This window comes from Lonchura striata, chromosome 16 (genome assembly GCF_046129695.1).
Source record: "Lonchura striata isolate bLonStr1 chromosome 16, bLonStr1.mat, whole genome shotgun sequence".
In the NCBI taxonomy this organism is placed as follows: Eukaryota; Metazoa; Chordata; class Aves; order Passeriformes; family Estrildidae; genus Lonchura; species Lonchura striata.
This window is the reverse complement of record NC_134618.1, coordinates 14,984,960-15,054,889: the sequence shown is the minus strand read 5'-3', so window position 1 is coordinate 15,054,889 and position 69,930 is coordinate 14,984,960. Positions and strand designations below refer to the sequence as shown.

The 69,930-nt window shown below is 54.6% G+C and overlaps 1 protein-coding gene across 1 annotated transcript; it reads left to right on the top strand.

Moving 5' to 3' along the window:
- Positions 1–23,951: 23,951 nt before the first annotated feature.
- Positions 23,952–58,780, top strand: LOC110481203 (ATP-sensitive inward rectifier potassium channel 12). Its single transcript, XM_021549721.3, has 2 exons — positions 23,952–24,517; positions 52,865–58,780. Exon 2 carries the CDS (start codon positions 53,023–53,025, stop codon positions 54,310–54,312), a length of 1,290 nt encoding a protein of 429 aa, XP_021405396.1. The 5' UTR covers positions 23,952–24,517; positions 52,865–53,022; the 3' UTR covers positions 54,313–58,780.
- Positions 58,781–69,930: the final 11,150 nt, after the last annotated feature.

The following is a 69,930-nucleotide window of genomic DNA, read 5'->3' as shown; positions in this document are numbered from 1 at the left end:
ACCCAGTCTGGGTTGGGAATTCGGGCTGGGCACAAGTACCAAGCAACAGCATAAAAGGCAATGGCCACAAACTGATGCACAGAAGTTCCACCTCAATGTAAAGAAAAACATCAAAAATGAGATCTAAATCCCCTCCTCATCTGAGTGTATTCTCCCAGATGAGGGCAGGAGGTGACGTGCTGGGAATGCACCGCCTTGTCCCTGCCTGGGGGAAGCTGCTGAGCTCTCTCTGCCCCATATCAGTGTCGTGGCTGTAAATAACAGGGATGTTCTGGGTGGTCACCTCCAGCCTGGCTGTGATCCATGACTCACCAGCTTCCTGTCCACAGCAATGCTACGGATTGACTCATGGCTATGGGAGTGTTTCACCCTGAGCCCACAGCCCTTTGATTTCAGCAGGCACCCCTGTGTGTTTACAAACGAGAGGTCTCCATTTCAGGGCTGTGAAAACTGGTGACATCCTGCAAAGCCACGCGGCAGCTGATGCTTCATCCTGAGCTTCACCTGGTTCTCCTCCCCTTCCCTCACGTGTGGCTGGAAAGAAATGCTTCCTGGCTTGCTTTGAACTGCAGCTCTCCCAAGCTGGGCTTTGCTTCCCCTGTGTTGTTGCAGTCCCTTGGAAAATAATTTTTCCATTTAATGTCTCAGCCTTCCTGAGCCTGGAGCAGCCACGGCTCTACACCAGAGCAGGCATGTGGCCTCAGGGAGGTGTGGGAAGGCAGATGATGGGGTGGCCTTGTTCGGCCACTCAGAAGCTGTTTGAAACAGCATCTGAAGAGGGGTCTGAGCATGGAAATTACCCAACACCTGGGAGGGTGAGACCAGCCTTTGGAAAATGGTTTTGAGTCACAGAATCATGGAATGGTTTGGGTTGGAAGGACCTTAAGATCATCTAGTCCCAACCCCCTCATCATGGGCAGGGACTTGGTGTCCCTGATGACAATGGGGCTGTGCTGCTTTGCTCCGAGCATCTCTCACCATCACGGCACAGCAGGGGAAAGCACGGCGTGTGCCATGTCACCAGGTAAGGCTGCTGACAGAGCCACCCCTCGGGGACGGGATGGCTCCTGGCACGTCCCTGTAGGGCTCCTCTCCTCCAGCCCATGCCCGTGCTCTGAGGGACGTGGTGGAGCCACCTCGGAGGGGTGTGATGGGAAAGGCTGGCGTGGCTGTGGTGAGCACTGGAGGTCCCGCCCGGCTCTGCGGGGACTGTGGTGGGAGGGGGACGCAGGGTTTGTTTGTATGACACATGAGCACATGCTTTTACTCTGAGTAACCTGCTCCTGCCAGAGAATGGAGCCTTCTACCGTGCCCTGTGCTCCCAGGAGTTCCATGGCAGAGCCCTGAGCCGTGGGTGTCGTGTCCTGGAGCAGGGCAGCCACATCCAGTACCTGTCCATGGGAGCTGGCAGCAAGAAGGTGGCCATGGAGGAGCTCCGTGCTGGGACAAGCCTGGTTGGCTACTCCTTGTCAACCAGCAGCTCTGCCATGACTGTAACAGGCAGGTTTGGGTTGTTCTCCACAAAGTAGGCAAGACCTGTTTGGGTACGATGTTGTCCAACCTCCTGCTCCAGGTTTCTGTGTCCCCAGCCCTTTGTGACACCTTCAGCCAGCTCTCCTGGGAGGTTTTCTAGTGCTGAGGTGTCCAGATGGGCTTATGGTGAAGCTTGGGGACCTTCCCAACATTCACCTCTGCCTCCCGACAGCCCCAGGATTTGTCCACACCCTAAAGGTCAAGCAAACTTTAGAGGAACTGAATTAACCACAGAATGGTTTGGGTTGGAATGGATCCCAAATACCATCTCATTCCCACCCCCTGCCATGGGCAGGGACACCTTCCACTGTCCAGGCTGCTCCAAGCCCCATCCAACCTGGCCTTGGACACATCTTCACAGTCCATCCATTTTTCAGCCTTGTTGGCTTTAACCAGCCATATCTTGGGCTTGGAGCACGCTGTGAACCTGCAGATCCCAGACCTGGAGCAGCTCAGGAATGGGCAGGGAGAAGCATTTCTCCAAAAGCCTCACGTGTGACCTCACAGCTTCAGCCCAAGGTAAAACTGAGGAGCACGAAGGTGTATCAGAACATCAGCTACCAGAGCTACTCTGGAGCAAGCCCAGGCTGGATTAGTCCTGGATGAGAAAGTTCTTTTACCTTCTGCCACCAGACCCCATCCTGCACAAAGGACTTGCTGGCAGCCTCCCCTCCTTGCCAGCTGTGGCCAAGAGGAGGTTGCAGGTGCCAAGGGGTGGATCTCCTGCAGCCTCCCGTCCACTCCCTGCCCGCCGCCTCACTAGGAACATGTCTTTCCAGGTGAGCACGGCGAGGTGTTTCCTGTGGAGCCACTCACCAGTGGTTGAGCAAGCGCTGCTGGCTTGAAGGCAGGTTCTCCTCCTTCCCCAGCCCTTTCCCTGCTCTGGATCCATCCGTGGGGAAACGTCCTCTCTGAGGCGCCGATGCTCCCCGGCTCCTCAGCCTCGCCCACGGCAGCAATGGAGATGTGGTGGTCTCCTCTGGGCTCTGGCAGCTGAAGAGGGTGGTGAGGGCTGGCTCCAAAGAGGTGAGATCTTCCTCCACCAGTGCTTGGGAGGTAGGAGCAAGAGGAGAGCTCCAGGAGCTGTCTCAGAGCTGACTGAGTGCGAGTCTGGGGGGATGGGATGGGTTGGGATGGGATGGGATGGGATGAGATGGAATGGGCATATGCAGCTTCTCCAGCCCTGTTTGACCTCCCACTGAGGTCCTGAAGGCTGCTTGATTGCCAGGAAGGGTCATTTGGAGGTTCAAAGCAGCGATCTACAATAGTCCACCTCTGCTGGAAGTGTTCCAGAGGCTCAGGAGATGAACCAGCCATCTCCCATGGGACCTGGAAGGGTTAGGAGGAAATCTGGGAGTTTTTATCCAGGCCTGGGCTTCTCATCTGCCCCCAACAGTGAAGGGAAGAGTGGATGTGATGACCTGGGGGTTCTTGAAGGGACTCAGGGTGGTTTCCTGGTCTAGCTCAAGGTGCAGCTATGTGCTCCAGCCCCATGCAGGGCTTTTCCTCAGCTGGGCAGCAAGGCCAGAGCAGGTGTTTGTTTTTCTAGGAGCTGTTTCTGCAAAGGGATTTCCTTGCTCTCTTCTTCCCCATCCCACCACTGGCTTTTCCATGCGTGCTCCTGCTGGGCTGTCTCTGACAGGACTCCCTGGACTTTTGGACACTGACAGGGATTTTGTTCTGGGTGTAAGGACAGATCATTTCGTGTCCCCTGTGACCAGGCTGTCCTGGGGCCGGTGGCTCTTTGGGGATGCCCTCTGTGTCTGTGCCAGTGAGGTGCTCACCGTGTCTGGGGTTCAAGGGGTGCTGCCATGGGGATCTGACTCTGGGTGGGACCCAGAGGTTGTGTTCCCTCCCAAGGACACCGTGCTCCGTTCTCCCTTCTCCATCCTGTTTAAACTTTCATCACCCAATCAGCTCCTGCAACAGAGCAAACATCGTCTGGTAATGAATCTGCACAGATGGGCTTTGTTTGAGCAAGCTGGTGTGCACTGGCCTCAGAGGAGGGTACAGCTGGGGTGGGGGCACCTCACCACGCCCTGCTCCAGGCTTTTCCCATGTCCAGGACATCCCTGGGATCACCAGATCTTTTGACCAGCGCTTGGAGCTGAAGGTGGTCCAGGACATTTGGTTTTGTCAAGGGAGAGAAACATGAGAAAATAGGTTTTGTGGTTGTGAAACCCTGATGGAACCAGGGAAGGAGGGAGGGAGGAGACTCCCACTCCTCTCTCAGGTGCTTTTTGCCTCCTCTTGAGCTGATCCATGTCCTGTGATCAGAGCAGCTGAGTTTGGACATGGAAAATGTTGAAGTGCTGTCAAAGATCTCACTCAGAAAACCTCAAAGTAAATGGGAATCTGCATCTTCCAAGGAAAAAACCTTTTGGAAGCCCTCAAGTGCTTCAAGACCCTTGAATTACTTTTGCTCCCCTGATAATTATTGCCTCGGTTTGTGCTGAATGACAAAGTGCTCCTGTTGCCCCAGAACCTAATTTTTCAGGTGAATCACCATTGGCTGGTGGTTTTTTTGCTGCAGTAGTGGCCACAGGGTCTCACAGCACCATGGCCACAGCTGAGGGAAGAGGAGGCAACTTCCCAACCCCGTTAGCACCAGGTCCAAAGCACTGAGCACTCCTGCCTGCCCCTGTGTGCATTTCTGGGGACAACCTGGGAGCACAGAGCTGTGTGCTGAGCCCATTTGTGAGTGAGCCCAGCCAGCCTTTAGGGAGGGAGACATCTCCCCCACCCAGGTGTGCTGGCTGCAGGTGACAGATGCCACGAGCAGCTCCATAAACCACAGGAGAGCAGAGCAGCTCTTCCAGCCTCAGAGGCTTCCCCTCCCTGGCAGGCAGATCCCAGCCCGAGCTGCCCTCCTCCCTGGCCTCGATTCTCTTTCACTCCGGCAGCTGGGGCTGCTCTTGTTTTTAATAGAGCATTTCTAGATTACAGCAAGTGACAGGAGAGTGATTTGTGATGGGTCAGGTTTCCTGCCCTTTCTCTTATAGCCCTGGCTTATAAAAATATACTCCCTGTGGGATTCTTTCAGGTCCATCTTTGTTGGCTGGTTCAAATCCCTCTTTTTTATTTGTCTTAGGAGGGCTTGGGAAAGGTTGGGAAAGCCTCCTGGTACCAGTGCCCAGCAAAGCCCAGTCCTTGCCAGGGCTCCAGGATGGGAAGGCTGATTTCCATCTCTGTGGAGATGGAGGGATGTGTCCTGGGACTCCGAGGCAGGGAAGGATTCACCCTGACACCACTGGAAGTGGGGCCTTGGCCATCACATGGTCCGAGTTCACAAAGACTCATCTCGTGTGCCCTGTGTGTGGTCCTGGTCTCGCTGCCTCCATAAACATCCCTGGCTCAAGAGGGAATCTGCTGGCTTTGGTGTGTGCCGTGAGGCTGCTTTTGGTGGGGATTGGTGTCTCAGGGGGCTGGGGGGGGCAGGAGCTCCTGCAGATCCCAGAGACATCAAATGAACAATTAACTGAGGCTGATGAAAGGATCTGAGGGAAGGTTCAAAGCAGGAAGCAGCACAGATCACATCCAGAGCTTCTCACCACCCCATTGTGCCCCTCTCTGCCTCCCTATGGCTTCTCCCTGCTTTGGGAGATCTCAAAAGGCCTCACAACCACTAAATGGAGATTTTTTTCCCTGGGCAATCAGGACTGTCCCTGCTTCCCAGACAGGGAAACAGGATGGGACGAGATGAAGCCGTTCACCCAAACCCATGAAAAACCTCAGCAGCAGATCTGAGTCCCAGCCTCCAGCATGGCTGCAAATCCTCCTGCTAATCTCTGCTTTGCTGAAGGGCTCCAGGGGATTTTTAGTGGTCCCATGGAGATTACTGTCATTTTTCTCTCCTTACATCCTCTCCACCTTGGCAGAATCGATTTCCTTGACTTGCTTTAGGCTTTCACTGTGGCAACAAAGCCATGAGAAGATCCCTTTCTTCTGCAGGACCCCTCTTAAACAACCTAGGAAGCCTCCTTGGCACGTCTGAGTGGATGCAGCTCTGTTTCCCAGTGCTAGAGGTGCCAGTTCTTCCCTTTGAGAGCACTTCAAGCACTTCCACTCCAGCTTGTAAGGCGTACAGCCCAAATCTCACCAAGAGCAGAACATTTCCAGGACCTTCAGGAAGACAGAAACACGGCAGGACGGGCAGAGGAGACCACGCTGGGCCATGCAAGGGAAGGAGAGGGCACCTTGCAGGGTGAGGTGGCTGGGCTGAGCCAGTGCTGCATCCATCCCAAACAGGTCGGATGTGCTGGTTGCTGGCTGCATCCCTGAGCCGTGCTGGGGCTGGGCTGCCGAGCTGGAAGGAGCCCAGGGAGAGAAAATTGGCTGGCAGAGGATCCGGTGAGCAGCACAGAGCTTGTTGCTCAGGCAGGAATTGCTGTGTCCCAGAGCCTCAGACTCTGCTGAAAGTCTCCCTTGTCTGGGGATGGTGTGGGCAGAGCTGTGGTACCCAGCCCTGCAGGACCTGCAGACCCACAGCTAAAAACCAGCTGGGAAGCCTGGAAATGCAAGGCCTGGCTGTTGTCACCTGCAAGGGGACTGTGCTGCAGTGTCCCAGCATGGCACAGCCCTGAGCTCAGCTGCTGCTGCCTCTGCCCGGGCTCCAGGGCAGGGAATCTTCCTCTCTTCCAGCGCTTTGGGTGGCTGAGACACTTCTGCAACAGCAGGAACTGGCTTTGAGTCTGATTCTGACCTGACAGAGCCCTGCTAATGCAGCTCCTGGATCAGAGCCAGCAAAGCCAGGGTGGAATTTCACCTTTCTCCACAGAGGGAGATGCTCAGACTTGGATATGTGCAGGCAACATCTCTCTCCTGCTCAGACACCACTCCCATTCCCAAGCCAAGCAGTGATGGGAGCTGTTCTCTGGGGTGGGATTGGCACAAATGTGGGCTCAGCCTCCCAAAATCACTAGGAGTGCAAATCTTTGCGTGCTGCAGGCACGGCATGGATGGATATGATGAGTTGTTAGTTGGGATGGAGGAAATACACATTTAAGCCACGGCAGGGTGGGCAGGCAGAGGAGAATGTCCAGGGTCTGGTTTGAGACCCAGAGCCGTTCTCCCCTCCCCTGTTCCCTTCAGCTCTTCCCAGCCCTGTGAGCATCTCCTGCCAAAGACAGGTAGGGAAAAACCTGCACTGCCTTTTGAGGATTTTATAGAGAAAGGGGGAAACCGAGACAGGGAGTTGTGCTGAAAGTCATGCCAGGAATTAATCTGAAGTGCTTGGGCCCTCTTGGCTTTCATGTCTTGTCCCTCTTTCTCTGGACTAAAAGGGTCAGGCAAAAGGTACAGTCCCATCTTCATGAGGAAAATTGAGAGCTCCATGTCCATAGCCTGGATATGCAGCAAAACCATTTGCAAGATGGAAAGGTCTGGGGAGGCTGGTTTCCAGGAGGGGCTCTTTGATGCTGAAAAACCCAGAAATGCAAAAAAATCCAATGGCTGTAGCAAATCTAGAGATCCAGCGGGTTTCAAGATGCAGAGGTGAGCCCTTTTCCAAGGGGAGGAAAGGGAATTTCAGGGATGGGAAATCTCCCTGGCAGTTATGCCATTCCTAGGGGTGCCAGTTTGAAATAAGGGGCCTCAAACTCACTTCCACCCCCTGGCTTAAGCAGGAGGAGACAATAATAAAAGCACAGTGTCCCGACAAATATAATTAACGGGGGGGGGAAAAAAAAGGAGAGATTTTTCAAAGTTTGGGTGCTCAGCAGTGATGTTTTATTCATGGCCCGGCAGGGAAGCGCTGGCGGTGCCATTAATTCTGCGCCTGCCCCTGCGAGCCGGGCTCGGCTTTATCATCCTGACACCTGGAACGGGGAATTGGGGCAGCCTGTGGGGCCACCACGCTCAGGAACACGAGCCTGGCTTCTCCTGCCTGCAGCCATCCCTGCTCCTGGATGTCCTCAGCCATCCCAAGGGTCCTGCCACCCCTGCCGTGAGCATCACATTCCCAAAAAAGCAGAGGTGGATCAAGGGTGGACAAGCAGCCCCAGGGATCGCCACCTTCCCTATGGCTGGGAGGATCTTGGCAGTGCCACTGAAGCAGCACAAGTCATGGCTTGGTCAAAGAAGCAAATTAAAAGGAGTAATGATGAGATGAAAAAGCACATTCAAAGCACAATTAAGAGCTGGTTGGAGCTATCCCCGGGCTTGGTGCACCCCCCAGGAGCAGCTCGCAGCTCTGATGATTTCCTATTCTGGGAAATCTCCCCAGTAACTTTCCAGAGCGGTAATAAATAAAATATTTAGTGTTCAGCAAACTAAAGCAGGTGCAAGAGCGACACAAGTGGGAGAAGGGACCTGGGAAGGGTCCCTGTGGGAGTTGGCTGCAGCTTCCAGAGATGTGAAGGAGAAGGGACCAGCACAAATGGGGCCAGTCTGGGAGAAAGGTGACTTTGCAGCAGGACATGCCTGTGCATCACATTTATACCCCTGGAAGTGTCCAAGGCCAGGCTGGATGGGGCTTGGAGCCACCTGGGATAGTGGAAGGTGTCCCTGCCCTTTAATGTCCCTCCCAACCCAAACCATCCTGAGATTCTATAGAAACATCACCATGAAAGAAACTTCCCCAAAAATCTCTTTGAAATACAAAAGTGGCAAAACAAGGCTGGAAACTGGGACAACAACCTGGGGGTAAAGAAGAAGGTGACTTGTGGCAGCATTGGATCCAGTCCAGGGCTGGACCCAGGGGTGCTGCTGGTGCACCTGATGGGTGGCACTGCACAAAGAACAGGGTCTTTTGTGTCTGCAGTGCCTGAAAAGGCAGGGGGCAAACCAGGAGAAGCTCTGAAATGGCAGGAGCATCCTCAGAGGAGCAGATGCTGGATTAATGAGTGGAACAACCTCTGGCTGCCTGGCAAGGAAGGATGGTCCCTGGGAGTGTCGGATGGCTCCTGCTGTCACCTGGGGGAGCTGGTGACAGGGGACAGTCCTGCCTGGCTCTCTCGGGAGGCTGCTGGGACCCAGTGCTGCATTCACCCATCTCTTTTAATCAAGGTAATGCTCAGTTGTGCCCGGGCCCGGGCGGTGTCACCGGAGGATTGATGGCCTGGCACACCCAACCCCGGTGGCAGCCCGGGCTCAGATGGCCCCGCTCAGCTGCACTTCCAAATGCAAACTGCATTTCTGCAGGAGATGCAGGAAGGGAAGGGGCTGTCTGAGCACTCCTACCTGCACACTCAGCCCCAAACATTTCCTGGCCCTGCTACCCCATGGACAGGGCTCCACCAACCCCAAATATCTGCTGCTCCATGGAGGGATGAGCTCAGTTCTGGATCTTATAGGTTTTGGTTGGATTCAGTGGGTTTTTTAAGGAGCAAATAATGTGTTTTGTCTGGAGGATTCCATCCTACACTCAAGAGACTCATATTCCCCAAAATTCAGAGGGACCCAAACCCCTGGGCTGTGTGATCAGGGAACCAGCACCAGCTACTCAGGGGGATGCAGTTAGCTTACTTGGTGTGATATTAGAGGGAAGATGGTGTACTCCTGCCCAGCTCAACCTAATGAGAGGAGAGGCATCCTCCTCCCCAGCCTGCTGGTTATAAATAGGAGGAAACAAGCAGGGTGGGTTGGATGCTGGGCAAGGGTTGCCTGCTGTGGGGTCTGGTGGTGGTGGGATGAGCAGTGCCTGTGCTCAGCCCCTCGGTGCCTCCCCCAGTTCCTGCAGGGGGGTCTTAGTGCAGCATCCTCGGGGGAGGTGGCGTGGGACAGTCTGTCACTGCAGCAGGGCTGGGCTGGCTCCCAGGCATGGCAGCTCCATCTGCTCCTGCAGAAAGCCCTCCTGTTCCGCCTCCACAGCCAGCCAAAGGTACCTCGTAACCCTGGCTCGGAGCTGGCTCCACGCAAAGCCGCGTGCTCTATAAAAAGCCACGCTCCCTGGGAAGAGCCCCCCTCTATTAGGATATTTTTTGGAGGCACCCGATGATGAGCAAATCTCCCCTACAGTCTGGAGTGGATGCTCTTGGAAAGCAGATCTGGGAAGAAAGGATTTGTGAGGAGAAAAGGAAACATCCATGGGGGCACAGGAACAGGGACCTGCTCCTCATGGACTGAGCTGCTCAGGGGTAATCAGCAGCAGCACTTGCCTTATCCCTGAGCCCTTCATCTTGCTCTGAACGTGTCAGTCCCTGAAACTTTAATGTCTTTACACTGATGCTTTAATTATTAAACGTGGAGGTAATGGAGAAGCCAAGCTGGAGGAGGTGGCTGCTGTGCCGGGGTGCAATCCTGCATCCCAGCCGTGCAGGAGGCTGCAGCGTGGATCTGAGCACCCCAGGGCTGCTGTGCTGAGCAACACAGACCAGACACCGCTCTGGCTTCATTCTTAGAGCTTTTTGGAATTTCCCACATTATATTCCTGCTCTGCAGGGACCACAGAGGGTCTCGGTATCTCTTGCTCTCTGCCCATGGCGTGTTTGTCTGGTTAAGTGTGCCAGAGGGGATGGATGTTCTCGAAGGACTGACAGAGGAGATGCTTGTGATCCCTCTGAATGAATGTCTGTGCTTTGGTTGTCTGTAATTTGGGAGAGAACTGAGCTGTGTGGCTGCTTCCAAGGTTCTTTCCCAGGGGGAACTGTGTCAGATTGAAGTGGAGGGGAATGAGCTTGTCTGCAGCCACGATCGGAGCCTGATGGTGCTGGGGAAGAGCCTCCCTCTAGCTACAAAACTGCACCGTGCTTGCCAAAAAATGTAAAGCTCTTGTGCTAACAGGGTAATTAATTAATTACAGCTCATTAGAAGAATTACAATCCCATTAATTCCTTTGGATCTTGATGGGGGGGAGCTGATCCTCAGAGGATGAGACTGAGGGCACTCCAGGCTGCTGAGAGCTGCACTGGGGAAACTGGGGGTGCTCTGAGGCTGATTTGTGGGGATGGGGTCCTGCTCAGACAACCCCCAAATGATGGCACTCTGCTTCCAGGGAAGCAGACACTGAAATTTCTCCTGCCTTCCCAAAACTGAAATGCCAGCAGTGCTGTGTCCCAGTCTGCTGTGAGCTTGTGCTGCTTGTCAAACTCTGCTCTGTCCTGCCGTGCTCTGCCTACATCCCCGTTTGGAGATGCCTCATGAGACTGCCTGAGGAGGGATGGATCAGGAGAAGTATCTGATTCCATGTGGGACAGGTCATGGGCTCCTGTCACCACAGCTCTCTGCTGTCTCTGGAACAAATCCTCCCTCCTGCCCTCCTTCTCCCCTTGAAATCCCATTAACGCTTCCTTTATTCTTTGCTTCATGTTGCTGTCACTTGCTGCTCGCCCTGTTCTTTGATCCCTTTAATTTATTACTTTTATTTCACAGAATCTTTTATTATAATTTTATATATATATATATATATAAGAAAAAGGCTCTATCATCGAGGCTGGGTGAGCAGGGACCTCTCTGATTAAATATAGCAATGAGACGTGCTGCTCACTGCGTGCCAGCCCCAGGGTGTAGTGCTTGTCCTCCCAGAACTTGGGCTGATTCCCTCCTCCTCCTCCTCCTCCTCCTCCTCCCTTCTGGGACATGGAGGAGTTCTAGGGCCTGCCACGAGTTCAGATAAATTGCTCCAGACCTTAAGCCCTGACTGGAACAAACACCAAGTTTCCTCAATTTCCGTTCCCTGAGCCTGATGCTCAGAATCTGGGCGTCTCCCTAATGCAGTAACACACCTCATGAATAAAGATTAAGTTGATTAAAAAGGAAAACCCAGAGCAAGGCTGAGTAAAAGTGATTTTTAGAGATTAGATGCTCTAGCACATCAGGAGTTCCCTAAAGGGCTGAGCTAACATGTTCAAACATAAGAGCTTTAAGCCCTCGTCCCTGTTTTGTAACTAATGGCTTTAGGTTGGGAAGACTGACTCTCCCACTTGATAATTGTCCCTGTGGGACACACTGAAGTTTCATGCACTGCTCCAGAGGCCAGCATCCCCTATAACCTGTTCCCTGTTTTCCATGGAATGTGCATTGGCAGCAGTTGCACAAACAATTCCCTTCCCAGTGGCCAAATGTAGGGGGAATGGAGCAAGAAGGAGGATGAGCCTTGTACCCCAGCAGCCACAGCTTCTTCCATGCTCCTGGGTCCCAAAACTGGGGATAACTCTCCTGTGTGACTCAGTCTAAGGAACAGAAATAGTGAAAATCAAGGTTTTCTTCTTATTTGTGAAGGTGAGACTGAATATGAAGTGTGTCCATGTGATGCCCCAGCAGACAGTGTCATATCTCAGGTACCTGGAGCAGCCAGGAAAAGCAAGAAAAAATACCCAACTTTTTTTGCTGTGCATCAAATCCAATGGGCTGCTGTTGTCACAACCTGAGCTTTCCCTCTGCCACATAAAAACAAAGGTACATCCTCTGAAAAATGTGAAAAATGGAGGGAAAAAAGCTCCACAGTCTTTTCTTTCTCCTGAGTATCTCCTTCCCTGGATAGCCCTGGGCCCCAAAGCTTTGAACCTGCCTCTTGCATGCCTGGGGTGATGCTTTGGTGTAGGCTGGGAGAGGGGCACTGTGTGTTCTTTAATGGGACAGCAGGGAAAGGAATGTGCATACGTAATCTGGAAAATCTTTTGTCTGGGATTTGCAGGGGTAGATATACAGGCAGAATCCAACTCGCTCCATTTTAATGATGCAACCTCTGTCTTCATCAGAATTTCCCATTTGTGCTCAGGGCTGCAGCAACGTCACTGCTCTGGGCCAGGCCAGTGTCTTGCTAAGCCCTGCTTGAGCAAGTGAGACCATTCCTGTACCTGAGGGATGATAATGAAATTGGCCTTTTTAATTCTGACCTGAAAATGTGAGGTTTTCCACACATATCCCAGTCTCCTGTCCCCATTTCCTTTCCTCTCTGGAGAAGCTGTCACTGAGCTAATGCTGGTTGTGCCTGACTGGGAAACCAGCCCCAAGGGGAGACTTTGTGTGTCCCAACATGTGGGGAAGCCCACCCTGGGGTGAGCACACCTGGAGTGGAGCATCCTCAGGAGGCAACTCCAGAGTGGGATGCCAGCAGCAGCGAGGGGTAGAAAATTGAGCTAATTCAAAGATTTCCATGATGGATTTCAGACCCTGATGGCAGGGTCTGAGCGTGGCGATTCGGGGTGCTTTTCCTTGTCCCTGCCTGACCCAGGAGCTGCGATTCCTGCTGTAGTATTTTTTTCTGTGTGAGTCAAATTCCATCACGGGTAATTACACTCAGTCCCTTCAAATTCCTTGGGGAGCACGGAGGCATTTGCTGGTCCTGTGCCTGCCGAAGCAGTCTCAGGTGTCAGCGAGCTGCAGCCTGGAGCTGGCTGCATTGCAGGCGCTCGCGCCACCGCGGCTGCTTCAGTCTCTGATTCCTCATCAAAATAAAATGCCTGTCTTCCCCCGAGTCCCCCAACAGCAATGGGAGTGGGGAGGCTCCAGGGGTGTATTCATGTGCTGCCTGTGCAGCTGGGACAGTTGTGCTCCGATGCTGAGGGATGCTGCCTTGGGAAGGTGGGAAGAGCTTTGAATCCAACTGGAAATGCAGCTGGTGGAGCAGCAACTCCCCCCTGCTCCTCTCCCTTCTCCCTGCAGTCACAGCCATTCATCCCAAGCTGTTGTATCCAGAGCTGTGTTTCAGCAGGAATTGCTGCCCCATCAATCCAGCTGCTATTTCTTTGCCCCCCCCTCGATGCTTCCAAAGGCTGTAAGTCCGCAGCAATGTGCAAATATTGGAGAGCTGCTCGTGGGGGATTAGTGACTTGGCAATTAAAATATTTGACCTACATCTTTTTGAGTACCAGCAAGGTCAGATGGAGCCGTGCTTCTTCCCAAAACTTCCTCCCAAAGGAATTTTTGTGTTGCAGTTACTTTTGTTGGAACAGGCTGCTACTGAATATAAAGGGAGGGCTCAGGGTCCAGATCTGTGGGGCTGGGCAAGGGCTGGATCCCTCAGCAGGGTTTTTGGAGGTGCTGGGAGATTCTGAGGGTGGGTTGCAGATAATCAGATAATTTCTACAGCACAAACACCCCATAATATTTACAGGACTCTTCCCACAAACACAGCAGAGAACAAGCATCTCCTTTTGTTCCTGAGATTGTACGTGCTGAGAATCCTTGTCCAAACAAATGAGTGGGTTTTTCTTCCAGCAAACATCACAGATCTCTCTTTTTTTTTTTTTTTTTTTAATTTTTTTTTCTCTTCTCCTTTTCACGTGTTGTTCACTCTGTTCTGCAAACAATGTTCTTTTTAAGCCGGGGCAGAAAACTCTGTGTGTGTCCAGAGCACGATGTGACGGCAGGAGCCGGTGATGTCCGCTTGGCAGGAGATTAAGAGGAAGTCTTTGATAAAGCTCCTCTCATCCCAAAGCAAGGGGAGGGGGAACAAAAACAAAGCCCCCCCAGTACTGCTGCATTTGGATGGTTTGCTCACAGCTGGGGATACAGGGAGAGTACTCAGAGGGTTCCTGGACACCCCCAGCCTGAGCTCGAGCACAAACCCTCCTTGGATTTGGATGGTGATGAGAGGTTGTAACAGGGCTGGAGGAAAACTCTGAACTTGCTGTTTTGGACTGTGGGCTGTTGATTGTTTCTCCAAAATCTACTTGTATAGCTGGCATTCACCAACAACCTGGGGAGGATGTTTTGGGCTGTAGTTTGAGTTGTAACAGGGATTCCTTGTTGTGACTCGGTCCAACAGCTCTGCCTGCTCCTCCCACCCTTGGAAATGTGTCTGTTCTGAGCCTACCTGCTCCAGGCAGGGCTGCTAAGATGCCAACTTGCTGCCAACCTAAGGCAGTTTGGAGTTCCTACCTCCTGAAGGCGAGCAGATGAGCTGTTGCTAAATAAGCCCCGAGGTGATTGCAGCCCCTTGGTCACAGGGAAGGGCTGTGCAAAATCCGTGTGGCTGCTCTGGGAGCTGCTGCTGGCTCTAACACGGGGAAATGCCAATGCTCCTTCCCCTGCCTGCTAAGCAGCTGCTCCAGGATGCTGCCTCAGAGCAGGAGAAGCCCAGGCCATTGTTGGTCCCAGCTGATGCTCAAACCAGAGCCCAAAAACCCAAGTGGATCCTCCCAATGAAACCCTGACCCTGAGGTTTTACCTGTTGGACTCAAGAGTGTGAACTTTTACCAAGAGGCTCAAGTAACAGGTTTATCCAACAGGACCAATGCCAGATTTTGGCAGAAGAAAAGTTAGAAAATTGAAACTAACAGGTTTGCAGAAACCCCCATGGTCTGCCATTCCGTATGGAAGTCACTCACCATTTTTTCCATGCTGAGGGGTGCCCCATCCTTTCTTTTTTTTTTCAGTGGGGTGATGCTCCTCAAAAGGTGTGGGGCTTGGGTGAGAAATTCCCAATTGCTGCTGGGGACTCACCTTAGTGAAGGTCATTGATGCTGTTTGCAGTCATGCTGCCTGCCCTGGTCCTGCCTGGCTTCCCTCGCCTCCCCAGGATCACTCCAGGTGGGATTTGATAGCTTGTCTTTATTGAGTCGTGCTGTCCTTGGAGTCTGATAGCAAGAATTTCTTGCAGAGCCATAAATGTCTTCAGGGCTACCAGTCTGTGAGCCAGCAGGGAGCAGGGAATTGCTGAGTTTGGGTAAACTTGTCATTAGAGAGAAAATAGTTCTTCAGGTTCCTCCCTGAGCAATACACGACTTAAAATAAACCTTCAAAACAACAACAACAAAAAAAAAAAAAAAAAGAAAAAAAGAAAAAAAGAAAAAAAGAAAAAAACTAACCTCATCAACAACATACACCTCAGCATGGCTCAAAAGAAAAAGAACATCTTTTTTCATTCAACAAATTTTCTTGCAACTTCTCCCTGATTTTCTTTGGGAAATGAACTTCTGGCTAAACCTATTCAATCTCACAAAACATTTCAATTTTGACAAGAGTGCATATTCTGAAGGAACGTGGTTTCATCAGAATTTCTCCAGCCAGCTCTAATCCCAAATGCCTTGCTGTGACTAAACCTCATTTCTATGTTAAGTACTTGAGCTTGCCTGTAAGGACCAGGTAAAAACTCAATCAGTTGAGTAGCCTCCCTGCAGCTGCCTTGTTAAACAGTGGGCTTTTAAAACTTTGCTCCTTTTTATCTTAATGGAGAAGAAGTGGAAGATCCCCTGGGGAGAGGCACAGTTCGATTCCTGATAAACCAACCTAAAAAATTTACACTGGAACCTTGCTGACATCCAGGGGGACGTTGGGGCTTGGGGGTCGCTTGGGACTGGGCTCTGGGAAGGTTTTGCTGCTTTTTCTTTTATCATCCAGCATCCAGAATGGAGAGGAAGAGAGGAAGAAAAAAAGGAATTCTTAAGAAGCATATTTGTTGGGAAGCACAAAGTGCTGGCCTGGTAGGCAGTGCCCTCCTGCTGGCTGCAGTCTTTAGGGAAGAACATAAATAATTTCTGCCCTGCCATGGACATTTACAGCTGGTGACAGCCAAATTTCCATCCCAGTGGCATTGGATTTGAGGCGTGGGCTGCTCAGGAGGAGTTTCCTGTCCTCCCAGAGACCTGGATCACACCTTCCCTGGGTATTCCACCTCACCTTGCTTTGGCATCCCCACGTGAGGTGCGTGTGCCACCTGAGCATTGCAGAGGGGTGAGGTGTGTTCTGAAAAGGAGGGATTTAGGAAGTTCCACAGCAGCTCCATGTGGGAATCAGCCCTTCTGTGTCATCTCTGTAAGCTGCTGCACTGGAGCATCCCAGAGCAGCAGGTACCACCTGATGGGATCTCTTGTGCCACCCCTGCATCCCAAATGGAATTCCCTGGCTCACCCCACAGGGATAAACACCCCAGGGAAAGGGAAAGGGCATTTCCTCACCCCTTTAGGAGCTCCCTGCCCTGGGCTTTGCTGGGTGCTGGGGCTCTGATCCGGAGCATGCTGGCAGCTGCGTGTGCTCAGCACTGGCACTGCAGAGCCTGGCTCCCATCCCAAACTCATGCAGAGCTTGGGAATTACATGTGATTGCACAAAATGGGGGAGAGAAACAACTGGGAAGACCACGGTGCTTTACCTTGGCTTTTTGGAAATGTGAAGTTTTCAGAAGAGTCGGAATGCTCTGGAGATTAATTTTTTTTTTCAATTGCCTCTTCTGCTTTGGAAAATGTCTTTTAAATTGTCTAGAGGAGAACTGTGATTTACAAATGAGTGCAACAACCTGGTGGGGAGTTGGTGCCTTTTGGATTGAACAAACTGCTTTGAGACTCATGCAAAAAAAAACCCTTTATAATTTAGTCTTTCACTTAAAAATAATTTGTTTCCATATGAATGTACAGTTTTATTTTGCTCCACAACCCAAAGAATAGCTAAACCTTTCATCTCTCTGGCCCTGGGCACTACTGAACCTCTGTTTTTTAAGGCTCCACCCTCCAGAAACCCATCCCAGGCAGGTGATCCCAAGATGCAGCTCTGTTTCAGACTGACCCCTTGGCTTCCCTGGCACAGTCCTGGAGTCTGGAGCGGGTCCTGCTCGAGGCTTTGAGCAGAGGGTGAAAACTGGGGGGGTTCTGCCAGTTTTGGCTGTTCCTTCACTCTATAAGTTTCAAACACTTGGCTCTGGCACCTGCAGCTGCCCGGTGTCACTGCGTGCCTGAGGACAGGACCTGAGCAATCCGTAAAGTTTTTCCTTTATTGCCATCCCCAGATCCGAGGGCTGCCACAGGCAGCTGCTGCCTGGACCCCTTTGCCCTTTGCCAAACCCTGAGATCTGCCAACAACGGGCAGAGAGGCCTTGCCAAGATCAGGAAAGCACAAATATTTGTGCATATGTTCCCCTCTGCCAGCTACAGAGACCCAAATTCTCTGTGCCTCTCTTTTCCTCTCCAGCCTGGCGGCCGGCTCAGCCTGGAGCTCCAGTGCTGATGGAGGAGCTGCTGGTGCTGATTCTGCAGGGATGAATTGAACCTTGCTCCGTGCCCAGGACCGCCCCGGGAGGTGCAGCAGAGCTGGGGCTGCTTTATTTAGGCTTTATTTAGCAGCGGGGGCGGGTGTGAAATGCCTCTTGTGGAAGACAGGGCAGGTTTTCAGTGGCTGCAGTGTTCAAGTGACCTGTCAAAGAGGAGCAGGGGCTGTGTCCTGTCTGCTCCCTCGGCCTCCTGCTGTCTGTGTCTCCGAGCATCCTCCAGCTGATGTCTGAGCCCACCGAGCTCGCTGTGACCTGGTTTGGCACAGGAGGGGATGTCCCATAAATGGGCAAGTCCCCCGAGGCTGGTGCTGAGAGGAAAAGGCAATAGTGAGGCTCGAGGCCACTTATTTGGGATTTATTTTAAAACCACTATGGTAAATCCTTTGAATATGTGAGCCCAGAGAGAGGGAGGAAATATTATCTTCCAGCATGGCTCTCATCATTGTTTTCACCTCATTGAGCAGCCTGGAAGATGCTTCAGTGCTGAAGATGCTCACAGATTAACCATCCTCTGCATCCTCTGTCCCAGCCCAGCTGTGTCCGTCCATGGGCTCTCTCCAGCCCCAGCTGGCTCCAAAAGGCTGCTCAGGACAAAGAGGAATATCTCTCTCTCTCTCTCTCTCATGTCTCTGGCCGTGCTGAGAAATTTGGGGGCTAGCCTGCCCCAGGGGAGACTGAGATGAGAAATTCCCCACATGGTGGGAGCTGAGCACTGGCAGACTCTCTTGGTGTGATGTCTCTATCACTGAGGGGACTCCTGGTCCAGCCAGCTGTGGCTGGGCTGGAAGTGCTGGCCTTGTAGGAAGGGCAGTTGGGCTCTTCCCAGCTCTGCACTCAGCTGCCAAATCCTGGAGGACAAATAGCTTGGAGGCAGAATTGTGTTATCATTTTGACCCCTTCTTCTGCCTCTTTTTTTTTGCCTCTGGGGATGGGCAATCCTTCTCCACACACCAGGGCTTTCCCTGGAGCCTCTGGCACAGCTGTGAGATGGGTCACCAAGGGGGTCTGACAGGTCCATGCTGGGGAAAGCCCCCTCAGGTCCCCCAGGCCTCCTCTTGTGTGTGTGTCCGGGAGGGAATGGCTGTGTGACAAGGCTGAACGGGCTCCAGCCAGGCCAGAGGTGCTTACATAAGATATTTATTTACTGAGTGGCCCAGGAGAGCCTTGGGAAGAAGCCAGGCTGCTGATTAGGTGACGTCTGCCCGGGGCCGGGTGGATTTGGCCTCGGAGCATCTGCTGCCTGCGCTGGTGGGCTCCAGGCGCTGCCCTCAGGTCGTTTATGTAAGAAGCCAGTTGGGCTCTCGGCTGCAGCCAAACCTCTGGGTCCTGTGAGGTGCCTGTCTGACCCCCGGCGTGCCCAGCCTGGGCTCTGCGGTCAGCAGCTCATCACTGCTGCTTTTTCCTCCTCCCTTCCTAAAATAATCCTAAAATAATCCACCCTTTGGATGAGGGAAAGGGCAACTCCACAACTCCACATGGTTGTGGAGTGAGGAGAGCTCAAAGGGCTCTGTGGTTTCTCCTGGGTGCTGTGAGCCCCCAGGGGAGCTGCCCTTTGCTGTTCCTTTTGGAGCATCCCATGGTGAAAAGCCAAAGCCATGCTCATCACAACTGGCCCAGGCTGTGGAGCTGGCGCTGGCATTGTGCACAAAGTCTAGGAATTCCCATCTGCTGCCCCAAATCCTCCCCCCAAACCCTGCAGGCCATGACAGCAGCAGATAAGCTTCTTTACTCCTGCTTTATCATGTTTTTTCCAGACAGGATCCCAAAGTCATGGAGTTTCTGGCCTGGTCTTGGAGTGGTGGCATGCTGAGGGTGCACGGTTTTCCCAAACTAGCTCTGTTTTTGCTCTTCAGTTGTGGATAAGGAGCAGGCTCCCATGATAAAATGCACTGGCCAAGGTGTCCTCAAGTGTTTGTCCACGGCTGGACCTCTCTGTGTGCAGCAGGGTGGGGTCAGCACCTTTCAACTCCTAAAAGGTGTATGATGAGCAGCTGGGAAATCCCCTGGGACTGTGCAGGGAGGGGCAGGTTTTATGGAGGATGTGGTTGTTTGGACCAGCACTGCTCACGGTGGAGCAAGGCTGAGCCATCCTGAGGTGAGCTGTGTGCACATGGAGAGGAGAAGCAGAGGAAGAGTCAGAGGAGGATGCTGGGGAGTGACATTCCCTCGGGACCATGCTGAAACAAGCTCTAATGGGTGAAATTAAGCTGAGTAGAATGGGAAAATTTCCTAAGATATGTTTGAGCCTCCCGAGGGACACGGTGCTATCCCAGCAGCACGGTCCCCAGGGCAAACACAGGGGAGCAAAGGGTGGGAGCAAAGCTGGCAATGGGGCTGTGACCCTGCTGTGGGGCAGTGCCTGGGTTTGCAGTGAGCCCTGTGGCACCAGTGCTGGGATGCGACGGGGGACGCTGCCAGTGTCCGTGTTGTGGCTGGGGCTGGAATCCAGCTGGAAGCTGGACGGAGCAGTCCTTCATTAGCAAAATCTGCAGAGTTTCACTGGCTACAAGTGGCATTTCATTTTGTCAACTGGCAGAAATACAAATGTCTATTTTTCCTCCCTGTGCTAGCCATTCTGGGGAGAAATGGCTCACCTGCTCCATGGCTTTGCATGGAACAGATTATTGTTCCTGACTGATGGTTTCTCAGGCCCAATCTTGCTTTTTCTTTTCTTTCCTGGGTGAGTGAGTGGTGCTGAGCTGAGAGAGCAAGACCTGCTGGGCCTATGGAGAACTGCTTCACATCCCTGCATGGCAATGGCCAATTCTTGCCCCCATTAGCACTTTCTGGTCCCCAGGACCTCACTCGTAGTGCCAGAAAAGCACCACAATCAAAAGACCTCAGCTGCTGTGCTCCTCCTGCCACCAGCTGGGCTCCTTCCCTGCCTCCTGGTCTTGCTGAAACACAGCCAGAAACCAGAGGTGTGCAGGGATGTGCATTCCTGTTTCCAGATAAATCCATGGCAGTGCCACAGCTCACTGCTCCTCCTGCCCTCGGGTCAACCTCCCTGGGCACTTTTGGTTGTGCTCCCTCTGTGCTGACACAGCCCTCGAGATGCTCTGGACATGGAGCAGGGGTTCTGAGCATCCCTCTCTCCATCATCCAACTGCTCCTGGACATCCTTGACTGCTCTCCCTGGTAACACAAATACCTTTTCTTCTGCACTGGGCCATCACCCCAGCTTTCTCCCCTGCCACAGCCTCCGTGAGCACTCCAGGGGCGAGAGCGGTGCCCACAAAGCCATCCTCCCCTCCGTGTGCCGCATCCCCTGGCCCGCTCTCTTCCCAAATCCCACCAGGACTTGGCCCTCTGCATCCCTTTGCCGGCCAACAGCGTGGCCTGGCAGAGCTGGCATCCCGGAGCAGATGGCCACAGCCGAGCAGACCCCTGCCCACGGCCGGGAGCTCGGGGGGCTGCTGGGCCGGGGATATGGGAGCCAGCTCGGCCGGAGCGCCAGGGCGAGGCGTGGCCGTGGCAAAGCTCACGGCTATTTTTAACCTGCATGGATGAGGGTTGATTTCCTGAGCTGACACGTGTGGCTCCCACTGCCCAGTGGATGGGGGGATATGTTTTGGGTCATCAGATGGCAACCCTGAGCCTGCAAATGGGGTTTTTTTAGGAGCTGAAGTGGGAAGGGAGCGGGAGACAGGAGCTGGTATTCCGTGGGGATGTGTCGTGGTCTGGTGTGGCTTGAGTTCTGCGTGTTTTGCTGGGGTGGGTGCTGCATCCATCAGCCTTGGGGCTTTCTCAGCTTCTATTTCCAAGCCCCAGTTATCACACCGGGGCCAGCGATGGGGCTCCAAGCCTATTTCCCCCAGCACCCCACCTTCCTCCTGCTGCAAAACCCATTGGAGCAAACGGGTGAGATGCCCATGGATGCACACCCCTGCCCTGCGGGATTTATGAACAACTCTGCACCTTTTGGGGCTCAGCAAACCCAGTTTGCTTGCAATCCCACCCTCTCCAGCTGCTAGGTTTTTGGAAGGGCTGGAGGACGGTGGGCTGCGTCCCCAGGGTGTGGTGGCACCTCGAAGGAGCAGCCCGATGCCATCAGGAGCATGGGTGACTTAGCACGTTTCCTCATCCCTGCGCCTCCCCCTCGGCCTCCTCCTCCTCCTCTGGGAGCCCTGGCATTAATGCAGCGGGAGTGGGGGATTTATGGAGGCAGCCCTCCAATCGGGCCATCCATCTTGATTAAATTAGCCCTAATGGCTCGGGCCTGTCTCGCTCACGGCCCTGCGCAGCCGCGCTGCGGGCACCGCCAGGGGCTCGACCCCGCCGGCTGCACCCTCCTGTCACCCCCTCATCCTCCTTCCCTCCCTTGGACAATTCCCAAAAGAGTGGCCACACCTGGCTTAGGGCAGGGGGAGGTTGGATCCCAGCTGGAGCTGTTCCCTGGCTGGCAGCCCAGGGGACATGGGGGTCCCCAGGGCTGCGGTCCTGCACGGACAGAAGGGCACAATGAGCTTCTCCCCAGCCCTGATGGGAAAATGTGGGGAGCTTCTCCCCAAAAGCAGAGGGAATCTGGGGTTTACCGGGATGGAAGTCCCAGGCTGTTAATTTGCATTTCCTGTAGCAAACATGGGAGAGAGGGATAAGGCACCAGCGTGGGCAGGTGATGGGAACACCAGCCTGGCCAGTTGTGGCAGACCAGCTCCACCCAACCCTCCCATCCAGCCCCAGTTGTGGAACGGGGACCCTGAAGCTGCTCCCCTCACCCCAGTGGGTGCCCCTGGCCCATGGCCAGTCTCCCACCCCAGCTCTGCAGACAATCTTTTAATCTATTTTTGAAGGGAGTGTCAGGAACTTTGTTCTGGCACCTCTGGCTGGGCATCGGGGCAGGGAGGTATTTGGGAAGCTTTCCATGGGCTTGGTGGGGTGATAGGAGAGGAGGAGCAGGCTGGCACAGACAGAAAGGAGAAGTGTTTTGGGGTCAGGTTGTCCCTGGGTGGTCTTGCACAAGACCACCATGCCCAGTGTGTAAGCTGGGGTCCCCTCTGACCTGCAAATCCCCAATCCTTGCTGCTAACTGAGCATCCTTCAGGGCTGCAAGGCCCTGCAGTGCTTTTCATCCTGGGATTTTGGTGTTGTTTAAAATTCAGTGTGTCTGAGGTTTGTGGACTGGGGTGAGACCAGACGAGCCAATGTGGAGAGGGGACTGGAGGCAGCACTGGGAGCAGTGCCCTGAGGTGCTCTGGTGTCTGGGCTGCTTGGGAGCAGTGAGGGAACAATGCTCCATCCTGGGAGAGGATGGGAGCTGGGCACCAGGAGAATCACTGCTCCAGGATGCTGTCGAAGGGGAGAAGGAGGAATTGCTGTTCCAAACTTGTGGTGGGAAGCATGGAAAAGTGAGGGAGAGGCTGCCAAAGGGCAGGGGAGGAGGTGGCCTCGTCATGCGCCGTGTTCTGTGGGGCTTTATGTTTTCTCTGTGACCTGCCAGCTCGTGACAGCCACGCTGAGCAGCACCGAGGCTGGAGGTCTCCTGGCTGTGATTTTTTTTTTTTTTTTTTTTTTTTGAACAAAGCCTGTGAATCCCCAAAAAAGGAGCAGGCAGCAGCCCTGGGATCTCGCGGGTGACCGAGTGTGGAGGAAGTGTAGCAAAAATTACAGACGGTGGCTGGTTTGCATCTCCCTCTGGCTGGGAGCCAGCCGAGGTTGTGAGCCCACTGCAGCATCCCTGTGCCTCCCGCTCCCCTCCGCGGGGGAAAGACGCTGCCAGAGCAAGGTTTCACTTTGACCCTCTCCAAAAAGGCCTGGCTATTATAAGGATAGTGTCACCTGGAGAACACCCAAAGCCTCCCAAATGGCTTAAAACAATGCTCACCACCAAAGAAACAAACTTGGACTCCAGTCAACCTTTTTTAAAAAAAAAATAAAAATAATCCCCGCCTGCAATAAAAAGAAGCGGCTCCAATTCTCAGCCCTCCCTCTGCCCCCCGTCTCCTCTCCACACACGCAGCCCCCTGGCCCTTAAACCAGCCCAAAGTGAAGCCTTCAGGGACGCTGTCCCACCATTGATTTTTCATGGAAGGTGTTCGGGAGGAGGCTGATGGACTGCGGGGCTGCCCCCCGACCGCAGCCCCGGCGCGGGGAGCTGGGATGGATCCATGGGGAAAGGGCTGTTGCTTCCCGGTGCTTCCCAGGGCCGGGCTAGAAAAAGCAAGCGGAAGCCATCAAGGTAGAGGAGAGGAAGCGAGGAAGAAGAAGAAGGAGAAGGAGAAGAAGAAGAAGAAGGCCCGAAGGGCTGGGGCGCAGCAGCCATTAGGAAAGTGCTGATGCAGAGGTTCCCTCGTGTCTACGGGCAGAGTTGGAGGAGTTGCTGTTCGCGGACAAAGGCAGCAGGAGGGAGTGGAGCTTTGTGGAAGCCGGAGCTTGTCTCACTGGGTGTCTGTGTTTCATTCCCTGTCAAAAGCCTGGGAGCTGGTGGAGGGGGGGGGGAAAGCAGGGAAGCGGCGAGCTGCAGCGCTCGCTCAGGATCAGATAGCAAGAAAACCAATAGCGGCGAGAAAGAAAAAAAAAAAAAAAAAAATAGAAAACCAACCCACATCAACCAACCAACCCACCCACCCTCCACGCTGAGGCTGGAACAGGCAGGTCCCTGCCAACTCCACAGCACGCAGCAAGCAGGGAAGAAGGGAAGAAGTCCACCCTCCCTGGGCAGGAGCGGAGTTGAGCCCAAAGGATATTTGATGACACTTTGGCAACGATGGGTCCCCCAGCATCTTCCAGAGCCCATTTGAGGGTGAAGGCTCCGAAAGCGCAGAGGGAGTTTGAAGCTAAATTCACCTGAGTCTGGATCTCTTGGTCGCTGGGATTTATCTATTTTTCTTTTTTTTCTCCACGAGGAAACCGAACCAAGAAAAAAAGCGTGCTTGCCTTTTTTTTTTTTTTTTTTTAATCTCCCTAATTTTTTTTTTTTTAATTCTTTATTTTTTTTCTTTTGGAAGAAGATTTTTTTTTTTTTTCCCCCTGTGGTTGGAATGGAGGGGTTGGGTCTGTGCCTAAGAAGCAGCAGCCGAACGTCGGTCCTGGGAGAAACCCGAGTGGATGTGGGGTGCCCTGCCAGCTAACTCTGCAGGAGCTGCAGCCCCACGGCCGGAGGGGCTGGATGCGGTGAGAGGTAAGTGCCGGCTCCGGTGCCTGCCGACCACGGCTCCTCCGCTCCTCCAGCTCCGTCTTAATCCCAAGTCAGAGGCAAAAACAGCAGTCTCATAGTGAGTCAATCACTTCCACCTATTGCAGCCCTAATGGAGAAATAAGACGGGGAAGTTTTGCAGCGGCATCTCCACGGGGAAAGTTCCCCCTCACCCCTGTGCCCCCAAATGCCAGCTTAGGGGGGGATGTTTTGCCGAGCGGCATCGCCGTGCCAGTGCCACGGGCCCCCTCCCTGCCCAGCCAGCACTCAGGGTATCGCTGCTGCTTTTTTGGGTTCCTCTCTGTGCTCCTGCTCCCTCCTGCTCGCTTCCCCCGGCCAGCTCGCTTCCTCACCCAAAACTTTTGCACAGCGGTTGTTTTGGGCGATGCCCACGCGGGGTTATGCCCCTCGGTGCCCACACAGGGACGTTCACATGTCGGTGTGACACACACACACACACACACACACACACAGAGCCTTACCCCTCCAATCCCCAACTCCCCGGGCCTCGCCGGCGGAGACACGCTTGGGGTGAGCTGCAGGGCTGGGGGGACTTGGAAGGCAAACTGCAAAGCGCAGGGAAAAAGCCGAGCACGGCAGCAGCAGCAGCAGCAGCAGCAGCAGCAGCAGCAGCAGCAGCATAATTGCATCACTGTAATAGTATCGGCGCTGAGCACGAGCCAGGCGAGTAAAATTGTCCAGAAAATGAGCTGTACTAAAGTGCCTCCAGTTAGCAGCACCTGCACGCCTTCACTGGGTGCTTGAGGCCGTTTGTATTTTTAGAAGTCTCTCTTAATTATAGAGCAAAGAGTGTGAGAGGGAAAATGGTGTGTATTTAGCAGCATTCCCGGACAGTTTTGCAGTGAATATGAGCACAAAATCACCAAATAGGGTTTATTTTCTTCCCCCCCACCCTTGCACTTGTGATTTTGAACCACCTGTTTTGCTGTGGTGTCAGCAAACGAGGGCTGGGTTCGTTTCTTTCCTGTTCTTAGAAAGCGTGGCGTGACTTTGCCCGTGAAAAAGATGGGAAGCGGTCCTGCTGCCTTCCCTCTGCACCCCAAACCAGCCCCAGTTTCTGAGATCTTCCCATTCCCATCCCAGGGGTGACACTGCTGGGGACAGGGGACTCACATGTCGGTGCCAGATCTTCTGCAAGCAGCAAAGAGCTGGGGATGTTTTACAGGTCACTGTGAAAAGAAATCCACAACAAGCCCTGCAACAACTCATTTTGTTTCTACAAACCTTCTTCCCCGATCCCCTTCTCTGCAAAACTTTCCAGGGCCTTTTGTTTGGAACAGCAGGTGAAATTCCCTTTGATTGAGCACAAAGCAATGAAGCTACCAGAAAATAATGAAAACAAAACCTAAAAAAAAAGAAAAAATATCCTTGCTTGCTCTTTTCAGGCCTAGAATAACAGTCAGTGTTCCCATCCATGCCAGATAAGCTTAATAAAGCTCTGGCTTTGCTGGGGAAGGCACCGTAAAGGCCACTTTACTTCTTGCCTCTGATCCAAAACACACTTTGAAATCCTGTGTTGCCTCTGCTGCTCTTTACCCAAAAGAGTTGCTTTGCCTGTGAAGTCAACGTAGTTTTTTTTCCTTAGCGCTGGAATGACCAGGGGGATTATGGCGATTCCCCTGGGACCAGCTGGGGTGGGATTTTGGCGTCGCCCCACTCTGGTGCCGTGGTGCTCTGTAGATCCTGGTGGTGCTCACGGTGGGGTTCTCCCCTGTCCCTGCAGCAGAAACCGCTCCCGCTGCGGAGAAACTTCGGAGGAGCTGCCGGGGGAACCGCACCGCGAGCTGGAACCTGGCATTGCCACCCGAGTCCTGCTGGCTTTTGGGGGCTTCTAGGGTGGGAATGTGCCTGAGACACACGGGAGCCTCACCTGACCTCTGTGCAGGGGAAAGGAGGCTGGGTTGGCAGATTTGGGGGTGCTGTCCCTGCGAGGGGTCGCTGCAGGGACAGCTCTGCCCTGTGTGGCACTTGGAGGGGGCACCTTATGTAAGCAGCGGTGGCAGCGCCGTGCCCCGGCCGTGCCACCCTGCTCTGCCGCTGCCAGGCCCTGCCAGTCCCCGCTCCCAGGGTCCCCTCTGGGTGCTGCTGGATCGCTGTGGGCAGGAGCACGACCCCCCTGTCAGGGCAAACAGCTCCAAGCCCAGGGGTTTGCCTCTGGGTTTTGCAGAGTTCATGGTTGCACCCTTCCCGGCGCTGGCTTTGCCATCCCCAGCCCTGGGGAGGTGGCACCAGGCTCAAGCCCCTTTCTAGGTTCTTTTCCACCCTTTGGCTGAAGTCTGGCCCTGTTTGGGTTTGGCAGTGCAGGGCAGGAGCTGGCTCACCTGGATGAGGAGGGAGAAATCATCTTTTGAGTGTAGGGACGCTGTGTCTCTGTCCCAGATCATGAGGCTGTGTCCCTCCATCCCCCTGCAGGCCCCTGAGTGCCCAGTGCATACCCAGCCACCTTCCCTGAACCTGCTGTGCCCGAAATGGAGGAAAAGAGAGAAAAAAAATCATCATTAATGGTCTCGGGAAGCCCCTGTGCCCCAGGGAGTGGAGCTCGGTGGGTGTCTTGTCACTCCAGCTCCACTCCAGCTTCTGAGTTGGGGTGCAAGGGAGAAAGGTGGGAGTGTGACGGCAGGGAGGGTCCCAGTGCTGCTCTGCACAGCTCTGGCTGACTCTGGGATTGTCACCTCGCAGGGATGTGCCCCTCTTTCAGCATTCCTGGCTCGTTCCTAGCTTGTTCCCTAGTTCCAGCTTGGTCCTGCAGTCCCAGCTTGATCCCAGTTCCCAGCTGACTCCCTGGTTCCCAGCTTGCAGTGAGGCAGGACTGCCGGTGGGCGATGGATTTCTTGCAAAGCTCTCTCAGATTCTCCCGTTGGACTTTTGAAGCATCTGGTATCACTATCTCAGCGTCATTATGAATTAATTACCATTAATTTCCTGCTCTGGTATCTCCCATTGCTGGAACCTTTAGCCTGGGCTTTTTTTCCCCTCCCCTGACATCCCCAAGCAGAAATGGCCAGATCCAGACCGTGCCTGCCAGAAAGGCAGAGAGAAATCACCTACCTGTGGGGACGGGGCTCCCCATCCCGCACCAAGGCAGGGGATGGGGATGCTGCCGGGATCCCGATGCTCTGGTAGCCAGGGTAAGGCTGATCCCAGGTGCTGCCAGCCCTGCCTGCCCACTTGCTGTGCCCCCAGCACATGGGATGGGCATTTTGGGGATGGGTGACCCGGGTGATGCTGGCTGTGCCATCCCTCACCTCTGTTTCCCTAAAGGGATGCAGGGCAGGTGAGGCCAGGGCTGTTCCTTAGGGGAAGGATCTTCCCTTCAGCTCTGGAAAAACCTGATCGTGGCTCCCCAGCTTGTGCTGGAGGCACCAGGGATGCTCCTTCCTGGGATGCTGTTCCAGGGACGCTGATCCCAAGGAGGCTGGGATCTGTCACAGGGATCCTGGCCTCAGGAAGGCTATCCTTAGGGGTACTGACCCTCCAGATTTGTGGGGATGGGGATACAGATGTAGCAGCTTGGGATCAGGGCTGGATGTTTTGCCCTGGCCGTGTTCATCCCGCTCCGTGAGCCGCCCTGAGGCAGGCCCAGCCTGGGAGTGCCAACCTGACCACCCGGCTCCTTCCCTGGGCTCCTGGCACGGGCGAGCCCTGGTGAGACCAGAGGCACTCAGTGGGATGTGGGTGCAGCCCCACCCCACCCCACCGCTTGCCCCATCCCCTGCCCCACGGCGGCACAACCCTCCTGTCCCCCCGCTCCTGTCCCCACCGCCGTGTGTCCCATGGCAGGGCCACAACAACCCAAGGGCCACCCCAGTGTCCCCCTTGCAGCCCTTGCAGCCTGGGCTGAGCTGGTGGGGTTTTCCCCCAAACTCCCGAGCCCCGTGGCTGGGGCGGGGTGGGGTGGCAGCCCCGGGGGGGCCGGGGACACCCCCGGTGTCCTACATCCCCAGAGCTGGCTGGGGCTTACGTAAGAGCCGTGCTGCAGTGCCTGCTCTGCTCAGCGCCAGTGCCACCGGCAGAGCTGCAGCGCCGAGCCCATCTCCCTGGATATTTGCTTTTTGGGGACAAGGAGAGGGAGGGGGACACCTGCAGGGTAGCTGAGCTTCAGGGAGTGGCCAGAACATGGAGGGGGTGGATGGGAGGGCTGGCTGGGCATGAGGTTGAGGTGTCTGCTCCCAGCACCTTCTGGCAGTGACCTTGGGGGCCAGAATTCCCCCTGGGTGGCAGCACCCCTGTGGAAGAAGGGCTTGGGGATGGGGACAGCAGAGAGTCCTAAGCCAGAGGTCAGGTTGGAGACCCTACTGTGCCCACAGTCCTGCCTCTACCCTCTCGGAGAGCACTGTGGAGGGGGGAAACTGAGGCAGGAGGCTGTGACATTCTATGGGGGGCAGCTACCAGGGACCCTCTGGATGGGGAGGGGATGGGGAATTACCATCTCCTCGGTTGGAGATGCCCCAGCTCAGCCCAAGCTCTGCCCCCAGAGGGCTGGCACAGGGCACAGGGACGTGCTGGCACTCGGAGCAGCCTGGCAGGGAGGTGCAGCTCTGGAGTGTGTGTGACGTGACTTGGGCCACGGGGGGACGTCAGGCTGGCTGCAGCACCTTCCTGTCCCCAGCCTGAGTTCCCAGGAGCAGGGAGCTGTGGGGAGAGACCTCCCTGCCAGGCTGTGCCAAGGCAGCAGACCTGTGTGTCACCAGTGTGCCACCAGCGTGCCACCAGCGTGCCACCGTGCCTGACCACTGCCAAGTGCTGGAGTACACCTGGGTCTGACCCAGCCCTGGGAGCCCCAGGGCTGTGGGTGGGCTCAGGGTGCTGACAGCAGCCCAGGGGCTCAGGGTGGCACCTGCCTGAGCTGAAATGCCACCACAGCCCCACTCTGGCACAGCTCGCTGGAAGCAGGAGGAGGGTTTGTGTCACCTGGTGGTCACCTGGCCCATGTCAGGGTTTGTGTCCCAATGGTGACCCGGTGTTGTGGGGGACCTGGTGGGTCCCTGGCCCATCCTGCTCGTGCAGGACCACCCAGTGCCCCCAGCAGCTGGGCTGTGTCTCTGTGGTGATGCTTGGCCAGTGCTGAGGTGGGGCAGTGCCACCACCTGTGAGTGCCACCTGCCCACAGAGGTGCCTGACAGGGCAGCATGGATGTCACTGCAGGGCTGTGGGAAATCCCAGTGTGATGCCAGTGTGAAATATGTGGTGTCACCCATCCGTGACAGCCAGGGTGCCCCCAGGGATCGAGTCAGTGAGACCACCACCCTTTTCTCTCCCCCTTTGCCCCTCGTGCCCAGGCTCAGCTGGCATTTCTGCCAGGGCTTGGTGGGATGGAGCCCCACCACCCCCAGCATCCTGCTGAGCCCCTGCCCTGCTGGGCACCCCGAGGAGCTGTGATGTGTGCTGTGCTCGGCACAGGGAGCCTGCACCCCAAAGCCAGGGGAACCAAGGACACCAGTGAGCTCATCCCTCCTGCCTGGGATGGGAAAATCATTGCATTGTGCTCCCTGCAAAAGGCTCAAAGGCCTTTGGTTCCCTTTTAGGACACGGCTGGAAAGGAGCCACCGAAACAAATGCCAGGAAAAATAAGGCTTCAGTAGTGGCTACTTTCTTCTTGGGATCTGAACGTGGACCCCTCACCTTAGAGAGCCCTTTGGGGAACCCCCAGGGCTGTAGGGATAAAACTCACCCCAGCACAGGCCAAATTCCAACCTGTTGGATGATTCAAATGTTTGGGAAGATCTCTGGATTGTGCTGCCCTTTGTCTCTGCAGCAGCACACGGGAGCCCTGGCACAACCCCCTGGAGGGTTGGGCCACCTGGCACGGTGGGATCCTGCTCCCCAGCCAGGGTGGGATCTGGCAGTGAGGCTCTCAGCTGGGCTGAGAACAGCCTCCAACTACACACTAATCTCCATCTGACAGCGAGTCATCCTTCCCACCCTGCTGAAGGCTGGAATGACAGTGTGGTTAAAGGGGCTGATGAATTAAGTGCATCTTAGAAATACATCAGATATTAAAATTCCCGTGTAATTACAGTGCAATGGATTATGTGTGGTGCTGAAGGGGAAGCAATTCGGTGGAGCAAAGGAATTACAGTGAGAGAGGAGAGGCAGTGAAATGTAATTGCCCCCAGCTCTGCTCTGTTGCGGGTAGAGCAGGGGCAGCTTTGGAGCTGCAGTGGGAGCTGAGAGGCCCCAGAGCTCTGCTGGCATCCAGGGCTTGTCTGGGACACTGCAGGGATTGGGGAAATTGAGTTGGACCTGCAGAGTTTTGTGGAGGGGAGTGAGAGAGAGCTTTGCTCTGCTCCATCCCTTGCTCTCCCGGGGAGGAAGGCACCCTGCTCCCAGTCTGCCTCTGGCCACACACATCCACAAGCTCACTCCAGCATCCCACTGCTCCCAGTGCTCCCATGTGTGATCAGCAGTGAGTGCTTGAGCAGATCTAAGACAAGAGAACCTGATCTCCTCTCCTCTCCTCTCCTCTCCTCTCCTCTCCTCTCCTCTCCTCTCCTCTCCTCTCCTCTCCTCTCCTCTCCTCTCCTCTCCTCTCCTCTCCTCTCCTCTCCTCTCCTCTCCTCTCCTCTCCTTTCCTCTTTCCTTTCCCCTTTCCCTTCCCTTCCCTTCCCTTCCCTTCCCTTCCCTTCCCTTCCCTTCCCTTCCCTTCCCTTCCCTTCCCTTCCCTTCCCTTCCCTTCCCTTCCCTTCCCTTCCCTTCCCTTCCCTTCCCTTCCCTTCCCTTCCCTTCCCTTCCCTTCCCTTCCCCTTTTCTTTCCTCTTTGCTATCTTCATTCCTTTCCCTTTTTTCTGCCTCCTCCCTCTTTTCCTCTTCTGTTTCTTTGCTCCTATTCTTTTTCTCTCTCCTTTTCCCTTTCCCCGTCCTTCCATGCCCGAGGCAGTGCAGGTGTGTGAGCCGGGGTTGCTCCAGGTGTTCAATCCAGGCCCCCCATCCTCCTCCCGCACTGGGGGCACAGGGGAATTGGTTTTGTGCTTTCAGTCCCCCTGCCCCAGGGAGGAGCTGCCACCCGAAGGGACCCTGTGGGCAGAGTGTCCCCAGCACGATTTGGCCGCGGAGCTGCCGGAGCAAAGGCTTTGCCTTAATGAGCCGCTGCTGGTTTGCTCCTTAATGATGTGGAGCGGCGCCATCGCCGGACAATTAATGAGCCTCGTCCCAGGCTCGGATAAGGGCACAGAGCGAGCGGGCGTGGGGTGCTGTGGGGTGCTGTAGGGTGCAATGGGTGCTGTGGGGTGCTGTGGGATGCTGTGGGATGCTGTGGGGTGCTGTGGGATGCTGTGAAGTGCTGTGGAGTGCTGTGGGATGCTGTAGGGTGCTGTGGGATGCTGTGGAATGCTGTGGGGTGCTGTGGGACGCTGTGAGGTACTGTGGGGTGCTGTGGGATGCTATGGGGTGGTGTGGGATGCTGTGGGTTGCTGTAGGATGCTCTGGGATGCTGTGGGGTGCTGTGGGTTGCTGTAGGGTGCTCTGGGATGCTGTGGGGTGCTGTGGGGTGCTGTAGGGTGCTCTGGGATGCTGTGGGGTGCTGTGGGGTGCTGTAGAGTGCAATGGGTGATGTGGGATGCTCTGGGGTGCTGTGGGACACTGTGAGGTGCTGTGGGGTTCTGTGGGATACTATGGGGTGCTGTGGGGTGCTGTGGGGTGCTATGGGGTGGTGTGGGATGCTGTGGGGTGCTGTAGAGTGCTGTAGGGTGCTGTGGGATGCTGTGGGGTGCTGTGGGACGCTGTGAGGTGCTGTGGGATGCTATGGGGTGGTGTGGGACACTGTGAGGTGCTGTGGGGTGCTGTGGGGTGCCACATGTGTGGGAACAGAGCGGGGCTGTGCTGAGGCCCCCACCGGGGAGCACCAGTGACCCACCCATAGTGCTGCCTCCCCCTCCTCCTCCTCCTCTTCTTCCTCCTCCTCTCCCCCACCCCAGAAGGGCCAAGAGTCACACAGGACATTGTCCCCATCTTGTCCCCACACTTGGTGAGGACACAGGGCCGTGTGACGCCTGCCTTCGCTCGTGCAATGGCGTTTGTTCACTAATTAGCACAATCTGGCAACCCACACCGTTCTTCCAGTCATTAATTATTATTAATTATTTGTTATGCAAGTAGGGTTGAGGAGCACAGCGCTGAAGGCAGCACAAACACAAACAGTCCAGGCCCGGGTGTTTATGTAATGGGCACCATGGGCACCCAGGCTCCGAGCTGGCCCTGCCTCGTGTCCCCGGGGAGCTGGGGACACCTTGGTGGCATCAGTGACAATCAGGGCTGCAGGGCTGGTGCTGGAGGGGACTGCAGGAGGGCTGGATGTGGGATGTTACAGGGAAAATGGTGCTTTTCGGGGTCCAGGGGGAGGAAGGTGATGGGATGACCCAAGGGCGGAGGGAGGTGTGGTGGTGGGTGGCTGAGGGAGGTGCTGCTGGCAGAGGTGGGAGAGGTGATTTGTGGGGAGCGCTGGGCTCCAGGATGGTTTGGGTGAATGGGGATGAGAGATCTCTGCAGGCTGCTCTTGGGGTGTAAAGTTTATTAGGGATGGAGAAAGGTCCTGCCTCGAGCTGCCAGACACAGCACAGGGTGAGCCTTGAGGGGATGGGGCAGGGAGAGACAAGAGGATGCTCTAGGAGAGGGTGCAGGTCCTAAGAGGGGGAAGATCCAAGAGAGCGTCCGGCCCCTCGGAGACCCCTTTTCAGGGGGCTTCAAGGTGGGCTGGAGCAAGGCTTGGGCCAATGGGGTTACAGGCACTTGATGTTTTAGGGGAGGGTACAGGCGCGGGGTGAGCCGTACACTTTGGGGGGTGAGATGGAACAGTCCACTTGACCCCCAGACCCATCCATAGGCAAGTCCAGCTAGCAGAGAGGACTGTTCTCATCCTGGCTGTATTATTTATGGATAATTATATTTATCCATCCTTCCCAACAGTGATTGTTGTGTTTTGTGGGTGCTGAGGAAGTCCTGTCCCACTCTTTTTCCTGTGGTCCATCTCTAGGAAAGGTATCTGGGGAGAAGCTGGGATGTTTCACCAAAGGTGGTTCAATAAGTGGCAGTTTCCTGTCTCCATCCCCCCAGCTGGATGGTGGATGGGGCTGGGCCCCACCCGTGCAGCCCTCCCACTCCTCTGCCTGGTGCTGATGGGGCATTATTTTGGTGCTCCCCACCTTCCCCTTGCCCTCCATCTGGGGCTCTCTGCTCTCTCCATGCTCCCTTCCCTTTGCAAGCCTCTGATCTCAGCATCGACCCCAAATGCAGCCACCCATCACATCCCTGTGCCACGGAGCAATAGCACCAGTGGCACCGTGCCACAGGGGCACAGGCTGGCAGCAGCAGGGCCCTACCCAAGCCTTGCTTGAGCAATGGGGAAAGGAACTGAGAAAAAAATGGAAATTAAAGGGAGGAAAGGATTAATAAGGATCCTGCCTCAACCACAATGGCTTTGTTTCAGGAGAGATGATACCACATGCTGGCTAACGCTGCTTCTCAGAGGGATTTGGGAAGAAGAGAGGTTTTGGCCATGCCAAGGTGCAGATCTGGTGTGCTGTGAGTGTGGTCTTGGTCCCTGCCCAGCCACTGATATTCCCTGGTGTCCTGCTGATTCCCCAGCCAAGTGCTGCACCATGAGGCCACCGCTGGCATAAAGCAAAGCCTGGCAGAGTGGAGATTTGGGGGGAGAAATGTGTTCTCACAAGGCAGTGCCTGTCCTGCTGGGTGCTGCTGTGGAGCCATGTCCTGGGACGTGGGACTCCCTGGAAGCTGGAGGGCTGCTGGCTCCTGCTGCACAGGGAATCACCCCATAGTCTGTGTCCAGTTCACCCTGACTACCCTGAGCACAGAACATCCTGTGTGTTCTGAACAATTCCCTCTTTCAAGCACCAAGCTCCATGTGGATCACCTGTACATCCACGTATACCCCTGTATATTCCTCCCCAGCCCTGGTGTAATTTGCTTTTTGTAATTCTTAGATCGCTCAGTCACTGCCCCATAAGGCTGCTTTCTGTATTTCCTCCATCCTGGGGTATTTGCCCTTTAGAGGAACATTTCTTTAGAGGTATTCCCAGCAGGGATGGGAGAGAAGCAGCACTTTGCACAAGCTGTGCTCAGAGCTGCAGCGATGTCCCAACAAAGCTCTCCCATTATTGCTGCGCCTGAGGTCCATGGGGAGCTCAGCCTCTTTTCTTCCTTCTCCGCTGCAGGAACCAGCTCTGGCTGCTGCCAGGGTTATCTCCATCCTCCAGCTTGCAGCACGCTCTGCTGCTTCCCTGTCCCTCCGAGGGCTGGGGCTGGACCCGGCCGGGCAGCACGGGCTCCTGCAGCGGAGCGCCAGGGCTTCGTTCTCCCACCGCCAATAATAAACTCGGAGATAAAATCAGGAGACAAACTGGGGACTTGTGGAAGTTCCCTGCCTGCTGCCTGGGCACCGGTGCGTGCTCTCTGCCCCATCCTGATCCCAAGGGTGAGCAGGGAGGGCTGAAGCCAGATGCTGTTTCTAATAAAGCTCGGCCCCCGCCGTGAGCCGCGCTCAGCCTCGCCCGCTCCAGATGATACCGGCGGGGAGGCCGCCGCCGGACGGACCTCGCGGTACCCGTGAAAAGCAGCTGAAGGTGAAAGGATCTTGCATCTGTGTGCTGGTGGTTTGTGGCATAAGGATGCTCTGAGGAGCATCTTGCCCCGGCCGTGTCCCCCGTGGGGGGCTCGGGGCGCTGCGTGGAGCGCAGCAGGAAGGAAGCGCTCGGCGAGGACGCAGCCAGCACTGCGTGCGCGTCCTTACATGTGTGCTATTTTCAGCTTGACGGGGAGCAGGCCAAGTTCTCCGACAGATTGAGTTGGGAGCTGAAATCCTCCTCTGCTCCTCCCCGCTGCCCAGCACCCACTGCCTGCAGGCACGGCGAGTCCGAGCGCGCCGCGGGCACCTCGCTCCGCTCCGCGCAGTCCGCGCTCCCACCGGAGCTCAGCACACCCGCTCCTCTCCCCGTGGTGCTGCTGCTCCATCTCGGAGCAAGGCCACAAGATCTGACCCTGCTCAGAGCCTCCCTTCCTCACTTTGGGCTGGTCCAGACACTGCCACCAACATCCTCCCAAACCCAGCCCCATCCATCACGGATCTTCAGCCTCACCTGCCTTTGGCTTCACTCACTCACATTCCCACCTGCTCCGTCCATGCTTTTTGCCCAAGCAGAAGATATCCTTCCTCCCTTCCTTCCTCCTCTTCCCAAATTCCCCCTTCCTCACCCCCATCATTGTGACCCCTCCAGAAGCACAGCCGTGTCCTCACCCTGTTTGAAATGCAGGAAAGAAACCCATGTGCAACTTACTGTCTCGGCACCCTGTAATCATTTTGTCAGCCAAAGAGCACTTTTGTCAAACCCCCACAGGCAAACTGGGAGGGGATGAATTGGGAAGAGGCATCTGACACCACTCCCTGCTTTTTTCCCTCCTTTCCCATCTGGGGTTTTGCTTTACCTGCAGGACAAGCATTGGTTTTGTCTCTCCTCTCCCTCTCCACGTGTTTCAACAACTGTCCAGAGAGAGCAAAAGGAATAAGGGAAATGTTGCAGGAGAGCAGCAAGGCTGGAGAAAATGTATTGCCAGAGGCTGGGTCTGCTCAACAAAGTGCAATTATGCAATGGGAGGAGAAAGCTGTTTGGGCCTGGAGAGGGGTTTCCAACCAGGACTAATGGAACCCCAGGCTTGGTCACCTGGGATGGCCTCAAAGTGTCCCTGGCCCCTTTCAGGTGCTGGGGGCACCTTAAATGGCTCCTTCTGTCCAGCACATGAGCTGCTCTGAGGGGTTTTACAGTGGGAGGTCAATGGCATTGGTTTGCTCCATCCTCAAAGCAACAAACTCAGTGACAGCGGCTGCTTGGCCCAGTCCTGGGAGCTCAAACCTTTCTCCAGGGCCAAGCCCATAAATGAGCCAGGGTTGTCCTCAATGTAACTTTTCCTACTGCAGCTTCAGGAGGGGTGTCCCTTTCTCAGCCCCCTCATCTTCTCTGATGAGTGTCTGGGGTCACAGCACCAGCTGACAACAGCCCTTTCCTCCAGGAAAAGGGTGGAGGCAGTTGGAGTCAGCATTTCATACGCCCTTGAGGACAGATGGGCTTCCCAGGGACAGGCAGTCGGTGTGGGGAGGGACAGGATCTACTCCAAGCATGGGGACCTCTGATCTGGATTCTGCAGCCTGGGAATGTGGCTCTCCCTTCCCTGCTTTTCATTTGGCTGGCACTTGCCCGAGCACTGGGGCGAGCTGCCTTTGCCAGCCTGCATCACATGAGCACCACGGGGAGTTTGCACAGAGCCGATCCCTTCTCTCTAACCTTTCCACTAATGAGGCAACAAATTCCTGGGATGGCTGCAGCGCTGGAAGGTTGGAGCCATCACAGCTCTGCCCATGGTCCCATCCTCCTTTCCCACATCCTTAGTGGTTGGAGGTGTAAAGAGGAGCTGGGAACGGGATGCTCCAAGGAAATCTCATGTCCAGGATGGCACCATTGACTGGAAAAATGATGCACCACAAAGCAAAGTCGAGCCCTGCCTAACGAACAGGCGGTCGTTAACTCTGCGTTGAAGGGTTTGCAGGTCTCCAACACAGAAAAAGAAAAAAAAAAAATCTCCAGAACCCACTTGCAAATGCTGCTCATCTAATTAGGGTACTGGGAAAGGCTCATCCATCCTTATGTGTCCGGCGTGTCCTCAAACATGCACGTGAAATCCGGGCCATCAAACACTCGGAGCCGGCATCGCAGCGAGGCGCTCCCGTCCGGAGACAGGTCTTTAAATCATCCCCGAGCTCTGGGAAAACTGCAGACAGCTCGAGAGCGGAAAATGAAAAGGCAAAACATTGCTCCTGGAGCTCTTGCCCTGAATTATTTGCTCAGCTTTAATAATGAGTTACACACAAGCCAGACTGAAGCTGCTCAGATGGTTTTATGGGGAAAACCAGTCCGGTGGATGCTGCGGAGCAGTGCCTGGTGCCTTGGTCCTCCCGCACTTTTGGGAACTGATGCGCTCTGGGAAGACAGGCTGGGAAAAGAGGGGGAAAAAATCCTTCTTTTAATGGGTTTTTGTGCAGCATGCAGGTGTGAGAGCTGGGATTGAAGCTTTTCATTGGAGCTGGAGGGACAGCGGTGGTGGGGATGATGTTGCTCTGCCTCCTCTTCGCTGGCCCTATTGCTCCTATGGGTGAATAACTGGCGGGCACCAACAGAGAAAACTCTGGGCTGTTTCCCTGCCTTATTCTAGGCTAGTTTGACTAAATCTGGCTCTTTTAGGATGAATCACTCTAGCACTGCTGGTTGTGACCTGCTGGCCACTGTGCTCGCTGAGCTTCTGCAATTTCTCTTTTATTGGTGAAAATGAGAAGTTGCTTTTTCTGCCCTTTTCTCTGGGATCACAGATTGCAAATAATGATTGCCTTAAACACAGGCTATTTCCCAGCTTGCTGGGGATGGGATTGCTGGGTGTTCAGTGCTGGTGGCACCAGGAGCCAGGCCAGCTCTGTGTTAACATGGTCCAACAGCATCTTAATTTAACTCTCTGTAATTTAACTCTCCTTTATTTAACTCTCCCTTTGCTCAACTTTATCTTTTCTAATGGAGCAGAGTGGATGAGGTCTTGCCACGAGCCATGTGTTGTATCACAGCGGGCTCTGGGTTGGTTTCCATGTGTTTCTCATGGAAAGGCAATGTCTGGGCTGGATCCTGCTCTGCTGAGCTGCAATGGATCCCATTTTCTCCTGTGCCTGATTCTATGGGATCACCAGGAGCACAAGGAGCTGTTCACACTGAGTGCCTGTAGCTGAACGCATCTCCTTGGATTTATTGGTTTCTGTTTGCTGATTTTTTCTCCTGTTTCCTTTCCATGGGATTATTTACAGCCAGGCCAATTCTGCTCCCACCCTCCTCTCCCTCCAAGATCCCCAGGTGTTGCCTTGAGGAGGCAGGGAGCTGTTCCCAGTGAAGGATGCTGTCAAGGCTTAGCCCAAGGGCACGGGTATAAAACTTCCTGCAGGAACAATTTGCTGCAGGAATTGTGCTGAACCAGCCAAACTGGGTGGTTTCAGGGGATCAACCAGGACTGCACTGAGATGATCTCACCCGCTTGCTTCCAGCCTGATCCCACTACTTGTGTAACTCAAACATGTTTTGTAAGGAAAATCTGACCTGATGATCCTTCCCTCTATGGACTAAGCCAGGAACTGATTTTGGTGTTTCTGGCAATAGCAAAATATAAATTTTTCCCCACAGGGAAAATTATAAAATTATGTAGCAAAATATAAATTTTCCCCTTCTTCTCTTTGTGACTCCCATAAGAGCCCTGAAGATTCTGCTGAAGCCCTGAGACAGCAGCAGGTCTGGGCACATGGTTAAAGGTGTGGGTAAGGGACTTGGGGACATGGATTAGTGGTGGCCATGGCAGTGCTGGGTTAACAATTGGACTGGGTGATCCTAGAGACCTTTTGCAACCCTAATGATTCTGTGTGGTGCAGAAAGGCAGGGAGGTCTCCAGGAGCCCAAAGAGTGCCTCCACATGCACCTTGGGTCTGTCAGGACCCAGCAACCTTTTCCCGAATGGAAAATATGCTTTTGGGGTAAAAAAAAAAACCCAACAAAACACAAGAAAAAAAATCAATAGCTGTGATGCCATCTGTGCCTGCAGTGTGGCACAGAGGGGACAAGCTGTGCCCAGACTGCTGAGCACCTATGGCAGGGAGCTGAAAGAGGTGGCATGAGCCCTCCTCCTCATTTTCTCCCCCTGGGAGAGGAATGTCCTGTTTCTCCTGGGAACAACGTATCTCCTTGGCATCTCTCTCTTTAGAAGCTTTGATTTCTTTTCCAACTGCAGCTCTCTAGCCTCAACAGCATGTCTTGGATATGTTTTTCTCCCACTGGTCCCCCTCCTGTTGATCCCAGGGGGAAGGCTGGTTGGAAACCTCTCCAGCAGCCCAGGCAAGAGGCGATGGAGGGCTGGGGGCAGCAAGTTGCCAGTTCATTTGTTTTCCTCGATGGGGTTTCAAAAAAAAAGTGATGGGCTGATGAGTTTGGAGTCTCAGGGGGGCAATTTCCCTGGCAGCATCCAAGTTGTGTCACCTCTCTGCTTGGCTCTGTGACGACAGTGTTGATTTGAATTCTTCCAACTTAAGACTGATTTAAATGATGGTGAAGTTGGGGGGTGGCGTGTGGGAGTAGAGCACTGAGCGCTATTCTTTTTCGGTTGTCATATGCCTCCATAAAGACTTCTGCCTTGGGGATTTGCATAGATCCGTGGTCCAGATTGTGCTGCAAAACCCACCGGTGGTCCTCAAAGCTATGGCAACGCTTCTGTGCTGGCTCCTGAGGCAGATGAAGCTGGGAAGTTTAGGTGTGTTTGCAAGTCTTATGCCATGATTGTTCCTTTTTGGGTTTGGGGGATGCAGATGGGGCTTGCAGTGCAGATGGGGTTTGGAGAGTCCACTCCCCTCCTGACCGACAGCTTTCCCCCTCCTCTGCAGTCCCACCCCCTGGGGAATGCCTGGCTGCATCTCTATTCTATTCTATTCTATTCTATTCTATTCTATTCTATTCTATTCTATTCTATTCTATTCTATTCTATTCCATTCCATTCCATTCCATTCCATTCCATTCCATTCCATTCCATTCCATTCCATTCCATTCTGTTCTTCTCCTCAACCTGTTCTGCTTCGCTGAGCTCTCCCAGCCTTGCACTCCAAACCACTCTAGTTTGATGGCAAGATGGTGAGGTCAGGAAAAAAACCCAACATTCTCAATGTTTTTGTGAAAAATAGGTGTTTGGGTAATGACCTCATGGGGAGGGAGGCTGCAGAGTGAGCCAGTCTCCTACCAGTGAAACCGCAGGAGGCGAACGAGTGGGATTGTGCAAATGTCCCAGCCCCAGGGAAAGCTTAATTCGGTGGTTGTAATAGCTGAGGACACGCACATCTGTAGGGAAGCAGGCTCCCTTCCTCACGCTGCTCCCAGAAGGGCTTGTTTGTTTAATTTTATCTCGCCGAGAAAATTATAAAAGGAAAAGAAAAAAAAAAAAAAATACAACCACCACTCTGTGGTTTTACTCAGCTGCAGCACAAAACCCACCCCAGCGGAGCCTGGAGAGCGCCGGGAGCGAAGCCCTCGCCTGAGCCCAGGTATTTGCGAGGGGAAGAGGGGCAGCGAGGGGCCGTGTGACGGCGGCAGCCCCCGCGCCCTGCCAGGACCCCGCTGCCGGCTGGCACAGGGCCAGGCAGGATGGAGCCGGCTGTAGGAATTCGTCAGAGCTGGAGAGATCCGGACATCGCACTCGCTAATCTGCTCTCCCACCTCCACCCCGTGCTGATAAACCCCTCTCTCTGCCCGGGGCAGCGGTACCCTGGAAGGAGGGAGATATTTGCCCTTCGAGAGGCTGGAGGAGGATGGGGGTCTCTGGGGCTCCCAGAACGACAGCCTGGCTTGCCCAGGTGCCACCAGTGCACCTTGTGGCCGAGCAGAGTGGGCAAGGTTGGATTTGGGGGCAGGAAGTTGAGATCTTTGTGGCTGGTTGGTGCTTTGCAAGCTGCCATGTATAAACCCCGCCAGAGGGATGCTGGTGCGGCTGGATACCGTGGGAGCGCCTGTGCTCTGGTTTCAGCTCATTTTCCTCGCTGTCATTAGTTTAAATTTCCGAGGAAGCCTGGGCTTGGCATCAGACAAGGCTGACATCCTTTAATTTAACAAATGTAAAAACGGGACGGTTTCCAAGTGGAGTGATTAGGAGCGTCCCGCTCCGTCCCGCAGCCGCGGCGTCGGGCGCTGGCCGGGCGCTGTCACCGCCACCCCTGTCCCCGCTGAGACCTCCCCCGCTCGTCACACGGCTGTGCCATCCCCTCCTCGCCATCCCTGCCCGCTGCCGGTGGGCCCGGCTGCCGAGCACCGACGGGGGGGGCTGGATGCAGCAGCGAGGGGAGGGCCGGGGCCGTGCCCCCCGTGCCGCCCCCACGGCACCCACGGAGATCCCGTCACCCCTGCGCCCTGGAAGGGTCTTCTCCGCCTCCGGGCTTGCGTAGGATGGCGCGTGTCCCCCCCTAAGCTGCTTAATGAGGGTTAAGAAGCTAACGGGCTTATTTCCAGCAATGATTTCCACAGCTCTGCAGGTCTCCCTGGAAGCGGAGTGGCCCTGCTCCCACCCGGGAGCATCCTGCTGGTGCTCCCACCAGCCAGCCGGTGCTGCCATGAGCTTGTCAGTGCTCAGGCGGCTGCCTGAGTCAAATCGGTGGCTGTTTTCAGGGTGTTCTAACACCCTGTGACAGAGATGCAGGCTGTGGTTTGGGTAGGGAAGGGGAGTAGGGGGGTGGCATCCCTATGGATACATCCCCCACCGCCCTGGTCCCTCTCGCTCTGCCTCCAGAGCATCTCTGCAGCATCCCTGGGCGGTCGCCTGGAGACGGCCGCCGCGGGTTGCCACAGCGACGGAGCCTTCGCTCAGCATCCCTCCAACTCCGCAGCCTTGGCCGAAGTTGGGCGACAGAAAAATATCCCAGGGAAGGGACTCCGTCCTCCCCTGGGGGAGCAAGCGCAGGGCTGGGGAAACTGAGGCACAGCTGGTGGAGTTGGAGGCAGCTGTGAGGTGATGGAGGAGGGTTTGGAAGTTTTCTATGGGGTGTAATGGGGTAAAAAGTGGTGGAAATGGGGCTGGTGGAGGGCAGGGGGTGCCTGCAGTCTCTGGGGTGCAGGGTCAGCACTTTGGGGGGCGGGTGCTGGTGCAGCAGCTCCATATGAATCCTCCCAGCAGCAGCCATCGATTGTCACCATGGCAATGCCAGCTGTGCTCAGGTTGTCAGCTGTTGTGACATCCAGCACGTGCTGGGCTATGCTGCAGGGCGTGCACACCATGGTGGGATCAGCCACCCAGAACCCAGACAAAAACCTGGGGTCCCCTGCACAGGATGGGGAGACTGGCCACAAAACCATCAGGGTCCCTCAGGAACGGGGTTCCACGGGGTGACGCGGTGGCACAGGCTGGTGCCTGGCCCTGGGGACTCTCTGTGGGGAGGAAGAGGAGGGTGAGACCCTTTGGGGTGACCAAGCCCCCACCAGCCCCACCACGGAGGGGTCCCCCCACCATCCCAAACCTATAATTAAAGACGATGTCCATGGAGGGCGAGGAGAGGTTACGTAACTTCGGCGTTTGGAAAATTCTTTCTGCTCCCTTATCGGCTTTATAAATATCTCGACCTGGGGCCAGGCCAGCCAGGGGGGAAGGTGATGACAAGGGCTGCTGCCAGTCCCCACGCTCAGGCCTTTCCAGCCACCATGCCTCAGTTTCCCCATCCCTATGGACAAAAGCATCCCTGCTTCTCCAACTGCTGTACTGAAGGAAGGGCTCCTTGCTGCCTATGGGAGCAGAGAGTGTTTTTCCCCTCCAACAGAAAAAGAGGTGGATTTTTCTTCCTCTCCTGAAATAGTCTTGAGGGTGGTTTGGGGTCACAGACCTCTTTAAGAGGCAAGACCAAAGAACCAAGGTCCTGCCTGCAGCACTTACTGCCTTGCCCTAATCTGGTATCACATCCCCCAGGTTTGAATTTGTTAAATCCTTCTTGCTGGACTTTGATATCCTAAAAGTCCCTGGGTGGGGGTCATGCAGTGCCTTAGCCACTGTGTTTTCCCAGCAGGATGCTGGGGGTGGCTGCCTGCCCTGTTCCCCTGCTCCACACAGCCCTCCTGACCCTCTGCCATGGCACAACCAGGGGACAGTGGGATGCTGGTGCATGGCTGCTGACCACTGCAGGAGCTCCAGGCTTTGAGAGGGGCTGGAGCAGGTCCCCTGCTCACGTGCACTCATATTTATGCCACTTGCAGAGTTCTGTGCCCGCGGGGATGTCGGAGGGCGGCCGGGGCCGTGTCGATAGGAGCACGCACGGCTCACACAGCCAAGGGCGGCCGCGCCGGCGTTGTGTAACTCTCCGTGAGGCTCTTCACCAGGGGCATGTCACCGTGTCCCAATGCCACCAGACTTGTCATCCCCCCCAGTGCCACCAGACTTGGCCCCTGCCCCAGCCCCGGGGTCCTTTTGCTCTGTGCCCTCCCATCGCCATCACGGCCACCCAGCCATGCCAGGATGCTCTGTGGTGTCTGTTTTTACCGCTCAAGGGATGCTGGTAGGCAGGACCAGGACCCCAGGGGTTCTGCAGGCTGTTGTGGGTGGCAGCAGCACGACACCACCTTTACCTCCCCAAATCTTCCTGTGACAGCATTTTGGGTTTGCCTGCTGGTGTCCTTCTCCTTGTCAGCCCATGTGTGCACACAGCAGTGCCCGGGCTCGCCAACGCCGGGCTTTGCACTCGCCTTGTTCATTGTAGGGTTGCACAAGGACACACGTGGGGGTTGTTATTTTAGGGCTGGCCAAAAAAAAAATAGGGATCCCTTTATTGCTGTTGTGATCCTGCAGTGTGTGCCTGAGTGAGCCACCCACCAGTGACCTGCTCTGTGCAAAGGAGCAGAGGGGGAACACAGGGGGATGTGCACCAAACCTTGATGGTTTAAAAATGTCCTTTTAAATGCCTTAGATGCTCAGATCTCTGTCTGTGTCTGCTGAGCCCCTTAACAACAGAACCTGAGGTTGGGGCACAGAAATAATGACTCACTTTAGGGACCTCGGTGTCTGTCTGGTTCCTTCATGGCCACCTCAGTTTGAACAGGGCTTTCCAAGCAAGGTGGGTGGCCTGGGAGGAACAATGGGAGCCCTGAGTGGTGGCAATGGGTGCTCTAGGATGTGGCAGTGGAGTGTCCCACAGCACATCACCCCCAGGCTGTGGGCTACAAACATCAGCGCATGCTGACGTCGGGCAGAGATTTGACTTCTTGCTGCCAGGGCCAGGCTGAGAGGGCACCCATGGCTGGTCCCCGTGGGCAGGGAATGAGGGAGGATTAATTGAGTCTCTGATCTCTGACGGCGAGAGAGGACAAGAGCAGTGACCCCCCCCAGCGTTACGCAACGCCTGTGCTAAATCTTCATGCAGCAGATAAAGATGGTCCCCAAAATACCCTGCCCTGCCTTTGCTGCCCTTCAGCTACTTGGGTTTGGGGTCATGTCTGAAGTTTGGGGTTGTCCAGCTCTCCAGTGGCAGCAAAGAAGCGTTGAAAAGGCAGAAACATTGGGACAGAAACCTGTTACCTCCTGGGAAGGAGATTTCCTCCAAACAGGCTCTGCTTGAGGAATGAGAGCTTTAAAGGGAGCCCTTGCAGGATTTTGAAGACGCTGAAACTCATGAATTGCTGCAGGCAGAGCCATGAGCTGGATGAAAACTAATAGCTGCAAAAACAGTGCAAACGCCTTTTTTGTCTTGAAGATGCTGGACAGCATCATGAGTGCACCAGGGGAGTTGGACATCCCCAGCAGAAAAGGAGGATGATTTTTCATCCTCTCCTGAGAAGATGGGGTTTGTGTCACGGCCATCATTAAACAGCAAGAACAAAGTGGTCTTTCCTTGGAACATCGACTGCCTGTCACCACTGTCTGATCCACCAGTTTGGAACGTGTCTCATCCTTCTGGCTGTTCCTTCACTTCCCAAAAATCTCTGAAATCCCCACCAAGCCGCTTCCATCCCAACGCTAAGGCATCTTGGGCTGCCCAGCATTGTCACACGGCGGTTCCCCTCCCTGCCCCTTGGAAATGGCGCTGCAGGTGCACATCCCCCTCGCTGGCGGTGGCTCCCCGGGGCCGCGGCCGGGGTGCCATGTCCTGTACATGTAGGGAAGAAGCGAGGCTGTAATCTGAGCTCGGGAGCAATCGGGCAGGACATCGGCAAAGTCCCCGTCGCTCCCTCGGCCGCCGGCCCCGGGCTCAGCATCTGCGGCTCTCGCTGCCACCGCGGGGTAAGTAGGGCCAGGAGAGCGGCTCTCCCCGGGCTCGGCGCGCCCTTCGTCCCCGTTTCCTTCCTCCTGGGCTTACCAGGCTGGTGCCTTCTGCTGAGAAGGCAAGGTGACCTGGTTCCAAGGGACAGCACGGCAGCCCGGCCTCGCCCGGGCCACAGACACACACAGCCACCAACGTGGTGGATGGTCAAATGGCGTTTATTATCTCGTGAGGTTAAATAGTCAAGGGGCTTTGCTACGTTGAAGGAAGAAGGTAGAGTCTCTAGGGTTAGTAAGGGGTGGAAAACTACTGATTTAGGAGGGGTGATGGATTACATATCACAGGATGAGGGGGGAAGGGTCCTGCTTTCCGTTACATCCCGAAATCTTCCGTTCGCCTGTCCCTATCTACCGCACCAGTCACGTTCAGGGCTCTGCTGACACCCTAACCCACAGCAGTGCCACAGAGCCCTGGAAGCACAGCACTGCAGGGGTGGAAATGACAACTGTACCCTGGCACTGCCATGGAGCCAGGAAAGCTGCCGGGGGCAGTGGGACACGGGCTGTATTTCTCACCTTGAGCAGTTGTTAGTGTTTTGATGGAGCAGGAAAGATAATGGGTTTAAGGTCTGAAAAAGAGTGGAGGGTGCTGATGAGCAGTTGATGGCTCAGCCTTGTTTTTACATCCCAACTCTCCTGGCGGGAAGGGATGTGTGTATCCTGAGCTGGTTCTCATGGTCATCCCGCTCCTTTCCGTGCAGATTCCCAGCTGGAATGTCACCGTGGGGAGATGCCATCGCTCTCCCCACAGCTCCTGGCTCCGGCTGGCAGCTCCATGGCTCCCAACCTGCCGTGTGGTTGTGCCTTCAGGATAAACATTTCCTGGGCACGGGCTCTGCCCACACTCGTGATTTCCCTGGAGCGGGAGGCACGGCTCCTGGAGTGGGGGGATTGTGTTAGGTGAGAACAAGTGAAAACCTGCCTTGGGAGTAATGGGATTTGGGAAAGAGGCCTCAGCTGGAAGTGGGCAAGCGGGAAGTACGGGATTAGTCTTGCTGAACGAGGATGGATGGATCCAGATCCGTCATCTCCTGCCTCCGACCCTGAGGTGTGAGAGGGCTCTTGAAATAATCCGTGCCCGTGATATCCCAGAGATGCTTCCAATCACTGGTGTTACCTTCAGGATAGGAAGCCTTCAGCACTGTGGCCCTCAGCTTGTTTCCATCTGCTTGGTGATGAAATCCACTTGGAGACATTTGCCCTTTCTGCCTCGCTTTTCCTTTTTCTTCCCACGGTGGTTTTTAGCAGCTGGATGCTCCCTCCTTGGCCAGGGCCAGGGCTGGGGCAGGGGTGTTGCTCTCCCCTGAGCCTCCTGGCATGTGCTGGATGGGAACCTGCCATTCCCAATGGAAATCCGTGTCCCTGCAGAGGCTCCAGCTACGGCAGGCAGGAGCGTGGCCGACTGATTCCAGCTCTGCCATCATCTGCCTCAGCCCCATCGCTGGGAGGTTTGGGGCTGGAGCTGGAGCCCAGCACGTATCCGGATTTGGGAGCATGCAGGAGGGACCAGGGCCATGTGATGGAGACACCCCCAGGTCACTGACCCATCCAGGCACATCCTCGGGGCCACACATTCCAGGGATGTTTTTTTGGGGAGGGAGGTGCCCACCACAGCCTGGACAGGGAACAGGACTTGCTTGGGCACTTGTACAATGCTCCAGCACCTTGGGCATAGCTGGGCTGGGTGGTATTTCAGTTCTAAGCCCTGAACATCTCCCAGCCATGAGTCCCACCCACGGGGGCTCCTCTTCACTCTCCAAAGACCCCGCTGATGCAGCACCAGCCATCTCCATCACCAGAGACCCAACCCCACCAGCTCCTGAGGCTCCTGGGACACTGTTACCATGGCAGGACATGGGGACAGGGCATTGCTTCTGCAGAACTTTAATTTGCAGGGCCCTGGGCCTGCTGGGAGCAGATCGCTGGCGTCCTGTGGGTCAAATCCTGCTGGCTGCAGGGTCCAGAGCATCAGCAGGCTGGGAAACCTCCCCTCCCCCTCGCTAAATCCCTTCCCCGGCACAGGACAGTAGGTTATGGGCCTCGACCAGAGGTTGGATTTAAGGAGATTACAATTTCTCCCCCAGGATAATCTAGAAATTCAATTAAAACTCTCTGTCTCCTGCCCGGGCTGCAGCAGGGCCCCGGGGCACCCTGTGCCCTGCAGCCATGGCCAGGGAGCGCTGGGGTCCCCCCGGGCACACACCAGGTAAGGGCTGACCCCTCCCTGGGATCTGGCTGACCCCCCCTGCCTGGGGAGTAGCTGGGGCTCTGCCCAGGCTGATTTCCTGGGATATTTACAGCCATCCTCTGAGCCAGGGCAGCTGGGGGGGCTCTGGGGCTCTGCAGGGGGCTGTGGGGAGGGGTAAGGGGGTACAGACTGGCTGGGTTTTGGGGCATCCTTTGGCAGCCCCTGGTGCAGGTGGTCCCTGAGACCCCTTGCCCTCATCCTTCCCCCCAGCCACGTCCTGCTGTCTGGGAGTATGGATGTGAGGGGATGAAAAACACCTTGTGTTTTCCAGGAGAATGAGATGGGATTTCAAGACCTGGAGGGACGGCAGGGCTGGCTGTGGCTTGGGGTGGCTGTGGGGGTTCTGGCATCCCCAGATCCCTCTGGCAGTGTCCAGCACCCAGGAGCAGTGGGAGGCAGAGGGGTGGATGTAGAGCCCCGGGGCCCTGTCACTGCAGGGTGGGTGCTGGAACAGGGATGGGTGCTGGAACAGGGATGGGTGCTGGAACAGGGATGGGTGCTGGAGCTGGACTGGGGTGCTCAGTCCCCACATCACACCATGGAGTTTGGGGCTAAAGAGATGCTCAGTGCAGCCTCTGAAAGGCTCTTTCCCAGGATCTCTCTGATCCAGGGCACATTTAGCAGGAGTTTTAGGGTGCTTAAGCACAAGCCCATCACCCCACAGAGGCCACCTGGCCCCAGTGGTGACGAATGTGCACGTGGCCCTTTTTTCTGCTCCTGTACCCGTGGCATCCACACGTGGCTCAGGGGGACAGGGATGAGCCAGCACCTCTCCAGGCACCCTGTCACCTCCAGTCCTGCCACCAAGGGCCTTCCTTGTCCCACATGCCTCAGTTTCCCTTCTGCATGTGCCACCAAGGCTTGCAGACAGCGATTTCTCAACTGCTTGTTGGAAATAGGGAGCACATGGGGGTCCTGGGGAGGGGTGTGTGCCCGTGGCTGTTTTCCTCCCGTGTCCCTGCCAAAACAGAGCAGTTTTTCTCATTAGGGATGCACTATGGTGGGAACCTCTTTCCTGTCCTCCCTGGCAGCAGAGGGGAAACAGGGGGCAATTTATTCTCATTTATTCTTTATATGTCCTGGCGTGCCCTGCCTTGTGCTGACCCTTAATTTTTTGGCAGTACTCAAAGACACGGCATTGTAAGAGGGAATTATTCAGGCATTGCTGCCACCCCGGAATGCCTCGGGGAGCCTCCAGCCCCTGAGCTGCCTCCCCTGGGTTTGTGGCTCCCCGGTGAGGGGTGGCTTTGTGGGGACGGGGTGAGCGGGGGATGTTCGGGCTCTCTGGGCTGTGCCGCACACTGAGCTCCCTCCTGGCCGCTGACATTGCTGTCCTGCTGCTGGGGCATGAAGGGCATCGCCGCGGGAGATAGCGGCGTTATCTCCCGGCGCGGGGCAGCGTTATCTGCGGCTCAGGGCAGGCAGCAGCAGCGAGGGTGACCCGCTCACGCCGTCCCCTCCCGGCTGGTCACCTCCGCTGCCCCGCCAACAGGGCACCTGCAAACTCATCATCCCCAAACTCGACTCCTCCGAGCCCCCACCTGAGCGCAGCCCGGTTGTTGCACACTCCCACGAGAAAATCCACGCTGGGAGGGTGCGGCGCAGGGAAAGGTGCGATGATAAATCGCATTGACACATCCAGCCGGCTCTAACTAATGACTTCCCCAGCACCCAGCACATTTTCCCAGCGCGCCGGCTGTTCCGAATATTGTCGTAACATTTAACATCCCCTTTTAAGAAAAAAAGTAAAATAAATAAAATGAACTGCGCAGTTGGCAGATTGCTGGAGACGCTCGGGCTCTCGGCGGGGATGCGCTCCGCGGTGGGAGCTGGGTCGCTGCAGTTTCGTGGCAGGAGTTTTTTGCCTCCCTCGTCAGCTCATTAGCTGGGGCACTTCTGCCTTCGGAGCCGCGGGGAGCCGGGGCCGCTCATTCCCGAAATTCGTATTATGAGCCTGTTTTGTTTCCGACTTTAACTAAAGTTAACAACTTGAACGCTGTTGGCTCCGCGCGGGACGCGTGGCACCAGCAGCAGGGGATGGCCCCGGCCCTGCCCCACACCCAGCGTGGGTTTGCCTGAGCTGGAATGGGATTAACGGGCACGGATTGCCAGGGGAGTTTTGATTTTGTTCCTGTGAGGGAAAACTGCAATAGGCAGGTCTGTGACACTCCTGGGAAGCCGGCAGGAAGGGGGACGTACCCCCAGGAACACCTGTGGCAGCCCCCGGGGGCACTCCTGGCTGTGGGGAGGTGCTGGAGGATGCCCTCCTGAGCCAAGGAGATGCAGAGTGACCACGGGGGTGTTGTCCCCAGCTGGTCCCCTGTCAGAGCCCGTCCAGCCACTTTCCGCGTGTTTGCGTGAGTCCTCTCCCAGCTGAGCCTCCCGCAGCGGCAGCGTGGGGCTCCAGCCTTCCGATTGAAACCAAACCAGAAATTCAGCTTTCAGCGAACTCGAGAAAGTGTATTTCCAAACAAAACTGTGCTAAATAAAGGACGAGCCGCAGGCGGCCGCCAGCTCCGGCACATCCACTTTGCTGCCTTTATTTAGCTGCCGTCTCCCCAGGCTGCCGCTGCCGGCCCGGGACGGGGGGGCCTGACCCCGCTGGAGCTCCGGGAAGGGCTCGGGCCGGGAATGGGGGGTCCCAGATGGGAAAGGGGCTGTGTCACAAGAACGTCCCTGTACCCAAAACAGAGATGGCTCCTGGCATCTGTCCTGGCATCACCCTGCAGCAGAGGGGTCCCTGAAACTCTGTGTGACATGGAAAGGGAAAGGGGGGAAAGAAGGGAAAAGAAGGGAAAAGAAGGGGAAAGAAGGGGAAAGAAGGGAAAAGAAGGGCAGGAAGGGGAGGAAGGAAGGGCAGGGAAAGGGAAAGGGAAAGGGAAAGGGAAAAGGAAAAGGAAAAGGAAAAGGAAAAGGAAAAGGAAAAGGAAAAGGAAAAGGAAAAGGAAAAGGAAAAGGAAAAGGAAAAGGAAAAGGAAAAGGAAAAGGAAAAGGAAAAGGAAAAGGAAAAGGAAAAGGAAAAGGAGAGAAGGAAGGAGGGATGGGGAAAGGGGTGCAGGCAGGGGGGAACAGTGGTGGGGACGAGGAGCTTGAGGATCCCTGGAAACCCCACCCCAGGTGAGGGCAGCTCTGCTGCCTTCACAGTCACCCGGGCACAGCTCCTCTTCCAGCACAGTTAATCCAGACCCCAGCTAATCCTCTCACAGGTCACTGGGGGCTCATTGCATTTTTTTCACTTCTCAAATGTATCTAGAATTAATTTTTAAAACCCCAACTCTAAATTCCTCCTGTGGCAAAAGCATTTGGTGTATTGCCCTGGGGTAAGCCAGAGGGGTGATAGAGGACCAGCCGTTTCTGGTCCAAAATGCTCATATTGCCAAAAAAAAAAAAAAAAAGAGAGAGAGAAACATTAATGGATGCAGCCAGAATGGACAGGAGGAAGACTTGGGGTTGGAGACCAGGTTGGTGCTGGGCAGCTGGCCTGATAGATCAGCTCCGCAAGGCTGCTTTGGTCCTGTTTCACTTCCAGGGACTATAAGATAGTAAAGATTTACTATTAATATTAACTGTTTGTGCCTATTTTACTCTCCCCTGTGGCTCCAAAGCGGGAGAGGCTCTCATTCCACGTGTGAGCAATCCCTTGGTCTGCTGAGATGCCAGCAAACCCCTGTGGCTCTCAAAAATAACTCTGGGCATACAAATGGTTGTGCTTGGATTGCAGCAGGGGGAAACGTGTTGTTTGGTATAAGGTGATGGCACACACGGGTCTGTGTCCAGCAGCTGGGAGGTTTGGGCAGGCTTTAGTGCTGCTGCTTGTGGTGCAGTGCTTCTGGAGGGTTTCTTGATTCTCGGGCTGGATTTGGGGAGCATTTCAGTAAAAGGCAGGGCAGGGTATCATTGCGAGCCGGGATGATGCAGCCCCAGGCAGGTTGTGCCTGGCAGTGCTCCCTGGCACTGCCTGGCCCTGGACACTGTAATGGAAAGGGTGTGTTTGTCCCAGCGTGTCCCCGGGCGCTGGAGCTGATTGCAGGAATCGACCGCATCGATGGGCCGGCGGATCGGGCACAGCGTGTCCGGCCCGGCGGCTTCGCTGTGCTCCAGGCGCCAGCTGGGCTATCACGGGGGCTCTGCACCCACCCCACCACCACACCACTGCCCTGTGCAGGTCTCACTACCAGCAAGGTGGTTCCAGCCTCAGTGGCATGTCCCACCTAAATAATAAGGAGACCTGTGCCAGGGGGTGGTGTGTGGAGAGTTCCTGTGGTGCCATCTCTTTGAGGTGCTTGGGATGTGCCACATGGCTTCTCCACAATCCTGTCCACTCCCTGATGCAGCCCCACAAGGGGCTGGGTGGGTTCAGCTGCCTGGCAGAATGGGTTCACCCACCACGTGCTCACCTCCACCAGGGAGCCCATCAGGCTTGGGCCACCTCTCCCATGCCCACGTCACCTCTCTCCCAAGCAAAGCTGAGTGTAGGTCTTTGACCCTGCAGCTGATCCTTCCAGAAGGGACCAAAACAGCTCCTCATTCCCCAGTGGCAGTTGTTCCTTCATGAGACTTGGCCAGCTAAACCCATCTGTGACCGTGGGTGGCTCCATGTCCCAATGGATGCATTGGGAAAGTTGCTCCTCAGGACATCTGCCCTGAGCAAGCACCTTCCTGGGACCTTCTCCAACCAGATGCAAGCAGAGGCTGTCCTCTCCCATCCCCAGGCAGGGGGACAGAGGTTAAATCCACATCTCCCTGTGCTTTCCCTCGAGCCCAGAAGAGCTGGTGCTCTGAGGTCGATGCTGGGCTGGGCGTCGATCCATCTGGCACGGGCAATGTGAACTGATGGAGCCGCTTCCAGGAGTACCTTTATTGGTATCTGTGTCCCAAGGAGAACAGCTCGGCCTCTCTGCTTTCCCCTCTGGCGGCAGAGCTCGTGGGAAAAGTGAAGTGGAGAAACTCCAGGTTTTTCATCTGCTGGAGTTGTTGAGTGTCCCACAAATGCAGTAAGATTTGTTCACTCACTTGGTATCATGAAAGAAGAAACTCTAACACCTTCTCCTCTCCTTTTTGAGATCAGCCCAGCTAAGGAGGGGAGAATTAGAGCAGACTAGGAGGTTCTCACTCAACATGCAGCCCATCAGAACCATTGGCCAAGCAGCCCTCTGGGTCCCTGTGCCATGAGTGGTAACGGCCCTGTCTTTGTTTTCTCATTGCAGAGCCTCTCACAGGATCCACGTGGTGACGTGGCAGCCAAGACGTGGAAGTTTGGGACTTCTCTTCCACCGCAGCAGAATTTGGGGGGTGGGCAGGGGTGGGTCAGGGGGACACTGGGAGTCGCAAGACCCTTCACCTTCACTGTGGTCTTGGCTCAGGGATGACAACGGGCAGAGTCAACCCTTACAGCATCGTGTCCTCCGAGGAAGACGGGCTGAGGTTGACCACCATGCCAGGTATCAACGGCTTTGGCAATGGGAAAATCCACACCAGGAGGAAATGCAGGAACAGGTTTGTAAAGAAGAATGGTCAGTGCAACGTGGAGTTCACCAACATGGATGACAAGCCACAGAGGTACATTGCAGACATGTTCACCACGTGCGTTGATATCCGCTGGAGGTATATGCTCTTGCTCTTTTCCCTGGCATTTCTGGTGTCCTGGTTATTGTTTGGGCTGATTTTCTGGCTAATTGCACTCATTCATGGAGACCTAGAAAACCCGGGTGGAGACGATACTTTCAAGCCTTGCGTTCTGCAGGTCAATGGCTTTGTGGCTGCTTTTCTGTTCTCCATCGAGACCCAAACGACGATTGGGTACGGCTTCCGCTGCGTGACCGAGGAGTGTCCGCTCGCCGTCTTCATGGTGGTGGTTCAGTCCATCGTGGGCTGCATAATCGACTCTTTCATGATTGGTGCAATAATGGCAAAAATGGCCAGGCCCAAAAAACGGGCCCAGACATTACTTTTCAGCCATAACGCAGTAGTGGCAATGAGAGATGGAAAACTCTGCTTGATGTGGAGAGTTGGGAACCTACGGAAAAGCCACATAGTAGAAGCCCACGTACGAGCTCAGCTAATTAAACCCAGGATCACGGAGGAAGGGGAGTACATCCCGCTCGACCAAATAGACATTGACGTGGGGTTTGATAAAGGCTTGGACCGTATTTTCTTGGTGTCTCCCATCACCATTCTCCACGAGATCAACGAAGACAGTCCCTTGTTCGGGATCAGCCGCCAGGACTTGGAGACGGATGACTTTGAGATCGTCGTCATCCTGGAGGGCATGGTAGAGGCCACAGCCATGACAACGCAAGCTCGGAGCTCCTACCTGGCCAGTGAGATACTGTGGGGCCACCGCTTCGAGCCTGTCTTGTTCGAGGAGAAAAACCAGTACAAAGTAGACTATTCCCACTTCCACAAAACCTACGAGGTCCCGTCCACGCCCCGTTGCAGCGCCAAGGACTTGGTGGAGAACAAATTCCTGCTGCCCAGCACCAACTCCTTCTGCTACGAGAACGAGCTGGCCTTCATGAGCCGTGACGAGGAAGAGGAAGACGATGACAGTCGGGGTCTGGAGGACCTCAGCCCGGACAACAGGCACGAGTTCGACAGGCTTCAAGCCACAATAGCGTTGGATCAGCGGTCGTACAGGAGGGAGTCGGAAATATGACTCTTGGTCCTTCCATTGACTTTTCCAAGGGTATTTTTTTTCCTCCTCTAATCTCTTCCCCTAAAACCCGCTCAAATTATGCAGAACAATGCAAGTGCCATAGGAATGCTTGAGAAATTAGTATCGTTCATAGTTTTCAGTTTCATCGCAATAACCACTGAGCGGTCTGCAGAGGGGACGGTGGCAGGCCACGGCGCGTCCCCCGTGCCCAGTGCCCGCGGCAGGGCCCATGGCTCTGGGGGATGGATGGACAGATGGATGGATGGATGGATGGATGGACAGAAGGAAGGATGAGGAGAGGAGGGTCCGTGGGGCGCGGGCAGGTGCTCGCCCCGCACAGCCCCGTGGGGCTTTGCTGTCCCCGTGAGGAAAACGACAGCGTTTTCCTGGAGCCGAGCACTGCGAGATCCAAAAAGAGGAAATATCAGGAAACAAATCTTACTCTCTGTCTTTCTCTCTTTCTTTTCTTTTCTTTTCCTTTTATTTTTTAACTGAGCAGCAACAACAAAACAATTGCTCCTTTGGCAGGTGGTCGGTTCAGTTGCACAAGAACAACACTTGAAATAACATGCAACATTAATGTACTTCTTTTTAATTTGGGAAAAAATGGGGGAGGGAGGTGAGAGGGTTTTTAATATTTTCACCGCACCGTTTGGGAGACTGTTTACCAAAATAATAATAATTATTATTATTATAATTATAACAATAATAATAATATTGAATCTGAAAGAAGTCATTCAGTATTTTTTAAAAATGAACAAAGGAACGAAGAAGCCACTGGGGTCCTTTGAGGGGGTGACTTGTTGGGTAAATGCAAGAACTAAAAGTTAAGATTGCATCCAGTTTTGGGGTGTTTTTTTTACCACTGGCATGGCTTCATATGCAGAAAAACATATGTAAGTGACTGTAGGTCTGTGGCAGTGAAAGAAAGTGAAATTATTAACAAAGGAGGTAATAAGGATAAGCGGAGCTGTGAGAGAAAAAAGCATTGTAAACACAGTAATTAACCAATATCTGGAAATGTTGGATTTTGGGGTGGAAATGGGGTCTGAACATCAGCTGCTGAAGTGTTGGGTCTCCCCCAACATCTCTGATGGGGAATTCATAAGGTTCACCATAACTGGGACATAACAGTGAAAAGCACAAAAATGAGAGTGGAGAGCTCTCAAAATTGGGTATTTCCCCAGTTTTCTGACCAATTTGGTATTTTTCTTCATTGAAGAATATTTTCAAACATGGAAATCAATGGGAAAGTCATCTTGTCGGGCCGCACTTCTAGTCCTGGAGCTGTGTCCGTGCCAGGCTGAGCTTCATGAATTCCCAACCCACCAGAGAGTCCTGCTTCAGATGTTCTCCCCAAAACAACAGATGCCAGTTGAGAAAATCACCCCGTCTTGCGCTTCAGCCCATCCCTGTGCCCCAGCCTCGAGGTGGATTGTGCCTTAGAGATGCGAACTCATCCCGTGTCCCAGCCCTTCTCCACAGCCCCCATCCTGCATCCCCCCTCTTGCTCTGCAGCACCCACATCCCACCATCCACCGCCTTCCAGGCTGGCCTTGGTGACAGCCTGCTCTAGCTGCACCTCCAGCACAAGGCAAAGCACCCCATGCGTGGGAAGCCTCTGCTCCTGCCCTGCTCCCCACAGAGGGAAGGAGTCAGGCAGGTGCAGCTTTGTGGGTCCCTTCGTCTGGCTGTGCTGCTCGTTGGTGCTCTGGGAGCCAAAATGTGGCTCCCTGCTCCCTGAGGCCACGGGAAAGGCTTCGTACCCACGGGCATCCCTCAGCTGACCCTGAGCATGGAGCCCTTGGGGAGAGGGCTCAACAGCGAGGTCCTCCACAGCATTTTGGCTGTGAAGGGCTCCCGGTGCTTTTCCCCCCACAGCCCACACCAGGGAAGCTGTGTCTTGGGGTCAGGACTTGCTGTGGTGTGTCCAAACATGGGTGGCAAAAGCAGGATTTGTCCTGTGTCCCCATCCCCATCTTCTTCTTGCCAAGGGCTCTGGGGAAGGGCTGCCCCAAGTGTCCCACTGCCCTGTGCCACCGAGCACCGTGCTGGGGACAGGGACATCATCCCTGCAGAGCTTCTCCCCACCAGGGTCTGTCACCATCACCCCACACTGCCCACCAAGGGGCTGCTCTGGTTTTGCCTTCCTCTAAAAACCACTGGGAGAAGACCTTCTCCAGGGGCAGCACTGGGAGGCAGCTTTTTCAGCACTGAGTGCCCCAAATGCATTGTCCCCGAAAGTGGGGACACATAGGGACGTGCCATTGAGCTCCAGCCATGACATTCATGTTTCTAAGGCAGTGAAGGCGGATGCCATCCCATCTCCAATCCCTTTGCTCCTGGGGGGATGCTTTTACCCCTTGCTTTTTTGCACCACAGCATCTGGGGGGTGGGAAGGATGGAGGGGGGGGGGGCAGAGAGATTTTGTGTGAGCACTACTTATTTATTTTTTTAAAACAAATGCTTTTAAGTGGTTTTAGGTTCTTTTGAATAAATAATAATTATTTTAAAAAATAAAAGGTGCACATCTTGCTGCTGTAGAGTTCTCAGAGGGTTAACTTCTTTATATATATATATATATATATATATATATATATATATCACAGTAAATATTTGTATAAAAACAAAAGAGAAATAGAGATGTCTTTAAGTAAATTATTGCTTTTAAAGAAACTTCTATGATTGTACAGTGTTACCTGGGAGAATAGAATAATATATACAGATGTATTTTTAAACTGCTGTGTAGGAGGATGTGAACTGGGACAGGGAGCGCCTGTGGCTGCCACAGTGAGGGGATTCCAGACCTTCCCTGGCCCCTGTTCACACAAACCCTGCCCCAAACCCTGCTAGTGAGGGTGTAGCCCTGGTGAGATGTCCTATATCTACTGTATAGTCCTTGTCCTGACCACGGACCACGCCGGTACATAGTGTATAAATATGATTTTTGCCTACCTGTGAGAGCTCAGAGCTACTGGTTTTTTCTCCTACCACCAGGGAGCATCGGGAAGGCTGCCCAGCCATAGCTTAAATCCCATCAACTGTCAAAGGAAGGGGTAAAAAAGAAAACAAAGAAAGGGTGGGAAAAGCCCAAGTTCAGCACTTGGGTTTCCTTAGGGGGCTGGGAAGGCACAGGGATGCTTTGGGGGTGTGGGTTTCTGTGGAGTGGAATCCCTGTGGGAAGGGGCTTGGAGACGAGCAAGGTGAAATGTCCCCCACCCCAAAATAAACCAGCCGCCGGCCATGTCCTCCAGCAAGCCAAATCCATCCCTGGAGTTCCCTCCAGCGTCACGCTTGATCCTTGGAGGATGCAGGGAGGAGAGAGCCGCGAATCCCCCTGGCCACATCCCGCAGGGATTGCCCGGCCCGGGGTTCGTGGCAGAGCTCCCCAAACCGGGCTCGGGGCTGCTGCTCCAGCTTGGCCTCACCCTAAACAACTCCCCAGAGAGGGCAGAAAGCGGCCGCATCCCCGCGCCCCAAATCCCCCTCCGGGAAGAGCATCCCGTGCCCTGGGGGTCCTCACTCAGCCATCGGGACGAGCCTTAGCTTCCCATCACCGAATTTAGTGCACTTTGTCTTTTAGGGCTGGGACAATCACTTAGTGCTCAACCTTTCGCGATTCGGTGCCTGCTTGACCTTCAAACCTTTTGTAGGAGATGATTTCAGAGCCACCTTTTCTATCTTTAATAAGGCAGAACAAATAGGTTTATTTTTAAACCCTCCTGCTCTTCCTTTTCCTCTCGTGCTGACAACCAAAAGAGCCCCTGTGTGTGTGTGTGTGTGTGTGTGTGTGTGTGTGTGTGTGTCCCCTCCCATCTCTTGCACACAGAAACGAGCTTGTGGCAGCTGTGGCCACACATCCTGCTCTCCCACCCCCCCCAATTCAGGAATGCTGCCACGGGGGGGGGGGGGTTGGCACAGGGCAGGATCCAGATGCATCAGGAGCAGGGACAGGACGTGGGACAGCGCCCAACCCGATGCCACCCATCCCCTCGCCCGCCAGCTGTGCACATCTGTCCTGCTGCCCACTCCCAGGGCACCTTCTCCCCTTCATCTCCCCCCCAAACACACCCCAGTGCTCCCCCAGGCTTGGCCCCACGTGGCTTTGGGGACAGACACCCGGTACCAGTTCACAGGGCAGGTTGGCAACTGGGAGCACTGGTTTCCCAGGGATAAAACTCTGAGTCTGTTCGCTGGGGCAATGGTGGTAGAGAAGCTGAGGGATGCAATGAAGTATCTGTACCTTTTCCACCTCCGGTGTTTCTCTGTCTCATTGCACATATATTTGAGATATATGTGACAATGTATATATATATTTGTAAAATGTATTTCAGATGACAGAACTGGCCAATTTTATGTTATTTTAAATATATTATATATATTATATATAAGAGTCTCCAAAAGATATAAATAGACTAGAGAAAATAATATAAATATGTAATAAATGTATTTTGATCTATTTAAAATATCTCGCGTCATGCTGTATATTTTAAAGATCATAGTGAAGTGTCTGCCTGTAGCCAACTTCCAACGTGTTTCCAAGTCTGTCAGTTGTCACACACACAGGATATGTGGAGCAAACTTTGAGCAAGACTGGGGCCAGCACGGCAAAGAGAGATTATTTTTAAGAGCCTTTCAGCAAAATATCCATCCTGTTGCCTTTAGGCAGGAGCAGAAAACACACATCTGAATTTTTTTTGAGAGGCTAATTTTCCTCCCTGCTGCAGGAACGCTCAGAATCACGGGGGGGCTCTGCAGAACCCCCCAAATGCATCCCCTCCCTGGGTACCACTCGCTCCAGTGCTCTGCCCACAGGGATGGAGCTCAGCCATGCAGGGAGCCCGGAGATGGGAAAATGTGTCTGGAGCCCAGGCAGGACGAGCCCAGCCATCCAAAACCGACTCAACAAATCTTCCCCGAGCGACCTTGGTCCCCTTGAGCCCTGGAGGATTGTTTCCTATGGGCATTGCCTCCTGTGGGGAGCTCAGGGGACAGCACGCCACGTCCAGGGGACAGTTTGAATGTCTTTAATGGTCACGGCTGGAGGAAAGCGCAGGCAGTGTGTGAGATGCTATTTACAGAGAGGTTAATGGCCTGCTGCACACAGAGCCCCTGGATTTGCCATCCTGGATTTTCCTCCTGGCTTTCACACCTGGCTGTCACAGGAAACGGGGCTCGTGTACTGAGATAACCTGGGGAAATTATCCATCACCGTTCCTCAGGCTGGGCACAGGCTGAATCCAGTTCAGGTGACCGGTGGCTGATCATTTCCACCCACCAGTAATGGTCTGTTGGGTCCCATCAGCTCCATCCCTTTCTCCATAAGGAAGTTTTTTATTCATTAAAAAAATCCCCACCAGCCACTCCCTCTAATCACTACAGAGGGGGCTAAGCAAGATTTAAGAGCAAAGCCCGTTTAATTTAGCAAAGGGGGAGACTGAGAGGTGACTTGATTACAGCATTTGTCACGGGGAGGATACACTGGTACAAAGAGGTAACTTAATCTAGCAGGGAGAGGCATAATAACCACCTCTTCCTGGAAGCTGGAGCCAGACAAATCTATCTTGGAAATAAGGAGCGATCTTTTAATAATGATTAGCTATTAGAACAAGCCACCAATCTCTGTCTCTTAATGCCTTTAAATCTGGACCAGATGCTTTTCTGGAAGCTTTTTCCCTTGCTGAAGAGAGGAGCTGGGGTTCTCAGCGATGGTAATGGCCTGTTACAGGCAGGGAGGAGAGGAGATGGGAAAAACTCCACTCCAAACCACTGGAGCTGGATGTCGGGAAGGAAAATGCCAGGGAGGAGGTGGGGGATGCTCTGGCAGAGCCCTGCCAGCATCTCTCCTGGGGACGGGCCCGTGCAGCAGCTTCCCACGGCTCCCGTGCCTCCAGGGTTTGCTTTGCCACGCGGCAGTGACTCCTCGCAGCCGCTTGCACTACAAACCCCAGCGCCTCATCTGTGGAAGCTTTTCATGATTCAGGAGCCGGCAGCTCCCTGGGGACGCTTCCCACAGCCTCCAGAATTCCTCCCTCAGCGGCTGCTTGCACAGAAATCCCCAGGGAGCTGAGCTGATGCTGGCACCACGGGAAATGTGCTGCCGGGGTGTTTGGTCCTTGCTTGATTCCCAAGGCAAGCATCCTCATCTTCGGGAGCTGAGCTGAGGGGTGGGAGCAGCAGGGATGGGTGGCTCTGAGGGAAATCACCTTGCTCGCACCTCACAGGACTGGCTGGGAAGTTTTCAGCAAGGATGGGCACCAGTGTAATAAGTCTGGGGCTGTTTCTTAGCTGGAAATCTCCACTTTTAATATTCAAGATGTCTTTAAGGGCTAAAACCCTCTCTGAACACAGCACCAGCCCTCACTGACTGCCCTCCTGCCTCTTCCCTTTGGATTCGGGGGATCAGGGCATCTCTCTGTGCCCTTGCAGAGGTTTTTGGCCTCCCCAAAGGCACGGTGTCTTTTCATCAGCTTGGGTGGGTTTTGCTGAAACCCATTGAAATCTGGCTGAGCCAGTCAGTCATCAAGAAGCAGAGAGTGGGCAGAGGGGCTGGGAACTCTGCATTCCCACCAGGACCTCATCTCAGAGGGATGAAGGCAAGGAACTTTGCCCTGGCCCCACTGGAGGTGCTGCTTCTCCATTCACCCTGGATGAATCCTCTCTCCAGGCTGCTCCAAGAGCCTCAGTCCCTGCAGACCCCTCAAATTCGGTCCCTTGCCCACCCGAGTTGCCCCAGTGCTGTTCCAGGTGTCCGGGAGGAGCTCGGGTACCCCAGGGCAACACCCAGGGATGCTGGGTTGTCTCGGGGGTAACCATAGTAACAGAGCAGCATCTCTGCTCTCCTGCTGGAAATTTGCTTTTTCATCCTACATTAAGGTGGACCTTCTCCAAGTCCTTTCTCCCCCTCCATAAGGGCAATATCAAGGGCTCTCTCAGAGGGCCCAGCTCTTCCACTCCATGCCACACCAGGTTTCATCCCACTAAAACCAGGATCCAGCCAGGGAACCAGCCTCCAGCATCCTGCAGGGAGTCCAGGAAGGCAGCAGCTGGAGTTTCTCCTTAACACGGATTTGTAATTGTGAATGGGACAAAATTAGGGGTTTCCTTACACTTGTTGTTAACAGGTCACTGTCAAGGTTAAAAACCTCAAATATTTTAGTATTTTTTAATTGTAAAATGCCTCTACTAGCAATAACACTCTGGCTTATTAATATGGATTGAATTTATTTTTTTTTCAGTGCAGAATGTAATTATCACCCGTTAAGTACTTTGTTCACCTTTCACATTTCTCCTCACTCGGGGAAGGCAAACACATGAGTCAGCGTCCCTTTTTCTGTCACTTTTAGGCAGTTTTTTTTTTTGTGACAAGCCATTGTGAATCAGCACAACACTGCAAAGTTCAGGTCACAAACGCTCCTGAGATGCTGCTCGCAGGGAAAAACGGTGATTTTTACGAAGGAGGTGAAGGACAACTCCTGTCTTGACCCTGGGCTTTGGGGGGAAACCCCAAAGGAATAAATTTGGACTCAAACTGGGCTCGGTGGTGCTGATTTAAGGGGAGAAGTGAGAAGGGTTTTCCGTGGGATATCAGGATGGAGAGGATGTGTTCAAGCTGACAGATCAGCATCCCTTCCCCAGCCAGCCGACACTCCCTCTCCTCTTCCCCTGCAGCTGGCACATTTATTTTGGAAACACCTCATTAGTATGTAATTAAACCTTCTCCTCTTTGCCCGCCGACCCTCAGCATCACTCCCATCCTCCAGGCTGGGGCTGTCCCCTTCCCTGCTCCGTGCCGGGGGTGCCGGGGCGGGGGGGATGGCCCCAAAATCCCGTCATCCGTGGGTCGGCATCCCCGGCTCGGGGGTTTGCTGTCCCTTTGGGCTGCGGCTGACTCAGCCCCAGATGGTTCAGAGCTCTTACATAAGGCGTGTTTTGGCGGGGGCCGGGACGCGGAGCGCGGCGAGGAGGTGGCCGCGGGGGCGAGGGAGGGAACAGAGCTAAAGATAAGCCTGGCATCTCTGCCAGAGCTGTGCCAGAGCTGTGCCAGAGCTGTGCCAAAGCTGTGCCAGGCCCCGCGGGAGCCGGCAGGGGAAAGGCTGCGCTGGGATGGGCACCGAGCTCGCAGCCGGGTCCCGTCTCCATCCAACCCCACCGCTCGCCCCTGCCGGGTTCACCTCCCTGTGCCGCTCACTAATAGACCCCAAATCGCCTCTGTTGTTTCACAACAGTATTTTCTCCCTGGTGTTTCATGATCTGGGTGCAGCAGGGAAGTGTTTTGGTTGCAGGGCTGAACCAAGGTGGGTAAAGATTTCCCAGATTCATCCCCATCCCTCCTTCCCTCCCTCTCTGCTTCACCAGCACTGGAGCTCACAGTGGGAGCAGAAAACTGATGATATTTCTCTTGAAGGGATGTTTTGGGTGACCTTTGACCTCTGTAGAAGTCTTCCTCTTTTTCTCAGTTTACAATATCAACGTACACAAAAAGATGACCCTTGTTTTACGGGAGTTTTATTTTAATGCTCTGGAGATTTGCTAAATAAAAACCATTCCAATACGCAGGATGTTCTGGATGTGATGGCTCTTCTTTGGGGCAGGTAATTCATTACCTGAGACATTGCTGCACGTCCCTCAGCAAAGGGTTAACCACGAGCCCCCAGACATGGATTTTATTTGTCTGGGGCTGACCTCAGAGGAGCCTTCCCAACCCAACAGAGCTGATCACAAATTTCATCCCCAAATTCCTTTTCTCCCAAACCTGTGGCTACAGGGTAACCCCAGGGGCTGCCTGGGGGTCCTGGAGCGAGGCAGGTGCCTCGGCCCTGGAGGGATTCCTGGCTGGCTGAGGGTCCCTGCTGTAGGAGGGATGGAGAAGGTCCCTGGCCGTGTCCTGGTGGGCAGGATGTCATCTCTGAGAACTCCACACAGACACCGGCTGCGGGGGTGACAGCAGGAACAGGCTCTGTCAGGAGAAGGAGCACTGATGGTGGCAGGAAGTCCACGGCTCCTGATAATTAGGAGGAAAAACTAAATAAATCTCTCTGCAAAAGACAATGTTGCGGGGAGAAGCTCAGGCCTGGGCTGCTGCCAGTGGTGGATTTGCAGAGCCGCCCACGCGGGACAGGAGCAGAGAGGGGAGGATTGTCCCCCCAAGGTCAGGGGGACAAGGGTGGCAGCTGGTGGCTGCCAGCCCAGGTTGGGGGGGTCTGGGTGCCCCCTCACATGCAAGGCCCCTCTCAGAGCAGGTCTCCATCCCAGAGCCCCCAGCACAGAGAGGACTGGATTTATGGGAGCAGGAATCTGGGGATTACGCTGCCAGAGTCTGACCAGCCAAAAATTGTTAAAAATCAGAATATCCGTAGCTCAAATCCAGCTTAAAAGTCAAACCAATCATCCAAACCATCTGCCTCACCATTGAAGATAATACTACTTTTATTGTTTCCATAAGCTGCTAAGCAGCTTTTCAGCAAGAAAAGCCCTCTCTGCTGGGACATTTGTGGCCGTGGGACAGCAGGGTGGCCTGCCCGGTGGCAGCCAGGTCCTGCTAGGATGGGGAAGCTGGGGAGGCTGTGGTGACCGGGGGGAGGCAGGGCAGGGACTGGTGCTGGGGGTTAAATTCTCTGTGCCATGGTGCAGATAACCATTGGCAGCCACCTGCTGCCATCTCCCTGGAAATCCACCAAAGGAGGAGGGGTGGCACTGCCAGCTCTCCTCCAAGACATCCCAAAATTTTCTGGAGGCTCTGGCAGCTGCGGGTGATGCGTGGCAGGCTGAAATGGGAGCTGCCCGTGCTGCTGCCCACCTGACCTTCTCCCAGGGGTATTATTAGCCCATCAGGAGCAGCCAGCCCCAGCCAAGAGCTTTCCATCTGCAAGTCCTCCCTGGCTGTGGGCCAGAGAGGGGAGCTGGGCATGATCTTCCCTGTTTCCCTGGGGAGATTCGGGTTGGAAGGGACCTTAAAGATCATCTCATTCCAGCCCCCTGCCATGGGCAGGGACACCTTCCACTAAACCAGCCCTGTCCAGCCTGGCCTTGGACACTGCCTGGGCAGCCACAGCTCCTGTGGACAACCTCTGCCAGGGCCTCTTAGTCAAGAATTTCTTCTCAATATCTCAACTAACCCTGCCCATTGTTAGTTTGAAGCCATTTGCCCTTGTCCTGTCATTCTGGCCCATGCCCAAAGTCCCTCTCAGGCTCTCTTGTAGCCCACCACACTGAAGGCTTCCAGCCACTCTCCAAAGTCTGCTTTCCAGTTCCTGGAAGATGTCCATGCCCAGCAGAGAGATCAGAAATTCTTGCCTCTCCTAAATCCTTCCTGTTTCATCCCTAGAAATGGCTGCTGTGCACTTCACCCTCTGCCAAGACCTCACTCCTGTAAGGCGAGAGGAGCTGATGTCTCTGTTCCCACCTACAGCTTCCCTGGGTAACAAAAGCATCACCTGTCCTGTCCTTATCTGACATCCTGACAGACAGACACCCCCTGCACCCCTGGATTTCCAAAGAGGGCATGCATAAGCATGAAAAGGCCAGGCTGGATGAAGCTTGGAGCAGCCTGGTCTGGTGGAGCATGGCAGGGCATTGGAACTCACTGCTGTCTGTGAGTCTGCACTGCTGCACTCAGAGCACAAGCACTCGTGAATGAAATCAGCCCCGAGCTGCTGACACTGTACATTCGTGCTGGTGACTGGCTGCTCCTCCTGCATTCACCCCGGGTGAGTTTGCTTGGAGACATTATTATCCCATGGGAAGACACCTGAAACAAAACTTTCCGCATCATGTGGAAATAAGGAAGGCAAAAGAGCTGACAGATCAGCAACCAACAAGCCAAGAGGAACCTGCACTTCTGTAGATCATCCAGCTTTGATTTTGTCTGATTTTAAGTGCCTGGCAGCGAGCTGGCTCTTCCTGTCCCCTGGGAGAGGCAGAGCATGTCCAGCTCACCAGAGCATCCTGCGACTTGCTGCCTCCTCTGCAGAGCCCCAGCTCCCAGCTCCACATGTTACTGGAGCCACCACTGCCACCTGGAAAGGGACTTTGCAGCTGGCACAGAGCATTTCACTCCTGCCCAACAACCACTCAGGCCCAGGACACCCTCGGCTGCCCCACGTCTCTGGCAAGGTGGGCTCTGACTTTGTTCCTCCTCAGAAGGACCCTCCTGGATGTTTGGCTCCTCTGCAGCCAGGGCAGGGAATGTACCAGGCTCCAGGGATGGCTCCATCCTTCTCCACCTCCCAACCTCTGCCCCGGGCTCGCCTGGGGGATCTGACTTGCAGCTGCCAAAGCCACTCACTGATTTTTAATTAGGGAGAGGTGCAATTAGTGAAATACAGCAGAGTGAGAGGAGAAGCCCTGGCTTGTCAGTCTTGGCTGTGAGGTCCCTGACATCTTCCCTAATCAGCCCAGAAAGACACATTGCCTTGACTGTGACAGTCCAGAGGGTGGGGGTTGCATCAGGCCTCATTACAAATCCCAGCTGGATTTAGCTCCTGTTAAATGTCTGCAGAATATCACCCAGCAGAGCAGTCTGGAAGTCTTCCCCCTCAGGAAAAGGGACAGGTGACACCCACAGCTTTATTGCTCTTGTGTGTGTGTGCCCCTTGTCCACACAGCAAGGTAAGGGCTGTGCTGGGAGTGCAGAAGAGGGCGGTGCTTTGTGCCTGCATCCCTTCCACCGTGTGTTTCCAGCCCTGTGGACGAGCACAGGCTCTTTGATCTCAACATCAGAGATGTCCAGCCACTCCCAGGGATCCAGGGAGACACAGCTGGGAGGCACCAACGGGGTCTGACCCTTGGAAGCTGAGTTAGGCTCAGTGCATCCGTTGCCAGATTTCCACATGCTCCCACATCATCCATCCTCATCCTGCTGCAGGAGGGATTTGCTGCTCCGAGCTGCAGAGGGCAGGTCCTCGACTGCCAGTGCTGTGCTGGGCTGCAGATCCCACCAGTGCCATTTCCGAGATGCTGGCAAACATCCCCTCGAGAGGAAAGAAGCTCAGCCAAGCCTGAAATGACCTGCTGGGGCAGGGGAGGCTCCTTCCATTCTGGTATTATGTGCTGGGATTTATATAAAAGGGGATTCTTTGCAGGATGGCCTGTAAGGGAGGGGCTGTTTGCAGGGTGTGGCTCCCTGAGCACAGCTGGAATAACCCCTGGCTCAGCCAGACTCTGCCACAGAGCTCCTGCTGAGGTCAGCTTGCACTTGTGTGTTGAGTCACAGCACTCTGGGCTGTGTGATGTTGCTCTCTGAACAGTGATCACGTGTGATGCCACACATGCCTGCACCCCCAGATGGGGCACAGCACCCTGGTGCCTCATCCCATACCTGAGAAATTGATCTCCTGCTCCTGTGTTCCCACAGTGCCACTCTCTGAACAGACCACATCCTCTGAGCCCCGTGCCCCCCGACCCCAGTGCAGCTCTGCTCCCTCTCCAGCACAGACCCTGTGAGTTCTTCCAGTCCCAGCTGCTCCCACACACTTCCCAGACTTTGATTAACTCCAGGCTCCTCTCTTTTCTCAGCCCCTTGGGAAATAAAACTCTCCAGTGCTGTAGATTGTTTTCAGGTGATGGAGAAAGCAGGGGCTGAACCCTCTGGCAGTGCCACACTCACCTCTGCTGAGGCTGGGGATGGATCCAGGATGGATTCTTGTTGGGAATGTGTTCCTGTGTGGCCAAGGATGTTGGCAGATTTGACTAGCTTGCCAAATTAGTCAAATTTTATCACAGCCACATCTGCCGGGCTGGCTGCTCTTCTGGGACAGCGTGGGGACACCAGGAATCAACTGGGCTCTCTGGTACTGCTCAAACACAGCCCGGTGTGGAAACCACATGGCAAAAGAGGCAAGCTCAGAGATGGAAACATGGCAGTGGTTCTTGGGGAGCTGGGCTTCCCTGGCTCCTTTCTGTGTCTCCTTGGTGTGCCCATGACCCAGTCCTACCAGAAACTGGTTTCCAGCTCCTAATCCCAGCACCAAAGCACAGCCACTGCTTTGATTCCTGTTGGAACTCAAAATATCTCTCTTTTTAGAGGTTCCAGGCCTTGGTCAGAAGCATTTTAGACCCTGGCAGGCAGCTGCAAACAGCTGTGATTTTGGGTTTGAGCCATGGAATGAGTTACCAACTTTGAAGGTGGAACAAGCAGTCACAAAGGGTTAGATAGGGTAGTAAAAGTAGTTACAAAACAGAGGGGAAATTTTTTAGTATTGTACAGGGGGGTTTTAACACTTGTATAGGGGTGTTTTTACTTTGTACATGGGGGTCAGAAGTTCTAAGATGGAGGAAAGTGGGCTGATCCTGTTCTTCCTCCTTCTTCCTTGCCTCCATGTTTTTGGATGATGTTGGCACTCACAGATTGGTTTAGAGTAGAAAAGCACTTTGTAATATAGGTAGTAGGTATTGGGGAAAAACTGTAAACATGGAATATGTAATATATCATATAAAAGACAGCAGCAGCCCTGGGCGGGGAGAGAAGAAGAGGACAGCAGACAGAGAGGATGTCAGGGTGTGTGTGTGCCTCTGCCTGAGCTGTGAGCAAACCACAGAAGCCCGAGAAGAAAATCTTTCAGATAACTCACAATAAACTGCCTTGAGACCAAACAATGAGAGCCTGCAGAGTTTTTCTTTGGAAGCACGGCTTGGAGGAGAAACTTTCCCACCACACGAGACCCCTGACCAAGCCCGGGGGTGTCACAGATCCCCCAGACCGGACTGCAAAGCTCTAATCCAGCTCAAGTGGGAGCAGCCGTGGCTCCCACACTGCAGGAGCATCTCCAGGCCAGGCTCATCCAGGAGGAAGGATGCGGGGAGGAGGAGCGGCCCCATCCCCATCCCTGCCTGCTCCCTGCTCCCGCTCACACGGCGATGCCAAGCGCTCCTGGGGCACTGTCACCGGATCTCCGCCGCCCCCGCTCCGAGCCCGGACTAAAATAAACCCGGGAGTGCTGCGGCGGAGCCGCCCTGGCACGGCCGGCCGGGCTGAGCCCATTGTTCCAGCCATAATGCCGCTTCCAGGACCGATCCCGGAGAAATGCAGATATTCCCCTCACGCCTCTCCAGCCTCCTGCTGCACAGAGACATGGCTCAGGAGCAGGTGGAAGAGCAAAGGACATGTTTTTTTTCCCCTATAATGTGAATTTTCTTGTTGATAGAAGGTTCCTTATGTGGCGAGGCTAAAGTTTCCACAGGAATCTTTTTTTTTTTTCATTGAAAGTTTGAATTTGTTTAAGAAGAAGGGTAAAAAAAAAAAGCCCTCACATAATATCCTGAAAATATAAAACCTGAAGCTCCATCTCCCCTGGTGCTGGCAGGGCCCCGTGTTCCTGCTGGGCAGCAGCTTTTTGCTATGTAAAATTGGCATCTCCTTGCAGCTTCCATGGTGCTTGCAAGCATGTGCAGAAATACCTGTGGAAGGGCGTGCTGGGGCCAGCCAAACTCATTTCAGTCGTGACCTAAGCAGGTGCTTGGTTGGAAAGGTCCAAAGCTGGGGCAGTGGCTCTGGCAGGACAGCACAGGAGCTGTGTGGTGACAGAGGGGACACCACAGTCAGAGATTTGGGGTATTCAGCACTCAACCAAGACACACCCGAGACAAACCAGGCCTACAGAGGGACCCAGCATTTCTGTGGTGTGTCCTGGGCTCTCACACTCATTTGTGTGGCTGGAAAGTTGCCTTCACATCCCTGATTTGTCCCGTGGTGCAGAAATACCAGAGACTCTGCCCCAGAGGATCTTTACTTGCAGCCGCCCCAGCCCTGGCTGAGCTCAGGACGTGCCCCAGCTCTGCATATGCAGCCCCAGGAAGATTTTGCCACAGGAGGTCCCACCAGCAGAACCAAAATATGGGCACCAGCTGCATCTCCTGGTGTCCAAGTGGCTTCCAGGGCCCCTGCCCTGAGCAGGAGACATCAAAGTCTCTGCCAGGCACACTCCTTCCAAGGAGCCCAGCATGCTCTCAGCCTGGCAAGGTGATCAAACAGGAGGAACAGACAGATCTGAGCAGAAAACTGAGAGAAGGCAGCAGCAATATGGTCTTGGAGAAAGCAGGAGATCACCCCTTTGGTTTCCATCCCCTGCTGCTTCCCCTGGCTTCCCAGAGTGCCTCCAGCTCTGAGTGCCTGGGCTTTGCACCGAGCTGATCTCCTGGTGCTCTCTGGGCTGCAGCCCCATCCCCAGCAGCTTGAACTCTGGAGCATCCACCAAAGAGGCCAGAAATGTGCCAGGGAAATCACAAGACTCTGGGCTAACCAGCAGCTCTCCAGGGACAGGCCATGCCTGCCTGCATCGTGCTGGATTTTGTCCCTGTCCCCAAAGCCTGTCTCCTCTCACCCCCTCTCCCCAGGCCATACCTGGTTCTTCCGAAGGCGTCATGACTTCACCTTCTATTTTTATGCAGCCCACTGCTAAGTAAAAGCAGAGTTGACACTGGTTTTGGAAAAAAAAAAAAAAAAAAAAAAAAAAAAAGGGAAAAAAAAAAGAAAACAAGGCATTTTTCTTATTGTGTGGGAAAAGATCCATGGGCTGGGTTTTCTTTTTCTTCCCCCTTAACTTGGAGATCTCCCAAAGCAAACAAGTGCTGTTAACTGGAAAATAGGATGATTCACCAGTCCCCTGGGCAGATGGTACC

Coding starts and splice junctions, on each gene's coding strand:
- LOC110481203 (XM_021549721.3), top strand. CDS start 53,023: ATGACAACGGGCAGAGTCAACCCTTACAGCATCGTGTCCTCCGAGGAA.